Source organism: Lolium rigidum, chromosome 6, assembly GCF_022539505.1.
Source record: "Lolium rigidum isolate FL_2022 chromosome 6, APGP_CSIRO_Lrig_0.1, whole genome shotgun sequence".
NCBI lineage: Eukaryota > Viridiplantae > Streptophyta > Magnoliopsida > Poales > Poaceae > Lolium > Lolium rigidum.
In genome coordinates, this window is record NC_061513.1 from 354,708,294 (window position 1) to 354,779,881 (window position 71,588).

Below are 71,588 nucleotides of genomic sequence, written 5' to 3' on the forward strand. Positions count from 1 at the left end.
GTTAGTTCCGATGATGCTGCTGCCCATCTCAATAATTTTGTTGAACTATGTGAAATGCAAAAATATAAAGATGTAGATGGTGACATTATAAAATTAAAATTGTTCCCTTTCTCATTAAGAGGAAGAGCTAAAGATTGGTTGCTATCTCTCGCCTAAGAATAGTATTGATTCATGGACTAAATGCAAGGATGCTTTTATTGGTAGATATTATCCCCCTGCTAAAATTATATCTTTGAGGAGTAGCATAATGAATTTTAAACAATTGGATAATGAACATGTTGCTCAAGCTTGGGAAAGAATGAAATCTCTAGTTAAAAATTGCCCAACCCATGGACCGACTACTTGGATGATCATCCAAACCTTCTATGCAGGACTAAATTTTTCTTCGCGGAATTTATTGGATTCAGCTGCTGGAGGTACCTTTATGTCCATCACTCTTGGTGAAGCAACAAAGCTTCTTGATAATATGATGGTTAATTACTCTGAATGGCACACGGAAAGAGCTCCACAAGGTAAGAAGGTAAATTCTGTTGAAGAATCCTCTTCCTTGAATCATAAGGTTGATGCTATTATGTCTATGCTTGCGAATGATAGGACTAATGTTGATCCTAATAATGTTCCATTAGCTTCATTGGTTGCTCAAGAAGAACATGTTGATGTAAACTTCATTAAAAATAATAATTTCAACAACAATGCTTATCGGAACAATTCTAGTAATAACTATAGGCCATATCCTTATAATAATGGTAACGGTTATGCTAATTCTTATGGGAATTCTTACAACAATAATAGAAATACACCCCCTGGACTTGAAGCTATGCTTAAAGAATTTATTAGTACACAAACTGCTTTTAACAAATCTGTAGAGGAAAAGCTCAATAAAATTGATATTCTTGTTTCTAGAGTTGATAGTCTTGCCTCTGATGTTGATCTTTTGAAATCGAAAGTTATGCCTAATAGGGATATTGAAAATAAAATTGTTACTACAGAAAATGCCATCCAAGTTAGAATTAATGAGAATATAAGATTAATGGCTGAACTACGTGCTAGATGGGATAGAGAAGAAAATGAAAAACTAGCTAAAAAGGAAAATGTAGCTAAAGTTTGGACTATTACCACCAGTAGCAATGCTAATGATTCATATGTTTCTGCACCTCCTACTATCAATGGTAAAATAATTGGTGTTGTCAATGCTTCTACTCCTAGTGCAAAGTGCGCAAAATTACCTGAAACTGGTAAAACTGCTGAAACTGCCTGTGATAAAACTGCTGAAATTTTTTCCAACCTTGGGGATGATAATCCCATTGCTTTAGATTGTAATGATTTAGATTTTGATGATTGCCACATCTCTGAAGTTATAAAGTTCTTACAAAACTTGCTAAAAGTCCCAATGCTAGCGCTGTAAACTTGGCTTTCACAAAACATATTACAAATGCTCTCATAAAAGCTAGAGAAGAGAAACTAAAACTTGAAACTCCCATTCCTAGAAAGCTAGAGGATGGTTGGGAGCCCATCATTAAAATGAGAGTCAAAGATTTTGATTGTAATGCTTTATGTGATCTTGGTGCAAGTATTTCTGTTATGCCTAAAAAAGTCTATGATATGCTTGACTTGCCACCATTGAAAAACTGTTATCCGGATGTTAATCTCGCTGATAATGCTAAAAAGAAACCTTTGGGGAAGGTTGATAATGTTCATATTATGGTTAACAATAACCTTGTCCCCGTTGATTTTGTTGTCTTGGATATTGAATGCAATGCATCTTGCCCCATTATATTGGGAAGACCTTTTCTTCGAACCGTTGGTGCTACTATTGATATGAAGGAAGGTAATATTAAATATCAATTTCCTCTCAAGAAAGGTATGGAACACTTCCCTAGAAGGAGAATGAAGTTACCTTATGATTCTATTATTAGAACAAATTATAATGACAATGCTTCGTCTCTCGATGTTACTTGAGTTACACTTTCTGCGCCTAGCTGAAAGACGTTAAAGAAAAGCGCTTATGGGAGACAACCCATGTTTTTACTACAGTATTTTTGTTTTATATTTGTGTCTTGGAAGTTGTTTACTACTGTAGCAACCTCTTCTTATCTTAGTTTTGAGTTTTGTTGTGCCAAGTAAAGTCTTTGATAGAAAAGTAAGTACTAGATTTGGATTACTGCGCAGTTCCAGATTTCTTTGCTGTCACGAATCTGGGTTTATCTCCCTGTAGGTAGCTCAGAAAATTAAGCAAATTTACGAGCATGATCCTCAGATATGTACGCAACTTTCATTCAATTTGAGCATTTTCGTTTGAGCAAGTTTGGTGGCCTAATAAAATGCATCTTTACGGACTGTTCTGTTTTGACAGATTCTGTCTTTTATTTCGCATTGCCTCTTTTGCTATGTTGGATGAATTTATTTGATCCATTAATGTCCAGTAGCTTTATGCAATGTCCAGAAGTGTTAAGAATAATTGTGTCACCTCTGAACATGTGAATTTTTATTATGCACTAACGCTCTAATGAGTTGTTTCGAGTTTGGTGTGGAGGAAGTTTTCAAGGATCAAGAGAGGAGTATGATGCAATATGATCAAGGAGAGTGAAAGCTCTAAGCTTGGGGATGCCCCGGTGGTTCACCCCTGCATATTTTAAGAAGACTCAAGCGTCTAAGCTTGGGGATGCCCAAGGCATCCCCTTCTTCATCGACAACATTATCAGGTTCCTCCCCTGAAACTATATTTTTATTCCGTCACATCTTATGTACTTTGCTTGGAGCGTCGGTTTGTTTTTTTGTTTTTTTGTTTTGTTTGAATAAAATGGATCCTAGCATTCACTTTGTGGGAGAGAGACACGCTCCGCTGTAGCATATGGACAAATATGTCCTTAGGCTCTACTCATAGTATTCATGTCGAAGTTTCTTCTTCGTTAAATTGTTATATGGTTGGAATTGGAAAATGCTACATGTAGTAACTCTAAAATGTCTTGGATAATTTGATACTTGGCAATTGTTGTGCTCATGTTTAAGCTCTTGCATCATATACTTTGCACCCATTAATGAAGAAATACTTAGAGCTTGCTAATTTGGTTTGCATATTTGGTTTCTCTAGAGTCTAGATAACATCTAGTATTGAGTTTTGAACAACAAGGAAGACGGTGTAGAGTCTTATAATATTTACAATATGTCTTTTATGTGAGTTTTGCTGTACCGTTCATCCTTGTGTTTGTTTCAAATAACCTTGCTAGCCTAAACCTTGTATCGAGAGGGAATACTTCTCATGCATCCAAAATACTTGAGCCAACCACTATGCCATTTGTGTCCACCATACCTACCTACTACATGGTATTTATCCGCCATTCCAAAATAAATTGCTTGAGTGCTACCTTTAAAATTCCATCATTCACCTTTGCAATATATAGCTCATGGGACAAATAGCTTAAAAGTGGTATTGAATATGTACTTATGCACTTTATCTCTTATTAAGTTGCTTGTTGTGCGATAACCATGCTTCTGGGGACGCCATCAACTATTCTTTGTTGAATATCATGTGAGTTGCTATGCATGTCCGTCTTGTCTCGAAGTAAGAGAGATCTACCACCTTTATGGTTGGAGCATGCATATTGTTAGAGAAGAACTTTGGGCCGCTAACTAAAGGCATGATTCATGGTGGAAGTTTCAGTTTTGGACATATATCCTCAATCTCATATGAGAATAATAATTGTTGCCACATGCTTATGCATTAAAGAGGAGTCCATTATCTGTTGTCCATGTTGTCCCGGTATGGATGTCTAAGTTGAGAATAATCAAAAGCAAGAAATCCAAAATGCGAGCTTTCTCCTTAGACCTTTGTACAGAGCGGCATGGAGGTACCCCATTGTGACACTTGGTTAAAACATGTGCATTGCAAAGATCCGGTAGTCCAAGCTAATTAGGACAAGGTGCGGGCACTATTAGTATACTATGCATGAGGCTTGCAACTTGTAAGATATAATTTTCATAACTCATATGCTTTATTACTACCGTTGACAAAATTGTTTCATGTTTTCAAAATAAAAGCTCTAGCACAAATATAGCAATCGATGCTTTCCTCTTTGAAGGACCATTCTTTTTACTTTTATGTTGAGTCAGTTCACCTATCTCTCTCCACCTCAAGAAGCAAACACTTGTGTGAACTGCGCATTGATTCCTACATACTTGCATATTGTACTTGTTATATTACTCTATGTTGACAATTATCCATGAGATATACATGTTACAAGTTGAAAGCAACCGCTGAAACTTAATCTTCCTTTGTGTTGCTTCAATACCTTTACTTTGATTTATTGCTTTATAAGTTAACTCTTATGCAAGACTTATTAATGCTTGTCTTGAAGTACTATTCATGAAAAGTCTTTGCTTTATGATTCACTTGTTTACTCATGTCATTATCATTGTTTTGATCGCTGCATCCACTACATATGTTTACAAATAGTATGATCAAGGTTATGATGGCATGTCACTTCAGAAATTATCTTTGTTATCGTTTTACCTGCTCGGGACGAGCATAACTAAGCTTGGGGATGCTGATACGTCTCCGACGTATCGATAATTTCTTATGTTCTATGCCATATTATTGATGATACCTACATGTTTTATGCACACTTTATGTCATATTCGTGCATTTTCCGGAACTAACCTATTAACAAGATGCCGAAGTGCCAGTTCCTGTTTTCTGCTGTTTTTGGTTTCAGAAATCCTAGTAACGAAATATTCTCGGAATTGGACGAAACGAAGACCCAGGGGCCTATTTCTCCACGAACCTTCCAGAAGACCGAAGAGCATACGAAGTGGGGCCACGAGGTGGCGACACCACATGGCGGCGCGGCCAAGGGGGGCCCGCGCCGCCCTATGGTGTGGGCACCTCGTCAGCCCCCCGACTCTGCCCTTCCGCCTACTTAAAGCCTCCGTCGCGAAAACCCTGATGCGAAAAACCACGATACGGAAAACCTTACTGAGACGCCGCCGCCGATCCCATCTCGGGGGATTCCGGAGATCTCCTCCGCACCCTGCCGGAGAGGGGATTCATCTCCCGGAGGACTCTACACCGCCATGGTCGCCTCCGGAGTGATGATTGAGTAGTTCACCCTCGGACTATGGGTCCATAGCAGTAGCTAGATGGTTGTCTTCTCCTCATTGTGCTTCATTGTCGGATCTTGTGAGCTGCCTAACATGATCAAGATCATCTATCCGTAATACTCTATGTTGTGTTTGTCGGGATCCGATGGATAGAGAATACCATGTTATGTTAATTATCAAGTTATTACATATGTGTTGTTTATGATCTTGCATGCTCTCCGTTACTAGTAGAGGCTCTGGCCAAGTTTTTGCTTTTAACTCCAAGAGGGAGTATTTATGCTCGATAGTGGGTTCATGCCTGCATTGACACCAGGACGAGTGACGTAAAGTTCTAAGGTTGTGTTGTGCTGTTGCCACTAGGGATAAAACATTGGCGCTATGTCCGAGGATGTAGTTGTTGATTACATTACGCACCATACTTAATGCAATTGTCCTGTTGCTTTGCAACTTAATACTGGAAGGGGTTCGGATGATAACCTGAAGGTGGACTTTTTAGGCATAGATGCAGTTGGATGGCGGTCTATGTACTTTGTCGTAATGCCCAATTAAATCTCACTATACTTATCATGCCATGTATGTGCATTGTTATGCCCTCTCTATTTGTCAATTGCCCGACTGTAATTGTTCACTCAACATGCTTTTATCTTATGGGAGAGACACCTCTAGTGAACTGTGGACCCCGGTCCATTCTTTTAATACTGAAATACAAATCTGCTACAATACTTGTTTTACTGTTTTCTCTGCAAACAATCATCTTCCACACAATACGGTTAACCCTTTGTTACAGCAAGCCGGTGAGATTGACAACCTCACTTTTTCGTTGGGGCAAAGTACTTTGGTTGTGTTGTGCAGGTTCCACGTTGGCGCCGGAATCTCTGGTGTTGCGCCGCACTACATCCCGCCGCCATCAACCTTCAACGTGCTTCTTGACTCCTACTGGTTCGATTAAACCTTGGTTTCTAACTGAGGGAAACTTGCCGCTGTGCGCATCACACCTTCCTCTTGGGGTTCCCAACGGACGTGTCAATTACACGCATCACATTCCCAAAAAACTTATGAGTTTATGTAGTCTCACCAAATTATATTCTATCACCTTGCAATAAGGTCTTAGATATCACATATATCTCATACCTCGCTTATTTCTAAAAACAAAATTTTCAGCTCCTTACTTTTCAAACAGATTTGAACTGCAAATTTCACGGAGACAAGATGATTTTAGGTACTAATTGAAACCATTGTTCTTTGAATCAACAATGTGAGGTTTACTAAAAGTTTGCAATAGGACTTAATCAATTCTTGATTCTTAACAATACGGTACCAGTCCGTAAAGTTTCTTGTCAGACTTAACAATATTTCTATCTCAATTACAAGACTAGCGCATAGTAGATAACGGATGCCAATTCTACAAATTTAATTCATAATACTATTCAGACTATGTTCATGATAATTAGTTCATGTTTTAATCTAATTACTAATGAACTCCCACTTAATACAACATCCCTCATAGTTATTTAGTGGCACACGATCCATATCCACTACACCAAAACCGATCATCACGTGAGATGATGTAGCTTCAATGGTCAAGCAAACATGTTGATCATATCATCCATATGACTCGTGTTCAACCTTTTGGTTTCCTGTGTTCCGAGGCCATGTCTGTACATGCTAGGCTCGTCAAGCAAACCCAAGTATTTCCGCGTGTGCAACATGGCTTACACCCGTTGTATGTGAACGTACAATCTATCACATTCGATCATCACGAGATGCTTCAAAACGACGAACTGTAGCAACGGTGCATACGAGGGGAGAACACTTTATTATCTTGATATTAATGTGAGGGATCATCTTATAATGCTACCATCGCGATCTAAGCAAGATAAGATGCATAAAGGATTAACATCACAAGTAATTTATATGTGATATGATATGGCCCTTTAGTCTTTGCGCCTTTGATCTTCATCTCCAAAGCACGGACATGATCTCCATCATCAACGGACATGATCTCCATCATCGTCGGTGTAGCGTCAACGTCCATGGCGCTGTCTTCATGGTTGTTCACCACATGTAGCAACTATTACAACTACCTTGAAATAATACTACTACATGAAATATAAAGACAACCATAAGGCTCCTGCCGGTTGCCACAATACAATAATGATCATATCATACATATTCATCATCACATCATGGCCATATCACATCACCAAACCCTGCAAAAACAAGTTATACGCCTCTAATATGGTTTGCAAATTTTACGTGGTTTAGGGTTTTCGAGTAAGATCCAATCTACCTACGAACATGAACCACAATGGTGATACTAGTGTTGTCAATAGAAAGAGTAGATTGAATCTTCACTATGGTGAGAGAGACAGACACCCGCAAAGCCACTTATGCAATACAAGTTGCATGTCGAGCGTGGAGCAAGTCTCATGAACGCGGTCATGTAAAGTTAGCCCGGGCTGCTTCATCCCACCATCCCGCAAGATGCAAAGTACACTAATTAAAAACAACAAAAGCATCAACGCCCACAAATCCATTGTGTTCTACTCGTGCAACCAATCTATGCATAGACACGGCTCTGATACCACTGATGGGATTCATAGCTAGAAAACAAAAAATTCCTACCGCAAGAACGAATAACAAGCCAAGATCCAATCTAGAAGATGGTAGCAACGAGAAGATCATGATACTAACCCTCGAAGATTTCCAAAGCCTACGAGATTATATCTCGTTGTTGATGTAGTCGATCACTTACCGCTTTCAAAAGCGCGTAGAAGATCTTGACGGTGCCACAATCGGGAAGCAACTCCGTACTCGGTCACACTTTCGGTGTTTATGACGACGTCCTTCTCCCTGTTACAGCGGGCAGCGGATGTAGTACATACTCCTCGGAATCCCGCCAGCACGACGGCGTGGTGACGGTGGTGGTGGAGATCTCCGGCAGGGCTTCGCCGTAAGCGCTGCTGGAGAAGAAGGAGGAGGGAGTAGCTAGGGTTTGGGAGAGGGGGAGCTAGGGCTGCGACTTGTGCAGCTCTTGGGGCTCCCCTTGTCCTCCTTTTATAGGTGTAAAAGGTTCTTGGGTCGTCCAAGACCTGCCCCCAAAGTTTGGGAGAGTTCCGGTAGGTTTCTGTCAGCCGAAACCTACTAGAACTAAGACTCTTTTGCCAAATCCGAATCTGCCTTAGGGGAAACTTCTTAACCCTTAAGGAAAACGTGGATACACCTATTATGGAACCGTCCGGACTTCCTTAGACAGCCCGGGTCGTCCCGGACACTTCCGGAACCTTCCACAATATTCCGGACTATTCCGGTCCTTCCAAAACCTTCTAGAAGCTCCGGTCAAAACACCGGACTTTTTCCGAACCCCGGAAAATGACTTCCCATATATGAATCTTATTCTCCGGACCATTCCGAACCTCCTCGTGATGTCTTGGATCCCATCCGAGACTCCGGACAACATTCGAGCTCCATTCCATATTCCATATCTACTTAAAACGACATCAAACCTTAAGTGTGTCACCCTACGGTTCGAGAACTACGCTGACATGATCGAGACTCTTCTCCGATCAATAACTAATAGCGGGACCTGGAGATCCATAATAGCTCCCACATATTCAACGATGACTTCGTGATCGAAAGAACCATTAACATACGATATCAATTCCCTTTGTCGCGCGATACTTTACTTGTCCGAGGTTCGATCATCGGTATCTCCATACCTAGTTCAACCTCGTTACCGACAAGTACTCTTTACTAAATACCGTGGTATGTCATCTCTTGTGACCTTGTCACATGCTTGCAAGCTAATTAGATGATATTCCACCGAGAGGGCCCATAGTTTATCTATCCGTCATCGGGATGGACAAATCCCACTCTTGATCCATATGCCTCAACTCACACTTTCCGAATACTTAATCCCATCTTTATAACCACCCATTTACGGAGTGGCGTTTGATGTAATCAAAGTACCCTTCCGGTATAAGTGATTTACATGATCTCATGGTCGAAGGACTAGGTAACTATGTATCGAAAGCTTATAGCAAATTGAACTTAATGACGTGATTTTATGCTACACTTATTTGGGTGTGTTCCCATTATATCATTCACCTAATGAAATAACCTTGTTATTAATAACATCCAACGTTCATGATCACGAAACCATGATCATCTATTAATCAACAAGCTAGTTATACAAGAGGCTTACTAGGGACTCCTTGTTGTTTACAGAACACACATGTATCAATGTTTCGGTTAATACAATTATAGCATGATATGCAAACATTTATCATAAACATAAAGATATATTATAATAACCACTTTATTATTGCCTCTTGGGCATATCTTCAACACAATAAGATCATGAATTTCGACCAACCAAATCTCGGTGGAGAACTTAAGCTGATGCACCAAATACAATGGCAAGAACACGGTAAGTGCTCAAGTCCTTCTCAAATGCTATGGAGTAATATAAGAGGAATACTAAAGGACGAAATTTAGAAAAGACTCCAAGATCTCGATCCAATAGGTTCCCCCATTGATAGAATATATTTACTGGTGAAAATATAGATTAGATCTCCTCTATCTTTTCCTCAAAAAGATGGAAGAATCATAGGAGGAATAGAGATTTAGGGAAAGCTCTTCAAGATCTACAATGGAGGCGAGAGTGCGTGGAGAGAAGCAACCAACCCTTGGGAAAGAAGGGGGGTCATTTGCGCCTCCCAAAAACTAGCAGTTACAGGAAAACCAAAACCAAAGTCTCCAACCTGGTCAAGTCTCCGGAATAGCAATAAATAGACAACTTTTTGCTTTGACTAGACTACAAGGTTGGAGAATTTGGCTGGCGTCTTTGGCTCCTTAGGCCAGAATCTCCGGGGTTGGCACATAGGAGTCTCCGATCTGGGGACATTGCAGCCGCTTGACTGAGAACTCCAGAAACATCTAAAACCAAAACTAGAGGATCTTTCGAATCCAAACTTCGAATAAGATTAAACCAATTTTATTGGAAATACTAAGAACCAAGAAGGGGGGAATTACCAAAATTAGAGGCGTGGAGCCTCCTTCATGTAACAACTTGCAAAAACTGTAGCGTCGAAAACAAAACATGTTTTTCATATGAAATCTGTTTTTGATGAACTAGAGATTTTCATAAAACTAACCACAAGATACAAATCCTCACATGGATAGGAACCAAGAAGATGATGCTAGTGATGCAAAGGTTTGATCTCTCTACGAACGATACGATCAAATACTCACTCGGGAGCCTCCCATGATAGTCTGACGATCAATTCTATAACCTGGTCTCCCAACTACATGAGATCGGTAAAATATAAAATCTATGAGGGTTAAATCTTTGCCTTGCACATTCCAATGAGATAGATTATGAAGAGACATCCTAAAGTTGAACCGCATTTCTTGATTGCACTTACTCGGTGAAGTCTTGCCAAACTCTCCCCATAATCCACTACGGGAGAGCCTTTTCTTTGGGCATATCTTGTATATATCAGTGACAACCCCCAAGTGCAGGGGATCACCGCAGTACAATTCGATAAGTTTATGAGTGTTGAACCCACGAGGAGCTGAAGGTAAACTACCTATTCTCTAAAGCCCTATAACCCACTTATATGGCCTTCTATGCAATGCTAGGATCTATAGTGTGTGTGTGTGTGAAGTGGTTTTTGCTATAAACTATGAGTGCTAAAAATAAAATGCAAGGAGTAAAACTAATGCAAAAAAAGTAAAGTGTGGTAAATTAAAGTGAACTGGAGTAACTCAAGGGAGTAAGTGTTCTAGCAAATTACTATTTTATTTATGTGGTTGTCACAATTAGATAGGTGTAGTCATATACATGAGAAATACACCACTAGTGATTGTTCCCAAGGATAATTAAGAGCAAGCAAGGAAATTATTAAGGACTAAAGTCCAATCACAGTTGTAAGTTTAAATGTCCCGATGGTTTTACCCCCCGTTGATTAACCATGAATTAATATAACATGAATATCTAAGAATTGGGACAAGGTTTCTGTCAAGATCCAGCTGTCCCTCCTATCATCATGCAATGGTGATAACTTCATGCAGTCCCCAACATATGTGTGAACTCATATATCAGTACAAGAAATCATCCTAGAAGATAACAAATACTTATATGCAACCATCAACAAATTATCTCACAATTGCCAAGAACAAGTCACCACTCAAACAAAGGCATAGAAGTACAATACATCATGGGAAAACGATATATTGCCTCACACATCATGTTTGCCACGAGATAACAAAGGGTAGATGAAGATGGTGTTGAGGATGCTTGATTGCGTGTAGTTAACACGTCCGTTGGGAACCCCAAGAGGAAGGTGTGATGCGCACAGCAGCAAGTTTTCCCTCAGTAAGAAACCAAGGTTTATCGAACCAGTAGGAGCCAAGAAGCACGTTGAAGGTTGATGGTGGCGGAGTGTAGTGCGGCGCAACACCAGGGATTCCGGCGCCAACGTGGAACATGCACAACACAATCACAGAACTTTGCCCCAACGTAACAGCGAGGTTGTCAATCTCACCGGCTTGCTTGTAAACAAAGGATTAGATGTATAGTGTGGATGATGATGTTTGTTTGCGAAGAACGAGTAAAGAACAATTGCGGCGGATTGTATTTCGGATGTAAAGAATAGGACCGGGGTTCACAGTTCACTAGTGGTGTCTCTCCCATAAGATAGCGAGATGTTGGGTGAACAAATTACGAGTTGGGCAATTGACAAATAAAGAAGGCATAACAATGCACATACATATATCATGATGAGTACTATGAGATTTAATCGGGGCATTACGACAAAGTACATAGACCGCTATCCGAGCATGCATCTATGCCTAAAAAGTCCACCTTCGGGTTTTCATCCGAACCCCTCCCGGTATTAAGTTGTAAACAATGAACAATTGCATTAAGTATGGTGCGTAATGTAATCAACACAAATATCCTTAGACAAAGCATCGATGTTTTATCCCTAGTAGCAACAGCACATCCACAACCTTAGAACTTTCTGTCACTGTTCCAGATTTAATGGAGGCATGAACCCACTATCGAGCATAAATACTCCCTCTTGGAGTCACAAGTATCAACTTGGCCAGAGCCTCTACTAGCAACGGAGAGCATGCAAGAACATAAATAACATATACGATAGATTGATAATCAACTTGACATAGTATTCAATATTCATCGGATCCCAACAAACACAACATGAAGGATTACAAATAGATGATCTTGATCATGATAGGCAGCTCACAAGATCTAACATGATAGCACAATGAGGAGAAGACAACCATCTAGCTACGCTATGGACCCATAGTCCAGGGGTGAACTACTCACACATCGATCCGGAGGCGATCATGGCGATGAAGAGACCTCCGGGAGATGATTCCCCTCTCCGGCGAGGGTGCCGGAGAGCGATCTCCTGAATCCCCGAGATGGGATTGGCGGCGGCGGCATCTGCGGAAGGTTTTCCGTATCGTGGCTCTCGGTGCTCGGGGGTTTCGCGACGGAGGCTTTAAGTAGGCGGAAGGGCAGGTCAAGAGGCGCCACGGGGGCCCCACACAACAGGCCGGCGCGGCCAAGGCCCAGGCCGCGCCGCCCTGGTGTCTGGCCACCTCGTGGCCCCACTTCGTCTCTCCTTCGGACTTCTGGAAGCTTCGTGGAAAAATAGGCCCCTGGGCGTTGATTTCGTCCAATTCCGAGAATATTTCCTTACTAGGATTTCTGAAACCAAAAACAACAGAAAACGACAAGCGGCTCTTCGGCATCTCGTCAATAGGTTAGTGCCGGAAAATGCATAATAATGACATATAATGTGTATAAAACATGTGAGTATCATCATAAAAGTAGCATGGAACATAAGAAATTATAGATATGTTTGGGATGTATCAATGTTGTTGAACATGATGATGACCACGCCGGAGGGAGGGGGCGGAGTCCACCGGAGGCGATTTTGGTAGCGCTTCCCCTCTCCAATCTCCATCGGCGACGACATGATGACTCTTTGTTTATGTGTTTTTTTATCTCCGCCGTCGTAGCCTCGAGGAAACCCTGGATTTTTTACATGGACATAGGGTTTTTTTAAGTCAAACAAAGTCCGTGGGCGCAAGGTTGAGGCGAATCGTACGGACGAGGGGGAAACGAGCACAGGTGGTGCACCCATAGGGAGAGGGCGTGCCACATGCCATTTCTCCCAGCCCATTGACCTCATGGTGTCCCACTTTATCACATTTTGTTCGTCTCGAAAATTTTGAAGTGTGTCCTCTGACATTGCCCTTTTTCGAGTCTCGTGGCTTTTGAAAAGTAAAAAAATACTACCATAAGGTGTTTTCCGTCAAACCGAGTTAAAACCAGAGGAGAGGAGATTGTTTAGAAAATTCCCGAAAACAATATGAAACATGAAAATAACATTATATAATATGCGAATATGTGGGAATATGTGGTAATAAACTACAAAGTTCATGTATGCATTTTACATGCATCAATCAGTAATCACCATAAGAACGGAAAGCTTCAAACATATAAATGTCTTTGGGATGACTGTGCACTTTATTTTTTTATTTCTTTATTATGTTGATGTCTTGAAGGTACACATGAGAGGTCGTTCAATCTCCTCCTCCTCCTCCTCCTCCTCCTCCTCCTTCAAGGCGTACTTTACATGGGCTCAACTCTCTAATAACCAATCTTTGGATTACTCCTTTAGTAACACCTTTGTCATCGCTTGATCTTCTTCACTTCATTATTATTTCAACCTTGAAGCCAATATATGATTCAAGCACTGCTCGATATGAACATAAATAATACGTTTTATATTTGAGAGTTGGAGACATATGTTCCCATATGATCTCTCTTCATTGTTTTCAAACGTTATCTTTCTTTGCAATGCTGCTCGATATAATGATAATCCTATACATATTGTCCTCATTTTTCACCTCGATGGACAGTTAGATTCTTAAATACTCCCTTCTTCCTTATTTGTAAGGCAATCTGACTAGCAAGATGTGAGTCATGTGTCATAAAATTTATGATGCTTTAAAATTATTTCCGAAGCGAACCTAAGGTGTAATTTGTGTGGTTTATGATCAATATTTTATTACTCAAATTAATGTTTCAACTTACTATCTCTGTTTTTCAAAAGAAGGCTTGTATTTTTTTTTAAAAAAGTCAAAGTACATAAAGTTTGAGCATTCAAATCATTAGCATTTACAATACAAAACCAATATAATTAGATACACCGTGAAATATTTTTTCGTATTGTATCTAGTGTGTTATAGTTATTGATAAGAGTTTTTATGATCTTTGACAAATTTTACACCATATATTCAATTTTTGAAAAAGTTTCAGGACATGTTTTTAGGATCGAAGGGGATGCTTAAGTTTTGGGTTGCCTTTGCAAATTAGGAAGGAGCTAGGGAGTAGAATAGTACATGCATGTCAGCATGTGTACATCTCGAAGTAATAAATCCATGTATCCGTACGTACATCAAACATCAGGTCTAGTTAATCAGCCAGCAATTAATCACAAGAGCAACCCGAACCCGTTAAGACTACCCATAATGTGAGTATCATAGGTAGTATCATGCGTTTCATGCATACAAAATATTGATGTAGTAGTGTAATTAAGGATGAGAAAGAGGATACTAGTATCATAGGTAGATACAGTATCATAATATATACTACTAAAAAAATTTAATGTCAAGTAAATCTTATACATATATTTGCATTAAGATTTTACAAATTAATAAATATAACAAGACTATGATACTAGTATATGATACCATGCATTATGAAGATAATACCATGTAGAAGTATCACATCATATGTATGATACTTCTATATGATACTATGTATTGTGACTAGTCTAACAGCATCTTGGAGACTATTGACCTAGCGCTCTAGCTGTCTGGCTGGCTTGACAGATTAGATTATTCCATCGCGCTCATGACTAAATCATCTACCCCCACTCTCTCCCCAGAAACCAAGACTCAATCAAAGCACCAGGGCCAATCCTCTCGCACCTTGATCAAGGCGAGAGAGATCCTTCCATTGATTAGTTTAACCACCACCGTACCCCCGTAGACCAGCTCCGCACGAGGATTTAAACGAGCTCTCGGAGCCGATCGAGGTCAGCAAAGCAAAGCAAGCTAGCTCGATCGGACACAAAGTCTCCGGTACGTGACACCAACCTCGCGCGGCGCGCAAGCACAGCCGGCGGTGCGCGCGTGCCACCATGACGAGGAGGAGCCAGTTATCATCGGCCTGCGTCCTTCTCCTGCTCCTCGTGCTGCTCGCGGGCCGGCAGCAGGCGGCGGCGAAGAAGTACGCGGCCATCTTCAACTTCGGCGACTCCCTCGTGGACGCCGGCAACCTGGTTGTTGATGGTATCCCGGACTACCTCGCGACGGCGAAGCTGCCGTACGGCATGACGTACTTCGGGTACCCCACCGGGCGATGCTCCGACGGTCGCCTCGTCGTCGACTTCATCGGTACGTGATTAAGCTGGATCATCGCGCGTCGGTTATTGCCACCATTCGTGTTGTTCTGAACCGTGTTCTTGCTGTGATCGAGCAGCGCAGGAGCTGGGTCTGCCGCTGCTGCCGCCGTCCAAGGCGAAGAACGCCACCTTCCACTACGGCGCCAACTTCGCCATCACCGGGGCCACGGCGCTGGACAGGGAGTACTTCGTGGCCAAGGGTCTGGGCAAAACCATCTGGAGCTCCGGCTCCCTGCACACCCAGATCAAGTGGCTGCAGGAGATGAAGCCTAAAATCTGCAAATCCCCCGAAGGTTGGCCATCGATCGAACGATACGTGCATAAGCCTCAATTTCTGCTGTATGAATGTACTGACGAGCATGTATGCATTGCGGGTGTCTGTTCGATCTGCAGAGTGCAAGGACCTGTTCCGACGGTCGCTGTTCATCGTGGGCGAGTTCGGCGGCAACGACTACAACTCCCCGCTGTTCGCGTTCCAGCCGCTGGAGGAGGTGCACAAGTTCGTGCCGGACATCGTCGACTCCATCGGCGAGGGCATCGAGAAGCTGATCGCGGAGGGGGCGGTGGAGCTGGTGGTGCCGGGGGTGCTCCCCATCGGCTGCTTCCCGGTGTACCTCTCCATCTTCCGCAAGCAGGCGGACGGGTACGGCGGCAAGAGCGGCTGCATCAAGGACCTCAACACGCTCTCCTGGGTGCACAACGTTGCGCTGCAGCGCAAGATCGCCCAGCTCCGGGAGAAGCACGCCGGCGCCGGCGTGCGCATCATGTACGCCGACTACTACACGCCCGCCATCCAGTTCGTCCTCCACGCCGAGAAGTGGGGTAAGTCAACCGTCTCCTTCCCTTCTCTCGGCTTCGTTAACGTTTGTCTCTGCTCCTCGCGCGCGCTCTGCGGCCACGGCAGTTTGCGTCTCGGCAGTTAGTTTGGTTCGTTACGGAATGTGGACATACGGGCCCACAACCTGTCCCCGCCATTTTTTTGGAGGTAAAAAAGGTTTAAACTTAAAACAAAGGATAGAACGAAGTTTCCATACAAAATTCCAAAACAAATAGTACTATTTTGTCCTAACTCCTCAAAATCGGTAGGAACAACTAAACGAGCTTGATTTCGAAAAGGAATTTAAGCCACTCTCTTCATTCCATAATTCTCGTCGTGGTTTTAGTTTTGAGGGAATACAGAAGTACGCAAATAATCGTCGAACTATTTTATGAGGTTGCGTGAATCGTGATCACCATAAGCATGGGAACGGGGAGGGATAGGAACAAGAGAATCAACGGAGTGACCGGAGCATATGCATACATTTCCGGGCGAGCGATCCAACTCGGTGGTTAGCTAGAACTTTCCTATTCTTATGAGGTTTCGTGATCAGGTTGTCCAAAGACCTTGAACTCTTCCTGTGAATAGGATGCCAAGATAAAGTTTCTAATAAGAAGCTTCTCTGGCTACTTGTCATTGTCTAGACGAGGGGTAGCTAAGCTACCTCCCGTCGTCAACATGGCAACCTGATTAAGAAATGTGGAGGAGTGGTGCTCCATCCTACAGAGATACTGCTAATCTGCGTAGGCACTTCCGACGTGTGTCATGACGATGCGTTGATGTGACACCTAACGAAACAATCGATGACATATATAGCAGGCTATAATCGATCAAACAAAAGAACCTCCATTCTTCCTTCGTCATGAAAGTTTTGACAAAAAACGAGTTCCTCGATCACATTAATCAATTATTCTGTGGCCATGCCAAATTAATTGGCACAAGAAGACTTGGAACTGTCTTGGCAGGGTTACTTGCAGTAGATTATTGGAGGTATACATATAGTATCCCAGCCCTCTTGATCGCATTGGGTTGTAGCATCGCACATGGTAGAGATATCTAAGCTGCTCATTGGCTTCTTTTAAAATTCAGCTATTTTTAAAATTGCATTCCAGCCTTATTGGTTCCTTATCGCTGATTCCATGTGATCCGCAGCATTGACCTGTTCGGATAGTGGTACAACATGGGCAGCAATTTGGCATTTAACTGAGACAACTGGAATGTTAGGCTTTATTGTTAGAGCCAAGAGTCGTCCTTGGAAAAATATAAAACAATTGAAATAGAATCTGCAGGCCCTGAATTACTATACTGCTACTACTACTACTTTCCAAGTTTGTGCACACTTGTTAAACTAGGAGCTACTAGGAAGTACAGTTACTAGAAGTACAAGAGCTAAACGATACATACATCATTTTGGGGTTACCCACTTGGCATATGCAGCTTTTCTGCACATTTGGAAGCCTCCCCTTATCACTGTTTCTAACCAATTAAGTAATCATACAGCAATAATAAGCCAATAAGTCAGGCATAGTCATGCATTATTCGGCCAAGTTGCTCGTCGGTTCTAGTACTCCGTTCATGGTATCGATCAACCACACAGATTCGTGTACACATCAATGTCTAGTTTTCATTAAGGGAGAAAACGACCACTCGAGACATGATTATTAGAATCAGTCCAACTAGCCGATCTCTATCCCGGAGAAAGTGAGAAAGATCGGAGAAGTAGCTGGTGTGAAGCTGTGCGCTGATTCCTCACGACATTCATGATTATTGAGATATGTCACGTTTTTAATCTAGTCCCAATGGGTTAATCTCCGTCAAAATTTGACCACTGTTTTAAGCGAAGACGTATTCCGCAATGTTCTTTGTCTGGTCCGTTGATTGTCCTAATCTGCCACGCAAGATCAGGCAAAAAGGGGAGTACCCAGAAGTATGTATGACGCAAATCGTGATCCGGGCAATCAGGGCTGGAATAGAAAACAAATGCAACACCACATTCCACGCATTCTTAATCTTATCAACAATGAATAGTCTGAATCGCAAAATCATGGCTCAAATTTTGTTTGGACTTCACTGCGCATTTGCTAATTTCCTTGTGTGCTGTTGTGCAGGGATGCTGAAGCAGAAGCCGAGGGCGTGCTGCGGTGCGCCGGGGGTGGGAGTCTACAACTTCAACCTCACGTCCAAGTGCGGCGAGCCCGGCGCCTACTCGTGCGAGGACCCGTCCAACCACTGGAGCTGGGACGGCATCCACCTCACGGAGGCGGCCTACGGCCACATTGCCAGGGGCTGGCTCTACGGTCCATTCGCCGAGCCCGCCATCGTCGAGACCCGGAACCACCAGTAGAGTACAGAGTTATTGTTTTGGCCTACTGCATGATATACCTTGGCATTGGTTACTGTATGTAGAGAAAGGGAAGAGAAGGCAAAGGACAAACATGATGTTAAAAGAAAAGGAGTAAAGAACAGACATGTCTTGTGCAGATTAATTAATTGGTTCGATTTGTGCTCTCCAATTTGGGGTGAAATGTACATGTGTCTGTTGGTAAATCTTAAGCTGCGGATTTCCTCACGTAATAGTGCTCAATTAACATCTAATTCTCGGTCAATCAACCTCTTCTTCTTCTTTTCCTCTTTTGGGCTAATGATTTTTTCCATGGACAACTAGAAGCCCAATAACAAGCTCACAAGCCCAATTACATATAAACTTCAAATATTTCACACATAAGTAAGTGTAATAATAACACATAGATGTACAATTACGTGCATTTGTGCAATTGCACACTAATGCCACTTTTAATTCATGTACTATTTCACAATCACACAATGGGAAATTACACGGTACGATACAAATTGCATGCTATTGTGCAATTGCACATGTTAATATTTAGAGGCGATCATGCGGAGGTTTTATGTTCAATTACAATTCATGTCGACTACAATTCACACACAATTGCATAGTAAGAAGGTATAGCTTTCTTTTGCAAACCCTCATGGATGAGGTAACTCAACGTGGAGAGCAATTCCATACTACCTCCATCCCAAGGCTTAACGCCTATATTTTTTCAAAAAGTCAAAATATGTCAAGTTTTTATCAAAAATCATTAAAATGTAAAATACAAAATTAATATTTTTAGATAGATAATGAAATATATTTTCATGTGATATCTTCAAAATATCATATTTGTTGATAGATTATTCTGAAAATTTGGTCAAACTTTACTTGCTTTGACTTTTCCAAAAAAAATAAGCCTTAAGCCTTGGGATGGAGGTAGTACTATTTATTGCCCTCTAAATATAGATACACAAACAGAAATTATCTCAAAACAGGAAGAAAAATGGCCCAACAAAAAGTATTATCCGCTTCATGCCCAACAATGAAGCACCAAATATATATAAAAAAATTGCATGCTAATGTGCAATTGCACATGTGTCCAATTACGCACATATGTGAAATTGCACACTAATTATACTTTAGTTCATGTATTATTGCGCAATTACATAATAGCAAATTTCATGGTACAAGCACTACTAGGAAAATTCCTATAGGCACCGAGGTACCGCCGGCGCGCCAAACATGGGGTCCGCCAGTGCCATTTTACTGCCAGCGAACCACTCTCTTGGTGCGCCGGTGATGCTACAATACCACCAGCGTACCAGAAAATTGGTGCCCGATAGTAAGTGTCAACTAGGTTACAAAATACGCCTGAATTTACCGCCAGCGCACCAATACGTAGGTGCGCCGGTGGTATATTGCTACCGTCGGTGTACCACTATATTGGTGCACCGACGGTAAGTTGAGGCAGATTTTGCACCTCCCCCTCCCGATTGCCTTTTTAGTTTAAAAAAATAAAAGAAAATGATAGAAATATAAAAAATTGAAATCTTTTGAGATGTCCATATGTTATATAACCTAGTTGTAATGGCACTATTTTGCAAAATGGCTCCATGTTTCTATAAAACATCCATGGATTTTGCATACGACCTAGAATGAAATGGTGTTTTTATGAAAATGTATCTACATAAAAAGTTACATCCAATTTTGGCGTCCTGACCATTACTGACTTTTTAGATTCCACAAAATCTAAAAAGAAATAGTGTTTTTTGTTGTTTTATATTTCAATGCAAAAAAATCGGTTTTATAATATATTCTCCCTCTATCTTTTCTCACTTTCCCCCTCTCCACCTTCTCCGTCCTGCTCTTTCCCTTGTCCACCCTCTTTCCCTCTCTTCTTCCCATTCTCTTTCTGCACCTTCTCCCTCCTCTCCCTACCCAACGCTCTCCTCCTGCACAACAACGAGATGGACGAGAGGACCTCCTCACGTGGCCGGCGGCGCATCCTTCTCCTGCTCGGGGCCGATGGAGGCCTCCAACTCATCCTTGTACACATCGACGGCAGGGCAGTGACATGCTCCTCCTGCACGGTGGCAACAGATGATTCGATTGCTTTTTTACTTTGAACTCACAGTTCTTATTGTAAAAGTGCACATGGGCCACGAGGCCTTTTTCATTTTCTGAAAAAGAATATTTTCCGGTGTGGTGCGACGATGATATGTGATTTTATGGCCGGCACTGGTAACACGCCAGCTTTAACGCACTACCACCGGGGCATGGTGCGCCGAAGGTAGTCAATTTTGGTCCGCCAGTAATAGGATTTTTCCTGTAGTGGATACAAATTGCATGCTAATGTGCAATTGCACATGTTAATATTTAGATGTGATCACATTGTGATTTTATGTTTCATTGCACAGGAAATATATATGTGTTTCTTGATAAATCGTTAGCTCCATATTTCCTTGTTGAATATGCGCCTAGCCCTCAATTGATAGAGAATTATCTTCATTCTTGGTCGATCGATTCCTCCTTCCCCCTCTTTTTTGGGATAATGATTTTCCCACAGACTAACGAACCCAATAACAAAAGCTAAAAAAAAAGAAAAAAACTACAAGGCCTAGTTAAAGTTAACGAAAATTAAAATAAAAACGGTTACATGTAAATTTCAAAAATTGCGCACCGAAATGCAATTACATGTAGATGTACAATTACATACATATGATCAATTGCACATGTATTCCACTTCAATTCATCTATTACTTTGCAATTGCACAATAGCAAGTTATACGGTATGATACAAATTGCATGCTAATGTGCAAATGCACAATAGGATATTACACACCTCGAGGAAAAACATTAACAATTAGTTTTGTCAACAAAATAGGAGAAATATGCTACAAAAGTTATACCATTGGATTCATATTTTAAAGACCTTTGCACTGGTATAACTTTTATGTTATATATCTTATATTTTGTTGTCTAAATTAGTAGTCGAAGTTTTCGAAGTTTTCCTTCGATATGTGTAATACCTTAGTAAACCGGTATGAAGGGAGTACTATTTGTGCAAAATGCATACTATTATGAAATTGCATACTACTAAATTGACGTGTTTGATTGCACTTAAAAATATAGGTTTTCAATTGCATGTATATGCCATTGCACACTAGAAAAATATCAGATTACATTATACTCTCCTAGTCCAAATATAAGGCACACTTTTTTGTAGGGTCTTTGTTGCACAACTTTGATCATTACTATCTACTAAATTATATGGATTCAGAATGTATAAATGGTACCATTGCATTTTTGCAAAAGTTATATGCATTTTTGGATATATTACAAGTATAAATCATAGTCATACCTGTGCACCGTTCATCAGCGAAATTTAAGTGCGCCTTATATTTTGATACGGAGGGAGTACTTTGTAACAGCACACAATTACCTGCTTATCTTACTTCGCTGTAAAAGGCTCCAACAAAACCCCAAAAGACAAAAAGGCCTAGCAGTTAGAACATTAAAGAACCCACCATAAAACAAAATAGAAAAACTGAAGAACAAAGAAGGCCTAATAGCTAAAACAGAAAAGGCTCACATAATTATTCGTGTTAATAAAAGAATGATGGATCAAGCACTAAGTTATTTCTCGGTTAACGGAGAACTAGCAAAGCGTTTTAGAAAAGAATTTAGGGGCGTTTAATTTTGTTGCCACGTTTTGGTGTGGGGAGCTCCATCGCCTGTTTAGAACCGATGAGTTCCGTTCCTAAACAACGCCTTAATAGTGCTCCCACCTGACCTCTGTTTTTTCTCTCGCACGCTCATATTTTAGACATGCTGCTAGCCTTAAAATAGTATCTTTTTTTAGCACGCTCATCTGACCTGACACAGCAATAAAAGGCGCACAAAGATCACCCTTCCATTACCAAGTTTCCTTGCCTCCTTGAAGAAACACAGGAAGGAGAAGCACGCACGCATGGCGAAGGCGACCATGCAGCTTGCGCTGCTGGCCGTGGTGCTGGTTGGCCTCGTGCTGGCGGGCCAGGACGCCGACGGGGCACGGATCGCGCCGAGCGCCGGCGTTATCAGCTACTCCGGTCTCCCCCGCGGGAAGCGCGTCAACTTCTCCGACGACGCCGCCGCCCGACCTCCTGGACAGGCCAACCGTTACACGCGTGGCTGCAGCAAGATCGCCGGTTGCCGCGGCTGATGCGTGCGTCGTGTGCTTAACTGCCTGTGTTTCTCTTGCTTTCGCACAGAAGTTCAACTGTTGAGCATGTGTGCAAAACGCAGTGCCATATATATGTGTGCAATGCGTTGTAAACTTGGAGCAATTTCACATACAAGCTAATTGCAGTTTTCTTTTCTGTGATAAAAAGTTTAAAAACACGTGCTAATTACATATATGGACATTACTAAATAGCTCGACCGCTTTCTTAAAGAAATTGATCAGCTACTCCGGTCGTCTTCCACCGCGCTATCTCCCCTCACTCCTTTGCTTTTCTTCTCACCCCTAAAGCCCCTATCTCTCTCCTCTAAAGCCACATATTGTCCCTTCTCCCTCCTTCGCCACTTCCTCCCCCCTTGATGTTCCACCCCATGTGCCTATCCCATCATCATTCCCCAAATTTTAAATGAGAGCCATGGATCGATGGATCTAAAAACAGAGCTCACGGAGGCCGGCCGATCTCCCTAGCCGCCCCTCCACCCTCTCTCCCGGCACCGCCGCCCACCCTCCACCACCGACCCCTCTCCTCCCTCCCCATCCAATCTTTGCCCCGGGTCATCTCGCGCGAGGCGGCTCTGGGCGACGACCCAAATTATAGCCAGAGACCGGCCTATCTCCTTCCTCCTGGCTGCTGCCGCCGTCGGGGTCCGCGGTGACGGCCGCGTCCGGCTGCCAAAGGCAGGGGCGATGGTGACGCGCCCATGGACTCCCTTTCCCGAGGAGGCGGGGTCCTTCAGGAGCGACAATGGTGGATGGCGGGTCTGGTGGTGGTAGCCTTTGGCTACATCACCAGATCATGGCGGGGGACGCGGTGATGTGGCGGATCTTGGCGGGTGATGACCCACAAGTATAGGGGATCGCAACAGTCTTCGCGGGAAGTAAAACCCAATTTATTGATTCGACACAAGAGGAGACAAAGAATATTTGTAAGCCTTAACAGCGGAGTTGTCAATTCAGCTGCACCTGGAAACAGACTTGCTCGCAAGAGTTTATCAGTAGTAACAGTTTTATAGCAGTACCAGTAGTGAAATAACAGCAGCAGAGTAACAAAGACAGCAATAATGATTATAGTAAATAGCAGGATTAAAATACTGTAGGTACAGGGATGGATGAACGGGCGTTGCATGGATGAGAGAAACTCATGTAACAATCAAAGCAGGGCATTTGCAGATAATAATAAAACGGTGTGCAAGTACTAATCAATCAATAGGCATGTGTTCCATATATAGTCGTACGTGCTCGCAATGAGAAACTTACACAACATCTTTTGTTCTACCAGCCGGTGGCAGCCGGGCCTCTAGGGAATCTACTGGAAATTAAGGCACTCCTTTTAATAGAGCACCGGAGCAAAGCATTAACACTCCGTGAACACATGTGATCCTCATATCACCGCCTTTCCCTTCGGTTGTCCCAATTTCTGTCACTTTGGAGCCTCGGGTTCCGGACAACAATATGTGTATACAACTTGCAGGTAAGATCATAAAGCAATGAATATCATAATGAATTGATAACATGTTCAGATATGAGATCATGGCACTCGGGCCCTAGTGACAAGCATTAAGCATAACAAGTTGCAACAATATCATAGAAGTACCAATTACGGACACTAGGCACTATGCCCTAACAATCTTATGCTATTACATGACCAATCTCATCCAATCCCTACCATCCTCTTCAGCCTACAGCGGGGGAATTACTCACATATGGATGGGGGAAACATGGCTGGTCGATGGAGAGGCGTCGGTGGTGATGATGGTGATGATCTCCTCCGATTCCCCGTCCCGACGGAGTGCCAGAACGGAGTTTCTGGTCCCGAGACGGAGTTTCGCGACGGTGGCGGCGTACTGGATGTCTTCTGGCGATTTCTTCTAACCCCCGTGCGTTTTTAGGTCGAAGGCGTTAAGTAGTCCAGAGAGGGGCGTCGGAGGCCAGCCGAGGGGGCCACACAGTAGGGCGGCGCGCCCCCCTCCTGGGCCACGCCGGCCTAGTGTCACTACAAGAAATCTGCCATAATATGACGTTTTTTTATGACTAGAAATCAAAATGTCATAGCTTTATGACGTTCCTAGATTTGACCATCGTTGGCTATTGAAGGGGGCAAAACCTTAGAAAATAGTGACGTTCTGAGGCAAAAACGTCGTTAGCTACTTAAACGAAAACGTCATAATCTAACCGGGATGGATTACGACGTTCTAGTGCAGCCTATTGCGACGAAACAAGATCGTCGTTAGGCTTTTCGCGTAATTGAGGCTGTGAGTTGGCTGCCATGTCATCACTTTTACTCAGACATTTGGGACCTACCTCGTATCAATTTTCGCCTACGTGGCCTATTTTTTCGTCTCCCGCCTCAATCCCATCGCTGAAAGTTTGTATTGGGCGTATAAGAGAAGAGGGAAGTTTTCATCGAGCGGGATATGTGCGCGCCGAATCGAAATTTTCAGATCCCATCGCGACTGACTTAACCCTAATTCCCCTTTCGTTCCCCGCCGCCACCCATCGCCAAACCAACTCCACCGCCAGCTCCACGCCTCCGCGGACCTCCAGGAGGACATCCACGCCGCCGCCCGCTGCATCGACCCGACGGCGACGCCCCCGCCGAGCTCGACAGCACCACCCGCGGCGACGAGGCCACGGCCAAGCCGCTCCTCTCCCCGCCCACTTCCCGGTTCTCTTTTGGCTTCGGCTAGGGCGCAGGCGAGGGTCGGCGGCGGTCGCAATGGCGTCCGACGGGCGCGTGGAGCGGATCGCCTCCACCATCCGCGTCATCCCCGACTTCCCCAAGCCAGGTGGGTCCCCTCCCCCCCCTCTCTACAACCCTAGGCTGTTCGCTTGCCCGCTCGCTTAGGTCCGATCTGGTCGGTGCTCACTGGCGGCGGCGGCGGGTTGCGATCTATGTCGGGAGTCCCTGTAGCAGCATACAATGTTTCGTTCTGTCACTGTCCTACCCACCAGGGTTTCGCAGAGACAGAGTAGCTGCGGGTCGACGCTGGTGTGGTGTATTGACTTGTATTGACTTGTCTGGACTTAAGATCAATTTTCATAAGAGTGAGATTTTCTGTTTTGGAAAGGCGAAGGATGTGGAGAACCAATATAAGCAAATCCTTGGTTGTGAAGCTGGTTCTCTCCCCTTTCGTTACCTGGGGATCCCGGTCCATTATAGAAAACTTCTCAATAGGGAATGGAATCCAGTAGAGAACCGCTTTGAACGAAAGTTGGGTTGCTGGCAAGGCAAGCTACTCTCATACGGAGATAGACTTGTACTTATTAATTCCGTCTTAACTAGTCTACCGATGTTTATGTTATCTTTTCTTGAAATACCTAAAGGGGTAAAGAAAAGATTAGACTTCTACAGGTCAAGGTTTTTTTGGCAAAATGATGAGCATAGGCGTAAATATCGGCTGACTAGGTGGAACATTATTTGCCGACCTAAAGATCAAGGGGGTCTCGGGGTGGAGGTGTTAGATCTCAAAAACAAATGCCTACTCAGTAAGTGGCTGTTTAAACTCTTAAATGAGGATGGAGTATGGCAGGAGTTGCTGCATAATAAATATCTCCGGACTAAAACGCTGTCACAAGTGACAACAAAACCCACTGATTCTCCTTTTTGGAAGGGGCTCATGGGAGTTAAGGATGATTTTTTCTCTCGTGACTCTTTCAAAGTTGGTAATGGCCAAAATACACGCTTTTGGGAGGACATATGGTTAGGTGACCAACCGCTAGCTAAGCAATACCCTTCGTTGTATAACATTGTCCGCCGGAGAAACGTTCTGGTTTCAGATGTTCTAACGAGTAATCCTCTGAATATTGAATTCAGGAGAACTTTATCTACTGATAAATGGGAGGTTTGGTTACTACTACTTCAACGTCTAATCAGGGTTAACTTGACGGAAGACCCGGATGTTTTTGTCTGGAAATTAACTACCAATGGTGTTTTTTCGGTCAAATCGATGTACATAGACATGATGAATGGTCATACGGTTTTTTTGCGTAAATATCTTTGGAAAATAAAGGTACCGCTGAAGGTTAAGATTTTCATGTGGTTCCTTTATAAAAAAGTAATACTCACAAAAGATAATCTCGCCAAAAGAAATTGAAATGGGTGTAAGAATTGTGTTTTCTGTGGCTCTAATGAAACCATAAACCACTTATTTTTCGATTGTCCCTTCGCAAAGCTAATCTGGAGAACAATTCAGTATACTTTTAATATCCCTCCACCGGCCAATGTTACAAATATGTTTGGAAATTGGCTAAATGGTGTTGATAAAATATCTAAAGCACAGATTCGAACGGGTATTTGTGCTTTGATGTGGGCTATATGGAATTGCCGCAATGATATTGTCTTTAACAGAAGCTCAAATGCTAAATTTTTACAGGTTATCCGCATGGTTACACACTGGATCCACGAATGGTCATACCTACTACCGGAGGCTCAGCGTGCGCATATGGATTCTGGATGCAGCCGTCTGGAGACGGTTGCTCGGGATATCTACAACCAGGGTGGCTGGCAGCCTATTAAGAGATTGCAACTTGCATAATTATATTTCCTTTTTATTTTCCGTTGGTTAAGTTTTACGTACACCTTATGTGTCTCTTGAGTTGTATAACTTCTGAATATTAAATAATGCAATAAAACAACCGTGTGCATCTATTGATGCAGAGGCTGGAGCGATACTCCCATTTCTAAAAAAATAAAGGGCAGTAGTAGATGTAAGCTAAATCGTACTGCTGCCAGTACCGAATTATTTTCTATCATCGGGTGTTGGCTTAGAAAATGAGGTGAATCGTGAAGTGCATAAGCGAGCATGGCCTAGTTCAAAAACTAGCTAAAGTGTGTCGCTGCATATTGCTGCTGTGGTAGATGGAGTAGCTAAGTAAAGGCCTGTACATTGTTGTGGCGAACCAGTATTCAGTACACGCAGGATGTGCCAATTGTCACTTCCACCAGAAGTAACTGCTTATACAGGCACCTAGGCAGACTAGTCCGGTTCTCTTTTGTAGAACAAACAAATAAATTGCCTCTGTAGGTTTAGACCACCTGCTGCTTATCATCACTGTTTCAGGCAGCGAATAAAACACTTAGTTGGTCGCTCTGTTTTCAATGGGCAGCTTTGTGTACAAGATGTTATGTTGTATTTTGTACATATATTGCTTCCTTATGTTATCTTCCCTTGCTCACCATTCCAATTTTACTTGCAGACACTGGGCCTCCTGAGGAGCCATACACATGTCAGGAACTACAGCAGTCAGCTTTCAGGTTATTTACCTAAACAAGTGCTATTTCGATTTTGACCACTGGTTCGCTACCAACATCTCTAATATCTTTGTACTCTCCGCAGGTCTTATTCCAGCTGGTCCCCAAAGCTCAAAGCTGACAAGGTAACTAGCTAACCATGTACTTAATTGTATTCCGTGGACTTCATTGTTTATTCTTGTAATTCCAGACGTTATAAGATGTTTTGACCTGTTGATACATGCACTAATGGCTAATGTTTGCTATTAAATTTGGTAGAAGGCACTATTACTTCCCAAATGCCTCTCCTTACCAACCCTGGAGTAGGTCATTTGCATCAGACAGTGGTAATGAAAGCAGACTTCTAGGTTATGTTTCAGAGCTGCAAAACTGCTTCTGGTGTTGCGCTAATTGAGTCTTGTTGTTTCTTCTTGTAGGAGAAAAGTTTGAAGCTGTTGTACCTTTCATGGGTGAATCTGTATCTGATGGAACTCTTGCTACCTTCTTAAAGAGTATGCTCTCCTCTCTCTCTCTCTCTCTGTGTGTGTGTGTGGGTCTGCTGTGCTGTGTGAAGCTCATTCATATTCTCCTGTTAACTCTTCATACAGAACCCGGTGACAGAGTTGAGGCTGATGAGGCCATAGCTCAGATTGAAACTGATAAGGTATTGCTGTCTCTTGATCACTTCTGATTCTCCTCTCTCTATATGTCAAAGTGAGTGCGTGTAGAATTAAACATACTTTTTTCCTTCTGTATTCCAGGTCACCATTGATGTTTCTAGTCCTGAAGCTGGTGTTCTTGAAACGTATGGAACCCCAAACTGACCCTTATGCAAAGTTTGTGTCTTTTGATTAAAAGATGTGATTAAACTTCAAATGTGGATTTCCAAGGATGAAGAACAATGTTTATTTGCTTATCTGGATGCCAGTAACATTCTGTACCTTTTTCTACACTGGCAACGAATTCATGAGTTTTATTACAGGAACAGATTAGAGTATTACTAGGCTGTAGTTACTGATTTGCTTGTGCAAATCTTCTGATGATTATGCTTTTTCCTGAAGCATTTATTGGAGTACTCCAATTGGCACACCATCTTAGATAATGTTGTTCCATTGATGTAGTCTCATATTCAGAAAGTTAAACTTTTTTTTAAGTGCCACTTCTATCTGCACTAATATGCCACTTGTTAGTTCCAGTAAATTAATCAGGTATTGAAAGTTTAAGTATTGTACTACACGAGCAAAACTAATCACAAGGATGACAGCAGCTGGGCGACAGCATCTCCCGCATCAGGGACAGCAAGAAGGTCTCCCAGGCATGGAGGACCGGACTCTTCGGGTATGCTTCCTCCCAACTATCTTGCAGTAGTCAATGCCAATCTTGCTTCGAGCTGCAATTTGCAATCTAAGCTTTAGTACTGAAATTGCTACCGATAATATTCATTATTCTAGTTCTAGAACAAAGTTTAATGTGTTTACAACCTCAGATCTTATTTGGTCAATTACCGTATATAGATATAAGATGTATCCATGGTAACAAAACGTGTCCTAGTTTGATGGTCTTTTTTGTATCTACAGTTTGCATTTACTTCTTTGAATTATGCTCTTCTAAATTCAAGTACTTTGTCTCATGGTAGGCTGGTAGCAATCGTGTTATGTGACTTGAGTGGATTTACTTCTTTGAATTATGCTCTTCTAAACTCAAGTACTTTGTCTCATGGTAGGCTGGTAGCAATGGTGTTCTGTGACATGAGTGGATTTCAATTCAGCTTACTCTAGGTATTCTTATTCTAGTTCAGGAGACTGACGTACTAGTATCATAGATGATGTGACAATAAGTATATGTCCTATACTGGAGTATTTTTTCTGGATTGTGTTGTGTTTTCTCCCGTCACTGTGCGTTTTGTGTGTTTTGTATCAGAATATTCAGACTGGCACTACAGACTGGCACTATACTGTTCACTTGCTGCTTGTTTACTTGCAGGATCACAGCGAGGCCGTCCCCAACGCTGCCGCACCTTCCATGCTGCCGTCGACACTCCCTGCCCTCAACCCGGCCTCCGCTGCTCCCTGTGCTCGCCTCTCCGCTCTGGCCTGGGAGACCTGGTGCTCCAGATCAGGTGTGTGCGAGATGGGGATCAGGTATCTCCAGTCGATCGTGGGATCAGGTGTCTCCAGGAGAGCTCAGGTGATCTGGAACCTGAAGACAACTTGTGCAACATCATTTTCTAGCAAGATGCATGCTGGAGATCCTGAAGACAACTCTAGTGAAATTTTATGTTTATATTGTAATAACGAGCATGATCGAGTCTTATTGCTCCAAGTCACTGTGACAAAAGTTTTATGTTCGTACTAATAATGAGCTTGACTGGTTCTTGTTGCTGCAATGTAATTGATTAATTTGCTAAGTTTTATGTTCATACTAATAATGAGCTTGACTGGTTCTTATTGACTCTCGGTCCAAAACTGTAATAGGCCCAATGAAAATTGGCCCAGGCCCAGTAAGTACAGCAGCTAAAAAGGCCGTTGAAAAAAAATAAGCTAAAAAAGCTGAGGTAATTGGGCCAGTTACGGGCCAAGGCCCAACAAAGCTGAAAAAAATAATCAGAACTAATGGGCTCAGCCCACATAAGGAGCTGAATGGACCGGGCTGAATTCAGATACTGAAATTTCTAATTCGTCACAATTTTGCCATGTCGGATTGCCACGCTGGACTCGGGGGCAGGTGCCCATGACGTTTTGGGAACGTCATGCAGTCAGTGACATTTTAAAACGTCACAAAGCTCTACGATGTTTTCAAGTGAAACGTCTTAAGCACTCACTGCTGACTCCCAGCTTTCGACGTTTTGAAAGTCGTCACAATAACGTCACAAGTAGCCATCAGTGACACCTTTATTTTGTCAACTTATGGCAGATTTCTTGTAGTGTGTGTGGGGCCCTCGGGCCTCCACCTGGCTTGCCCTTCTGGCTCCGTCAATCTTCCGGAAAAATAAGATCTTTCGCATAAATTTCGAGGATTTTCCTGAAAGTTGGATTTCTGCACAAAAACAAGACACCAGAGCAATTCTGCTGAAAACAGCGTTAGTCCGTGTTAGTTGCATCCAAAATACACAAATTAGAGGCAAAACAATAGCAAAAGTGTTCGGGAAAGTAGATACGTTTTGGACGTATCAACTCCCCCTAAGCTTAGCTTATTGCTTGTCCTCAAGTAAGATTGATGCTATTATGTCTATGCTTGCGATTGATAGGACTAATGTTGATCCTAATAATGTTCCATTAGCTTCATTGGTTGCCCAAGAAGAACATGTTGATGTAAACTTCATTAAAAATAATAATTTCAACAACAATGCTTATCGGAATAATTCTAGTAATAACTATAGGCCATATCCTTATAATAATGGTAACGGTTATGCTAATTCTTACGGGAATTCTTACAACAATAATAGGAATACACCCCTGGACTTGAAGCTATGCTTAAAGAATTTATTAGTACACAAACTCGCCTTTAACAAATGCGTTGAGGAAAAGCTCAATAAAATTGATATTCTTGCTTCTAAGGTTGATAGTCTTGCTTCGATGTTGATCTTTTGAAATCGAAAGTTATGCCTAATAGGGATATTGAAAATAAAATTGTTACTACAGCAAATGCCATCCAAGTTAGAATTAATGAGAATATAAGATTAATGGCTGAGCTGCGTGCTAGGTGGGATAGAGAAGAAAATGAAAAACTAGCTAAAGAGGAAAATGTAGCTAAAGTTTGGACTATTACCACCACTAGCAATGCTAATGATTCACATGTTGCTGCACCTCCTACTATCAATGGTAAAATAATTGGTGTTGGCAATGCTTCTACTCCTAGTGCAAAGCGCGCAAAATTACTGAAGCTGCTAAAGCTGCTGAAGCTGCTTGTGATAAAGCTGCTGAAATTTTTTCCAACCTTGGGGATGATAATCCCATTGCTTTAGATTGTAATGATTTAGATTTTGATGATTGCCACATCTCTGAAGTTATAAAGTTCTTACAAAAACTTGCTAAGAGTCCCAATGCTAGTGCTATAAACTTGGCTTTCACAAAACATATTACAAATGCTCTCATAAAAGCTAGAGAAGAGAAACTAAAACTTGAAACTTCTATTCCTAGAAAGCTAGAGGATGGTTGGGAGCCCATCATTAAAATGAGGGTCAAAGATTTTGATTGTAATGCTTTATGTGATCTTGGTGCAAGTATTTACGTTATGCCTAAAAAAGTCTATGATATGCTTGACTTGCCACCATTGAAAAATTGTTATCTGGATGTTAATCTCAGCGATAATGCTAAAAAGAAACCTTTGGGGAGAGTTGATAATGTTCATATTATGGTTAACAATAACCTTGTCCCCGTTGATTTTGTTGTCTTGGATATTGAATGCAATGCATCTTGCCCCATTATATTGGGAAGACCTTTTCTTCGAACCGTTGGTGCTACTATTGATATGAAGGAAGGTAATATTAAATATCAATTTCCTCTCAAGAAAGGTATGGAACACTTCCCTAGAAAGAGAATGAAGTTACCTTATGATTCTATTATTAGAACAAATTATGATGTTGATGCTTCATCTCTAGATGTTACTTGATATACACTTTCTGCGCCTAGCTGAAAGGCGTTAAAGAAAAGCGCTTATGGGAGACAACCCATGTTTTTACTACAGTATTTTTGTTTTATATTTGAGTCTTGGAAGTTGTTTACTACTGTAGCAACCTCTCCTTATCTTAGTTTTGAGTTTTGTTGTGCCAAGTAAAGTCTTTGATAGTAAAGTAAGTACTAGATTTGGATTCTATGCGCGAGTTCCAGATTTCTTTCTTTGTCACGAATCTGGGTCTACCTCTCTGTAGGTAGCTCAGAAAATTAAGCCAATTTACGTGCATGATCCTCAGATATGTACGCAACTTTCATTCAATTTGAGCATTTTCATTTGAGCAAGTCTGGTGGCCTAATAAAATCCATCTTTACGGACTGTTCTGTTTTGACAGATTCTGCCTTTTATTTCGCATTGCCTCTTTTGCTATGTTGGATGAATTTCTTTGATCCATTAATGTCCAGTAGCTTTATGCAATGTCCAGAAGTGTTAAGAATGATTGTGTCACCTCTGAACATGTGAATTTTTATTGTGCACTAACCCTCTAATGAGTTGTTTCGAGTTTGGTGTGGAGGAAGTTTTCAAGGATCAAGAGAGGAGTATGATGCAATATGATCAAGGAGAGTGAAAGCTCTAAGCTTGGGGATGCCCCGGTGGTTCACCCCTGCATATTCTAAGAAGACTCAAGCGTCTAAGCTTGGGGATGCCCAAGGCATCCCTTTCTTCATCGACAACATTATCAGGTTCCTCCCCTGAAACTATATTTTTATTCCGTCACATCTTATGCACTTTGCTTGGAGCGTCGGTTTGTTTTTGTTTTTTGTTTTGTTTGAATAAAATGGATCCTAGCATTCACTTTGTGGGAGAGAGACACGCTCCGCTGTAGCATATGGACAAGTATGTCCTTAGGCTCTACTCATAGTATTCATGGCGAAGTTTCTTCTTCGTTAAATTGTTATATGGTTGGAATTGGAAAATGCTACATGTAGTAATTCTAAAATGTCTTGGATAATTTGATACTTGGCAATTGTTGTGCTCATGTTTAAGCTCTTGCATCATATACTTTGCACCCATTAATGAAGAAACACTTAGAGCTTGCTAATTTGGTTTGCATATTTGGTTTCTCTAGAGTCTAGATAACATCTAGTATTGAGTTTTGAACAACAAGGAAGACGGTGTAGAGTCTTATAATGTTTACAATATGTCTTTTATGTGAGTTTTGCTGCACCGTTCATCCTTGTGTTTGTTTCAAATAACCTTGCTAGCCTAAACCTTGTATCGAGAGGGAATACTTCTCATGCATCCAAAATACTTGAGCCAACCACTATGCCATTTGTGTCCACCATACCTACCTACTACATGGTATTTATCAGCCATTCCAAAGTAAATTGCTTGAGTGCTACCTTTAAAATTCCATCATTCACCTTTGCAATATATAGCTCATGGGACAAATAGCTTAAAAACTATTGTGGTATTGAATATGTACTTATGCACTTTATCTCTTATTAAGTTGCTTGTTGTGCGATAACCATACTTACAGGGACGCCATCAACTATTCTTTGTTGAATATCATGTGAGTTGCTATGCATGTCCGTCTTGTCGCGAAGTAAGAGAGATCTACCACCTTAATGGTTGGAGCATGCATATTGTTAGAGAAGAACATTGGGCCGCTAACTAAAGCCATGAATCATGGTGGAAGTTTCGGTTTTGGACACCGATGTCTACGTTCCCCCTCCTTTCCTGTAGACGAGTGTTGGGCCTCCAAGAGCGAGAGGTTTGTAGAACAGCGACAAGTTTTCCCTTAAGTGGATCACCCAAGGTTTATCGAACTCGGGGAGGAAGAGGTCAAAGATATCCCTCTCATGCAACCCCGCAACCACAAAGCAAGAAGTCTCTTGTGTCCCCAACACACCTAATAGGTGCACTAGTTCGGCGAAGAGATAGTGAAATACAGTGTGGTATGAATAAGTAGTAGCAACGGTGCCGAGAAAACAGCTTGCTGGCGTGTAGTTGATGGTGGTAGTATTGCGAAGCAGTAGTAACGCAGTAGAAACAAGAACAAGCGAGTAGTATCTCAAGCAGTATTTAGGAACAAGGCCTAGGGATTACACTTTCACTAGTGGACACTCTCAACATTGATCACATAACGAGAATAGATAAATGCATACTCTACACTTTTGTTGGATGATGAACACATTGCGTAGGATTACACGAACCCTCAATGCCGGAGTTAACAAGCTCCACAATAATGCTCATGTTTTAGTAACCTTTAGTGTAAGATAGATCAACAGACTAAACCAAGTACTAGCATAGCATGCACACTGTAACCTTCATGCATATGTAGGAGAATAGATCACATCAATATTATCATAGCAATAGTTAACTTCGCAATCTACAAGAGATCATGATCATAGCATAAACCAAGTACTAACACGGTGCACACTCTGTCACGCTTACACACGTGCGAGGAGGAATAGAACTACTTTAATAACTTTGCTAGAGTAGCACATAGATAGTAGTGATACAAACTCATGTGAATCTCAATCATGTAAAGCAGTCTCATGAGATTATTGTATTGAGGTACATGGGAGAGAGATGAACCACATAGCTACGGTACAAGCCCTCAACCTCGATGGAGAACTACTCCCTCCTCATGGGAGCAGACGGCGGTGATGAAGATGGCGGTGGAGATGGCAGCGGTGTCGATGGAGAAGCCTTCCGGGGCACTTCCCCGCTCCGGCAGGGTGCCAGAACAGAGACTCCTGTCCCCCAGATCTTGGCTTCGCGATGGCGGCGGCTCTGGAAGGTTTTCCGTCTCGTGGTTTTTTCTATCAGGGGTTTCGCGACGGAGGCTTTATATAGGCGAAGAGGCGGCGCGGGAGGGTCGAAGGGGTGGCCACACCATATGGCGGCGCGGCCAGGGCCTGGGCCGCCGCCCTGGTCCGGGGGCCCGGTGCCCCCCCTACGGTCCTTCTCGGGTGTTCCGGATGCTTCCGGTGAAAATAGGAACCTGGGTCTTGCGTTTCGTCCAATTCCGAGAATATTTCGTTACTAGGATTTACCGAAACCAAAAACAGCGAGAAAACGAGAGCCGGCACTTCGGCATCTTGTTAATAGGTTAGTTCCGAGAAAATGCACGAATATGACATAAAGTGTGCATAAAACATGTAGATAACATCAATAATATGGCATAGAACATAAGAAATTATCGATACGTCGAGACGTATCAAGCATCCCCAAGCTTAGTTCTCGCTCGTCCTGAGCAGTGTAAAACGATAACAAAGATAATTTCTGAAGTGATATGCCATCATAACCTTGATCATACTATTTGTAAACATATGTAGTGGATGCAGCGATCAAAACAATGGTAATGACATGCAGTAAACAAGTGAATCATAAAGCAAAGACTTTTCATGAATAGTACTTCAAGACAAGTATTAATAAGTCTTGCATAAGAGTTAACTCATAAAGCAATAAATCAAAGTAAAGGCATTGAAGCACTTTGCCTGACGCAGTTTCCACAACAGAACCCATATCGTCGGGTTAGGCCCATAGGCGACGAAAAATACCCCTTAGCGGACGATTTTGAGACGTTGTCTATCAGAACTTTTCTTGTAGTGTATGTAGGAATCAATGCACAGTTCACACAAGTGTTTGCTTCTTGAGGTGGAGAGAGATAGGTGAACTGACTCAACATAAAAGTAAAAGAAAGGTCCTTCGCAGAGGAAAAGCATTGATTGCTATATTTGTGCTAGAGCTTTTATTTTGAAAACATGAAACAATTTTGTCAACGGTAGTAATAAAGCATATGAGTTATGTAAATTATATCTTACAAGTTGCAAGCCTCATGCATAGTATACTAATAGTGCCCACACCTTGTCCTAATTAGCTTGGACTACCGGGATCATCGCAATACACATGTTTTAACCAAGTGTCACAATGGGGTACCTCCATGCCGCCTGTACAAAGGTCTAAGGAGAAAGCTCGCATTTTGGATTTCTCGCTTTTGATTATTCTCAACTTAGACATCCATACCGGGACAACATGGACAACGAGATAATGGACCCCTCTTTAATGCATAAGCATGTGGCAACAATTAGTGTTCTCATATGAGATTGAGGATATATGTCCAAAACTGAAACTTCCACCATGAATCATGGCTTTAGTTAGCGGCCCAATGTTCTTCTCTAACAATATGCATGCTCCAACCATTAAGGTGGTAGATCTCTCTTACTTCAGACAAGACGGACATGCATAGCAACTCACATGATATTCAACAAAGAGTAGTTGATGGCGTCCCCATAAGCATGGTTATCGCACGACAAGCAACTTAATAAGAGATAAAGTGCATAAGTACATATTCAATACCACAATAGTTTTTAAGCTATTTGTCCCATGAGCTATATATTGCAAAGGTGAATGATGGAAATTTTAAAGGTAGCACTCAAGAAATTTACTTTGGAATGGCGGAGAAATACCATGTAGTAGTTAGGTATGGTGGACACAAATGGCATAGTGGTTGGCTCAAGGATTTTGGATGCATGAGAAGTATTCCCTCTCGATACAAGGTTTAGGCTAGCAAGGTTATTTGAAACAAACACAAGGATGAACCGGTGCAGAAAAACTCACATAAAAGACATATTGTAAACATTATAAGACTCTACACCGTCTTCCTTGTTGTTCAAAACTCAATACTAGAAATTATCTAGACTTTAGAGAGACCAAATATGCAAACCGAATTTAGCAAGCTCTAGGTGTTTCTTCATTAATGGGTGCAAAGTATATGATGCAAGAGCTTAAACATGAGCACAACAATGCCAAGTATCAAATTATTCAAGACATTTTAGAATTACTACATGTAGCATTTCCCAATTCCAACCATATAACAATTTAACGAAGAAGATTCAACCTTCGCCATGAATACTATGAGTAAAGCCTAAGGACATACTTGTCCATATGCAACAGCGGAGCGTGTCTCTCTCCCACACAATGAATGCTAGGATCCATTTTATTCAAACAAAACAAAAACAAAAACAAACCGACGCTCCAAGCAAAGTACATAAGATGTGACGGAATAAAAATATAGTTTCAGGGGAGGAACCCGATAATGTTGTCGATGAAGAAGGGGATGCCTTGGGCATCCCCAAGCTTAGACGCTTGAGTCTTCTTAAAATATGCAGGGGTGAACCACCGGGGCATCCCCAAGCTTAGAGCTTTCACTCTCCTTGATCATATTGCATCATTCTCCTCTCTTGATCCTTGAAAACTTCCTCCACACCAAACTCGAAACAACTCATTAGAGGGTTAGTGTACAATAAAAATTAACATGTTCAGAGGTGACACAATCATTCTTAACACTTCTGGACATTTCATAAAGCTACTGGACATTAATGGATCAAAGAAATTCATCCAACATAGCAAAAGAGGCAATGCGAAATAAAAGGCAGAATCTGTCAAAACAGAACAGTCCGTAAAGATGGATTTTATTGAGGCACCAGAATTTCTCAAATGAAAATGCCCAAATTGAATGAAAGTTGCGTACATATCTGAGGATCACGCACGTAAATTGGCATAATTTTCTGAGCTACCTACAGGGAGGCAGGTCGAAATTCGTGACAGCAAAGAAATCTGAAACTGCGCAGTAATCCAAATCTAGTATTCACTTTACTATCAAAGACTTTACTTGGCACAACAAAGCACAAAACTAAGATAAGGAGAGGTTGCTACAGTAGTAAACAACTTCCAAGACGCAAATTCAAAACAAAAATACTGTAGTAAAAATATGGGTTGTCTCCCATAAGCGCTTTTCTTTAACGCCTTTCAGCTAGGCGCAGAAAGTGTGTATCAAGTGTTATCGAGAGATGATGCATTGACATCATAAGCTCCCCCATCTGTAGTGGTACTAAGGGCTTTGTCAATTTTAGGCCTATAATAATATTTTTTTGGTTTAGGCACTTTAGAGACATACATAAACTTTTGCTCCTTACCCACATAAGCTTTCTCTCTAAACTTTATAGATGAAAAGGTTGAACCCAATGTTCACATAGCCTCTTCAAGTTCACTAATCCTTTGGGTTTGATTATCATGGTTAGCACAAGATTCTAAGATGGTGATTCTCTCATTCATTCCACCTAGAGATTTATCAAGTTTATCAGTGCTATCAAGTAGTGCTCCCAAAGTAGTATCAATACTTGGAAGGTTTTGCTCTATGGTTCCCAACTTTTTCATGACATCTTCAAGAGAGGTTTCAATTTTAACTTCATTAACAGGTGGTGTTCCAAATAAACTCTCAATAATGCAACTAGCTTCTAAAGCAGGAGCGCCTAGGAAGTTACCTCTGCGAGACAATCAAGAACATACCTATTCCAGCTAGAGATACCAACATAAAAATTCCTGAGTAGGATAGTGGTGGAGTGTTTCTTAGTGCACCTATTATGGGCATCAATAATTCTATACCAATCATCTTTTAAACATTCTCCCCCTTGTTGCTTAAACGAACGAACTTCAACTTCAGGATTACTCATTTTAGCAGTAGTAAATAAAGCAAACTAGATAAAGTAAATGCAAGTAACTAATTTTTTTGTGTTTTTGATATAGAGTGCAAGACAATAAATAAAGTAAAGCTAGCAACTAATTTTTTTGTGTTTTGATATAACGCAGCAAAAAAAGTAGTAAGTAAAATAAAGCAAGACAAAAACAAAGTAAAGAGATTGGATTGTGGAGACTCCCCTTGCAGCGTGTCTTGATCTCCCCGGCAACGGCGCCAGAAATTTAGCTTCATGCGTGCAGTTGACACACGTCCGTTGGGAACCCCAAGAGGAAGGTGTGATGCAGACAGTAGCAACTTTTCCCTCAGAAAGAAACCAAGGTTTATCGAACCAGGAGGAGCCAAGAAGCACGTTGAAGGTTGATGGTGGCGGAATGTAATGCGGCGCAACACCAGGGATTCCGGCGCCAACGTGGAACCTGCACAACACAACCAAAGTACTTTGCCCCAACGAAACAGTGAGGTTGTCAATCTCACCGGCTTGCTGTAACAAAGGATTAATCGTATTGTGTGGAAGATGATTGTTTGCGAGAAAACAATAAAACAAGTATTGCAAGTAGATTGTATGCGATGTAAAGAATAGGACCGGGGTCCACAGTTCACTAGAGGTGTCTCTCCCATAAGATAGCATGTTGGGTGAACAAATTACGGTCGGGCAATTGACAAATAGAGAGGGCATAACAATGCACATACATGACATGATAAATATAGTGAGATTTAATTGGGCATTACGACAAAGTACATAGACCGCTATCCAAGCATGCATCTATGCCTAAAAACTCCACCTTCGAGGTTATCATCCGAACCCCTTCCAGTATTAAGTTGCAAAACAACGAGACAATTGCATTAAGTATGGTGCGTAACGTAATCAATAACTACATCATTAGACATAGCATCAATGTTTTATCCCTAGTGGCAACAAGCACATCCACAACCTTAGAACTTTTCGTCACATCGTCCCGGATTTAATGGAGGCATGAACCCACTATCGAGCATAAATACTCCCTCTTGGAGTTAAGAGTAAAAACTTGGCCGAGCCTCTACTAATAACGGAGAGCATGCAAGATCATAAACAACACATAGGTAATAACTTGATAATTAACATAACATAGTATTCTCTATCCATCGGATCCCGACAAACACAACATATAGAATTACAGATAGATGATCTTGATCATGTTAGGCAGCTCACAAGATCCGACAATGAAGCACAATGAGGAGAAGACAACCATCTAGCTACCGCTATGGACCCATAGTCCAGGGGTGAACTACTCACTCATCACTCCGGAGGCGACCATGGCGGTGAAGAGTCCTCCAGGAGATGAATCCCCTCTCCGGCAGGGTGCCGGAGGTGATCTCCAGAATCCCCCGAGATGGGATTGGCGGCGGCGTCTCAGTAAGGTTTTCCGTATCGTGGCTCTCGATGCATCGGGGTTTCGCGACGGAGGCTTTAAGTAGGCGGAAGGGCAACGCGGGGGCCACACGAGGGCCCCACACGCCGAGACCGCGCGACCTAGGGCTGGGCCGCGCCGCCCTGTTGTGGCGGCGCCTCGTGGCCCCACTTCCTTTCCCCTCGGTCTTCCGGAAGCTTCGTGGCAAAATAGGACCCCGGGCGTTGATTTCGTCCAATTCCGAGAATATTTCTTTACTAGGATTTCTGAAACCAAAAACAGCTAGAAACGAGCAATCGGCTCTTCGGCATCTTGTTAATAGGTTAGTGCCGAAAAATGCATAAATACGACATATAATGTGTATAAAACATGTAGATATCATCAATAATGTAGCATGGAACATAAGAAATTATCGACGTATCAGAAGCCCTGCCGGAGTTCTCCACCACCACCGCCACCACGCCGTCGTGCTGTCGGGATTCCGAGGAGGATCTACTACTTCCGCTGCCCGCTGGAACGGGGAGGAGGACGTCGTCTTCATCAACACCGTACGTGTGACCGAGTACGGAGGTGCTGCCCGATTGTGGCACCGTCAAGATCTTCTACGCGCTTTCGAAAGCCGCAAGTGATCGACTACAACAACAATGAGATCTAATCTCGTAGGCTTTGGAAATCTTTGAGGGTTAGTCTCATGATCTTCTCGTTGCTACCGTCTTCTAGATTGCATCTTGGCTTGTGTTTCGTTCTTGCGGTAGGAATTTTTTTGTTTTCTATGCTACGAATCCCATCACCTACAATCAATATTAGCTCTTGCAATGTTTAAGAAAGTTCTTCCAAAAATGATTGGACAATGAGAATCAATTGGCATATTAATAACAACAAAATCAGTGTGATAAGTGTAGGGTCCTATTGTAATAGGCACATCTTTTATCACTCCCATAGGAACTCTCAGAGTCTTATCAGCTAACATTATTGTCATATATGTGTCTTCAAATTCCGAATGCTCAAGTTCATCTTGAATACCATAATAAAATCTAAGGGGAATAACATTAATGGCTGTACCAATATCACAAAGTCCATAATAAGAGGATCCACCAAAAGTACAAGGTAAAATAGGTTTACCCGCACATGTGGCTTTGACCATACCTTCTACAAATTGTGAAGCTTCGGAATCGAGCTCAACTACGTTGCAGTGTGCAAACATAGCTAAGATACCTTCCTTTGTTACCTCACTTTCTTCATTTGTAGCTTCATGAGTAAGTTCCTCATTACTAACCTTTAATTCTTGTGCTTTTACTTTTCTTCCCTCCTCTTCCTTTTGTTATCAAGAAGTTGAGCTCGGATATGCCTTTCTGCTGCCATTGGGTACGGTAATGGCTCATTGTAAGGCGGCATTTTAGTGGGTACCACTTTGGGTACTTCAGCTTCAACTTGCGTTACTTCAACAACTTAAGGTGGCGGAGTATAATGGAGCCATTCTTTCTTTGGTACTTCAATGAATTCTGTAAAAGCTTGAAGAACATCCAATATCATAATATCATCAAGATTAAGTTCATTAGCCATTTCTTTTAGTTTCTCGGTGTTTTTATAAGAATTTAGACAGTCATGTTCAATTTCTATTTCTCCCTCATTTTCAAGACCAAAGCCCCATGATACTCTATTTTTATGAACTTTATCAAGACGTATCCAAGCTTGCTCGGTTGTGAGTTCCATTAAAGATCCACCGGATAAGAGGTCTAATTCTTTATTATCTTGTTATAGTCCTCCATAAAAGACATGTAAAACGGTAAATCATGATGGGGACATTTTTGAACAGTACCTTTGAACCTGAGATAGGCTCTCATTAAGCTTTCACCGCAGCGATTCTTGAAATTGGTTATATCTCTTCTTGCTTCCGCGGACTTGATTTTGGGATAAAACCGAAATATAAATTCTTTCTTAAGATTCTCCCAAGTATCTATCTTTTCTTCAGGGCAAGTTCTATACCAAGATAATGCAGTGTTGGTTAGAGATTGACTAAACAATTTAATATTAAGTTCATCATCAGTTAGTTTCTCAATTTAATTATCCAACACAACTTAGTCAAAGAATGTAAATGAGCATAAGGATCCTCATCGGGATCATCTCCTGCAAAAATCTTCTCCTTCATAAGAGCAATAAAGTGTGGATGAATAGAATATTCAATATCATTCCCATTTGGGAATTCCTTAAGACCCTCGGTTGAATCTTCTGAGATATTCAGCTGCATCAAGCTTATTCATAAGCCCAAGAGCATCCATGGTACTATCTGAAACTATCAAACAACTTTAGTAAAAACACTAATAGATAATAAACTAAGAATAAAGATCAAAAGCGCTGAGCTCCCTGGCAACATCGTCAGAAAATAACTTGATGACAGCAAGTTCACATATCAGTTGTAGCTAGTTTCGAAATAAGAGTATCGAACCACGAGGAGCTACTAGTAATGATCTTGATATCCCTTGCTACTTTCTACTAAATATTACTTAATAATTGTTTTCTAATCTCAAAATGATGAAAGGGGGTGTAGTAAATGGTTGGAGGAAAAATAAATAAAATAGTAAAACGTTATATGAAAAGGGTTGGAACTTTATAAGACAAAGTGTTCTCAGGGATTATTGGATCAACCACTAGCATTAGGACTCATGTTAATCAAGATGAAATATGATTTCAAGCATGTGGTGTGTGGGAGAGCTTCGTAATAAAATGTTCCCAGAAAGCCATCAGTCATCGCATCTCTAAATAACCACAACATCTAGCCTTCTGCGGCCACATATGGACTAGTGCTATTAAGAGGTAAACCGCATGGTCATCGATATGAGCTTTATGAATCCCTCTTATCGATGTGTCAAAGCGCCGATATGATAATGTCACTTCTCGCCGTTCGCTTTACCACACTTCAAAGAGTAGTTCCCTCTCAAGACCAATATGCAATATTACATGGTGCGCAACTTGTACTAACAAGAGAGAAAAGTAACACACATTAATACTTGAAACTATAAATCATCTTAGATTCATCTCATATGCATGTTAGGGTTTCTCCATCTCCCCAAGAACTAATAAGACTACTCACATATGGAGACAATAAAGAACATCATCATAACCTTGTGGAATGAATGAGAGGAATGGAACGAATTTGAATACAAATCCACAATAGCAATCAATATTACAACTATGGTTGGAGAATGACGGTGATGAAGGTGCAGCAGTTGATGATATGAAGGGGATGATGACTTGTCCTCTGAGGATCCACGTAGCAGCCCAGATCTTGTCTTCTCCAAAGTTCCTTCTTGAGACCTGATCTGGGGCGGTGTTTCTCGGTTTCGCGAAGCTGTGTGCGTCTGATCTCTAATCCGCCTGCGGGAGGTGAAAGTATTTGACGAGGCGGTGCTCCTGGCGGGTGGTATGAGCGGGCGGTACGGGTGGGCTCTGCCCGTACCGATGCCCGTTAAACTCCCTAGAAGTTTTCCATTAATTATCCTTTCGCTCATGTGCATTATTAAGTGCACAAATGATTTCTATCATGTCAAAATGCCAAAAATGACAGTTTTCATTGATATTTCATTATTGACTTGTTATTTTAAGATCCTGTGAGGGCAAGCATAAAAGGACGCGGTAGCGCGGTAAAATACAAAAATCCTACCACTACTTGATGATAACTTAATGAAATAGTGATGCAAAAACATGTTAAAAATTGCACTCATCATCAATTTTCCCCTAACACCTAAAGCATTTTATTATTATCGTAGGCCGCATCGGACGCAACTATAATTGGAAACAAATTGTTTTTTTCCTATTTTGTTATATATTTTGAAATTCACATCTTTAAAATATTTGTAGATATCCATAAATTCAAAGTATTTGTTCTTATATAGTTAAAATAAATTTTAATGTATTTCAAATTAATTGCTCAGGTACAAAAAGATGCTCACACATTTCATAAAATATATTCTTGTGGTTCAAAATTATTACTCATGATCATACAATTTTAAAAATAATTGTTCATGGGGTTCAATAAAAATGTTAATGTGATTCCAAATATATGTTTATGTATTATCTAAGTTTTAATATAATTTTTAAAATAAATATTGAAAAAAATATGAAAAAAGGAAAAAAGAAAAAGAAATAATAAAAAATATACAAGAAAAACATGAAAAGTATAGCAACAAAATAGAAAAGAAACTGCTAATAAGAAGAAGAAAATGGAAGTCTCACCTTTTGGGCTGGCCTGCCACATGCAGGGTATGGACGTCACTCCCTATTTTACACAACGAGCGACAAATAAACCTGCCAAGCCATTACATTCTGGTCCGACTACAACCCACTCCGCTTAGTGTTTCAAAAGACAAACAAGAGCCCACAACCCACGCGTCCAACCAAAATTAGGCGCTTCTACACACGCTTTAGACATCACTAGATACAAAACAAAGAGCGTTCTCTTCTTCACTACAAAAAAGGAAGTGAACACGGAGTGAAACCCACAACAGAGAAGCAAAGATCCCCCCTCCCATTTGACGACCACTTCCCAAATCTGAAATCAACATCGTCTCTATTTAAAGCTCCAAAGAAATCTAGACCGAGTATTGGAGATCCATTCCGGACCACGGGAGGAGCAGTCACCATGCCCCAAACCAGTAGCCGCCGCGACCCAGAGATCGTGAACCTCGACAGCGACGATGATGACAACGTCGATGGTAAGAACACGATCTATTCACTTTCCCTCTGCTTGATCTGCTCATTAGGGTGGTGGTGGTGGAGGGTTCCTCTCCTGATATTTGATCTCTGTTGATATCAGATGGAGATCTGTGGTAGGTAGATCATTACTTCGGTAGCTAGAGGGCGGAGGCTGCTCCTTTGTTATGTCCAGAGTAGATAGTTATTTATGACCCCTTTAATATTTTGCAAATCAAGTATCTTGGTGTTTTTTTTTCATTTTTGTGTTGGTTCTATCGGTTGTTTCGACCGATTGTGCTCCTTCTTTGGATTAGATAAATTATTGGAAATGGATAGGGTTTCTAGGATCAGGCCCCCTCAAATCTCCTTGTATTAGATGTCCATATAATACCTATCCTTGGAGATTGCTTAGGTAGTTGAGATTTAAGATTAATTAGTATCTATGTTTAAATCAAGAGGCAATGTTGTAGCTTCATGTGCATAAGCGTTTTTATAGTTCAGTAGCCCAGTGACCACTTAGGTGGTTTATTCATCTTTGAAGAGGTGTTTTATATATAATGAAGCATAATGGGGACTGTATTTTAATGGCTCAAATTTCCCATCTCAGGCTTCCATGGATTAACATTTTTATGTGGTTTTAATTCATGTGCCTAAATTAGTATATTCATTTGACAAAGGGAATGCATTAGTAAACAAGAAATATATATTACAATTGGCTTCTACAACAGCGTAATGTCAAGAATTATTCAATACATTAAACATACACACACCCTAAAAGACATAAGGATAAAATAAAATATAAAGGCAAAGTGAAGTAATCAACGACTTGCAACAACATAAAACAACCATCACCATTGCAACACAAGAACTGCAAACGAGGTTATCCATAGCAACTCCAAGATAAAAATGCACAAATATTGTTCTTGCTCCATTTAAGCTCCAATGTCAGACCATGAGTTTTTACCCGGAGAAAGTTTAAGAAATCTGTACTGAACGTTCAAGGTGGCTTAGGCTTGTTAACACATCTATTAGGGTGGCTAAATTATTAATACAATATCACATACATATTGTTAAAAGACATGACCATGTAGTTCTTGAATTGCTTCATATGTTACGTTGAATGCTGCATGATCTAGTTCTAGATATTTCCCCTATCTTATATGCATTCCCTATTGTAACTGAAAAGATTGCAGGCTTCTCTACTTGATTCAAAATATTCTTAGTTTGTTAATTCTTTATATTTCTGTACTAGGAAAATTACTTGTGGAAGTCATAAGAAAATCATCTCATCGATTTATCAATCAACTTGTTAATCACTGCTAAGAGTATCTCCAACGGATGATGTAGATGTAAAATAACCCTCGTTTACATCACTTAAGCCAAAAATACCTCCAACAGATGATGTAGATGTAAAAAAATGGCTCAAACTTTTTCATCGTGATGTATATTTTACACCACGCGATGCAAATACACGTCACTTGGGAGTTGATGTATCATAAAAAAAACGGGCGACAACATCATGGAATCGGGCTGAAATCACACTCCGGTCCTCCATCTCTAGGCATCCGTACTCAATCGATTCAGACTAATTTGTACTATTGAGACTAATTTGACATGTACATGTACATCTAGTTTGGGAGTAATTTGGACTAATTTAGGAATATATTTGGATTACTATTTGCAGTTTTCTAGCACCGGTGATGTAAAATACATCATCTCTCTAACTTTTTAGAGCAAAAACAGGTGATGTAAAAACCAGAAAAATAGCAAAAATAGGTGATATAGTTTTTTACATAACAAGCGATGTATTATACATCATCTGTTGGAGATGCTCTAACTTCTTTGACATCAATTCATTGACCATAAATTAGTTGGAGATGCTCTAACTTCTTTGACATCAGTTCATTGACATCTGTTGAAGATGCTCTAACTTCTTTGACATCTGTTCATTGACCATAAATTAGTGTTTTGCAAATTTCTTTCAATAATAAACACTGAACCTCTAAGTTCTTGATATTTAGTCTTCATATATATTTCCCTTGTACATTTCATAGCATCCGCTCATTATTATTTGTGCCACTATTACATATTTTATTTCATCGTAGTTTCAATTTCACCTCAAAGTTGACTTTGAAAGTCGTTTCTTGACGATTTCAAAATAGTTGGAGATAAATAGTTTTTTTTTACTTCACGTGGTTTAATATATATATATATATATATATATATATATATATATATATATATAGGATAAATACTTCCTAATCCTGGGTGTAGTTACACCCATATCTAATATACTACCATACAGAAGTATATACGATACTTTATCAGTTTGAGTATGTTCGTACACTATATCTAAGATACTCCAAACTAAGTTTAGTGAAAAAAATGCGATTGAACCCATAGTTTGCACTATATATCCAAAATACATGCATATGTATACGTAAAAAATAAGTCTACGTAAAAAAATGTACATATTGCATATAAAGTAGTATATATACTACCGAAATAATCTTATATACTTCATACTACATGTACATACTCTCCGGTATGATAGATACTCTCTAGATTATGAGAAACACGCGTGGGTGTAACTACACCCGGGTGTAGTATAAATATGTCCTATATATATATATATATATATATATATATATATATATATGTATATATATATATATACATATCTATATATGTGTGTGTGTGTGTGTGTGTGTGTGTGCAATATGTGTATCTTGATCTCATATTTGCTTTTATATTCTGAGTATAGTGTCTCAAAACAAGAAATCTCAAACAAGCGGAGCCCCAGAAGAGAAGACATCACAAATCATGAAGAATGGGTTGCATTCCTTTGAACTGCCCCCAAAGAAAAGGTTAATCCCCCAAAGAAGGAAGGAAACAAATAAAGACAAGTTGGACACTGAAATTTTTGAATTGTGCATGGAGTATGTCCATCATTTCTCTTACTTTTTTTCACTTCTTATTTTATTTTGATTACTATGTAGTTCTTATTATTTTTTCTACAACTCTATGTTTAGGGACGTTTGGTCATGCATAGATCCGGAAAAGAAGAGTGATTATGCATATTTTGATTCATTGTGGTTTAATACCTACACGAAGGAGAATGATAAATCGAATGTTCTCAGATGGATAAAAGCTAAGAAAATATTCTCAAGGCGATATGTATTTGTCCCTATCATTTGTTGGTACGTCACTCTCATTGTTATCTTGCGGAGCCTCTTATATGGTTTTCATACTATATATCACATATTCACTTCCTTGAGGCCTTGAATATAGGGGTCATTGGAACCTCCTTGTGTTGTGCAATTTTGGTGAGACAGACTACCTAGGTACTGAAAAGGGGCCACGTATGCTGCTCTTGGATTCACTTAAAACGGGCAATCTGACGTGGCTGCGAACATCCATCAACAGGTTTGATTCTTTATTTTCTCCCTTTCTAGGCCTTGAGAACTGGTATAAACATGATGATCTGGCTGATAACATGTTTAGGTTTTTTTTTGTAGCATAGCTATGTACTATGCACAAACAGTTTTTTTTTATCTATATGATCAGCCCAACAAGGAGTACAGGCCTGATATTTTTTGTGAGAAACACAGAGTATAACATAGATGCCCACATGAGCACACACACAACCATGTTTCGATAAATGTTATGATCTATATTTATCTTGTGATATTGTTGTATTTCAGATTTGTTGTTGATATTTTTAAAAATGAAGAGCGGGAAGAGTTAGAGCAGTTCGTAAGTCAAGTCGAGCTCGAGTTTCCTGAGGTACGTTTCTTAATATCTAGAAGTTTGCAATTTTTATCTGTTTTCGAAAGTTCTATCTATTTTACGCAATGTTGCAGGTGCCACAACAAAGTGGGGATGACTGTGGTATATATGTTCTTTACTTTATCTACTGTTTTCTCGTGATCGAAGAACTGGGTGAAGATTTGAGCAATCTGGTGCGTCACCCATTTCAAACTTTTATGGAATCTTCATGTTTGTGCCCTTCAAGTGTTTTACTAATTCTTTCTTCATTGGCCGATTTTATCTTAAGGATGCCTTGTTCTATCCAGAGGAGCTAGAGAACCTAGAGGACATCCGTAAGGATATACATTCGTACCGAGAGTATGTATCTCCTGCCGATATTTATTTCCTGTTTGTTAAATTGTGATCTCATTTCTGTTTGTTACTTCTCTGCAGGAAAAAGGATGCCGAAATTGCAGAGTAGGCATGGCAAGATTGCATCAAGTAAACTGTTGTAAACGGGTAATGGAGATTGGCGCTTTTGACAAAATCATTTCAGCTTGCATTCTTTCTTATATATGTTCCTTCCTCTTGTGTTAATATCGTTTTTCTCTCTTGCTTACCCAGGTGACATCATACCTTATCTACCGACAAATGAGAGTTCCATCTTCTTCCATGGAAGTTTGAGATTGTCGATACTATGTTCGTTATACAGTTTATAAATGCAGCCAAGACTCAAGACGAAGATGTAACTTCTCCAAGCAGATAATTTTAGCACCTATTCCGTAAAGCAAAATCTACAAACGTTTCCCTTCGTTTAATTTAGGCATTATGTTAAGTGCATTTGATTGATTCAGTATGCATTTCTGCGTTTCCAGTCTATAATTGCTGAATCGTGTGTGTGATGGACCGGTTGCACTTGACATGTTTTAGTTTCCCCTTCTGGATTGATATACCATTTACCATTTACTGTTATTTGCGGAACGATAGTACTATTATTGTTATTTGCCATGTGTGGATGCACCGAGCTAGATGGTGTCTGCAGTCTGAATTAGGGTATGTTGTATTGGGATTCAGAAAAGAAAGAAAGAAGCCTTGTATACCTCTCTCAAAAAAAAGCGTGCGCTTGTACGCACCTCGGCACTAGAAAACGAAGCGCGTTCTCTTCTTGGCTTCAAAAGAGGAAGCGAACGCGTGAGGGAAACCCACAGTCCGAAAATCGAGATGCGTCCCTAAGCCACAAAAGCCGAGCAATCCCATCCATTCCCAGATCTGAAATTCTGAACTCGCCATCTCCTCTTTGTAAAGCCCAGAGGCAACCAAAGCCGAGCAATCCCATCCATTCCGATTCCGGTCGAGTGGAAGGAGTCGCCACCATGCCCCGCAGCAGCCGCCGCAACCCGGAGCCGGATGTCGTCGACCACGGCAGCCGACGACGACGGCAACGCCGACGCGTATCAACCAGCACCTGGTCTCTTCCCTTTCCTCGGCTTGATCGATCTGCTCGTTGCGGTGGTCGTGCATGGGCCGTGGGCGTCCCCGCGCGTCATCTTCTTCTGTTTGGCTTAGGTTGCTTGCTTGCTTGTTACTTGTTAGTTGTTGCTGGTTTAGATTCTTAGAAATAGGTCCTTGTATTACTTTTGTGTTCTGGTTCCAGCGGCTGCTCTCTCTTTAGATTTTGGAGATAGGTTATTTCCAGCGGCTACTCTCTCTTTGGATTACATACGTGATTGCTTGGAAATATACAGGTTTCTGCTGTGAGGGAGGGGAACACAAGCGCTTTACCTTTAATTCGATAGACATGCTAACGCTTTGGAGTAATTGCACGGAAAGAAACAACATAGTATGAGATGAAAGTCAAGTCTATGGAACAAATCTTCGACCAAACAAAGCAGGAAGCTAGACAATAGGCCTAGGCAAGCAATGGTCGGCTTATTCTGAATGAGGTTCTAGAGTAGGTTTCGGTTGTTTCAGTGCTAGCCTGCTAGGGGGTTGCAGTTTCAGTTCTGTAGTTCGACACCTTTTCTAGTTCGCCTCGTGGTCGTTTTTCTTCTCTGTAAAATCTGTAATCTGTAATTTCGCCGTTTTCTGTTGGCCTTTCTCTCTCTATATATATAGTATACTAGTAAGTGTGCATGTGCAACGCACATCTCTACCAAGACATAAAAAAATGCAACTAATAAGAAAAATCAACGAACACCCCACATATATCTAGGATGCAATAAGAACTTTCAACAAAGGTACATTCTTTTTTAATTGTGTTTCAACCAACATCCACATCTAATATGAATATATTTTTATTATAAGGAAAAATTCAGAACATGCTTTTGCAAACAACCAAATTGTTCAAGGATCATTCCACAAATGTTCTCTGATTGTACAAATTGTTTCTTTCAAGGGATGGTCAAATCATGACATATTTGAATACTACAATCTTTAATCCCCCACCTTCTGTCAAACAACCACGTTACCGAACAAAGAACGTGCTAACAGATCGCTATGAACTCTAGCAACCCGTGGGGCAATAAACTATAAGATAAGTTCATGATCAAACAATATCCATTCTTCATTTCCTGGGCACTATTTTTTGAAGTGAATTTGGCACTGCTGTAAGGAAATACACTTACAAATGGCAAAGAAAAATATATGCTATGGGTAAGCAGTAACAAAATTTTCTGCAATAATAAGAATTCGCTATTAAAACAACTAGATAATACCTCGCGCCTTGCTGCAGGAATTATGGTAATAAATTTTTTGATAGTAAAAACATATGAAATTCACCTTAGGGTAAAATGAGTATCATAATTGGGTGTACATCTTTCACAAATAATGGCTACATAGAAAGCCTATTCATAAGGTGAGACAAACAGAACTCTCAAAATCTACTTACCATGACAGATATAAAATAATAATGAGACGTCTGCGGTAGAAAACTTGAGCATCTCATTTTTGTTGATAATTTGAAGTTCCACTTGATTTAATTACACCATGCACTATATGCTATATAGCAGGTTCCATACAGGTGAACAACCGTAATCTTGAACTGATCATTAAATAGGAAAGGAGTTTTCATATTTTATCCAGTATAGATTCTATAAAACTGGTCCATTCTCTGGAGAAAAAGCATGCTTACCTTACAAAGGGGCTTGTCAAATAACTTCAGAAAATATTAGTGTACATAAGCTTCAGCAGGTAAGTATAATTTGAAGATAGGGTCTTATGTAGAAAGAGATGAATTGTGAGGACCGACAGAATTTCAAGCACCAGTAGTTGCTAGCAAGTGAATCCTTCTGCACTCTAACCAGCCAACAAAACCCAAATAAGCCAAACATGTGTCAGTTTCCGCAAGCTTGAAACCACCGAAGAAGCAAATCAAATCTGCAAAAGTCTCTTCTCCAGATCACTCCCTATAACTTGCCAAAGTGCAACCTTGTGGCAGTCCTGCGCAGAGACGAATCAAGATTAGAAAGTCAAATTAATACTTTAAGGCCAGATCAGTTTTGCTCCCCCTGCATACTTCTTGGGGCCTCAATGGGTAAAGTAGAGAGCTCATGAATTCCGGCGTGGGTGTTGGATTAGTTAGTCGCAAGTCGACTTCTTACGCCGCTGGGGTGGATCTCCGCCATGACACCACAGTGGAGATGACAAAGTCATGTTGCCATACGGAGACACCATGTAAGAGTAGGCATAACAACGACGCATACCAAGCTGATCACGCAAAGAACTGAGGACAGGAAGATCTGTGGATGGAGGAGGCTAAATGAGGAAATAATGGTGGATGCGTGGCGTGGTGGTGGAAATATAGGCAAACCATTAAGCGGCGACAACCATTATTCGCCTGCCATAATCATTCTCGGCCATTTAGGCGACGGCTGCTAGCTTGCCCCTCTAATCATGCTCAAACGTTTACTTTCCGTGGAATTGAGGAAAGGCAGCGCTCGCCTTGCTAATCAATGCTCGGTGGCTTGGATCTTGGATCGTTCCGTCTTGTTTCCATGCAACTGTGGCAAGGAAAGGCTGCTGGGAGGCGAGGCGAGGACACACACGACGCGCGACCGCGTGGGCAAAAAAAAGCGACGACGTGACTGCACAACAAGCCAGGAAAATCTTGTATTGGGGGAATCCCATCTAGAGATAAAAGAAAAAAATGAATTGTGGAAGATGATTCGGCACAACAAAATGCAGTTTATAGCGTACCAAAACAATAATCCAAATGATGGTTGCACTGGTTTTAATGAATGTCCATATAACCTTCGCATAGACCATATGTCAAGGTCATCTACCTCAACAGAAAGAATTATATACTGCCCTGTAAAAAATAAAATATGTAAGTGGCAATTTTTCATCATGTCACAATCTGGTCGTTAAAATGAATTTCTGTAGTAAGACTGTAGCGACCATTGTCGTAGATAAAATAAACGTTTCCCTAAGGGAATATTTGAAGAAGAAAACATATCTTAATGTTCCAGATCGTAATGAAGGGTGAATAATAAAAAAACAGATAGAACACTGATTTTTATGAACCGTCTTTCCACTTCCTTCTTTGTAGCAGCAAGCATGATCCAGTACCGCTGATTGAAAAGAAAAGAAGGCCTTCATCAGCCATAAAGTCATATAGATGTGCAGATTCATTCATCAACGAACTCCACCAAGGTGGTGGGACTACAAGACATAAGAAAACAAAATGTGGATATCTAGTTGGGCGGTACAAAAAATGGCTTAAATGTCAGCATTAGTAAAAGTAAAATCTACATCCTGCTGACTTCATTGCTTGGGCGCAGCTGAGAAAGAAAATACAGTCTTTACGCGTGTGGCAGAATTTGCAGCTGAGAGGATATCCATCATGGTCCATCGTCATTTTCTCGCCTCCGTTGCAAAGGCAGAAAAGTGGGAGAGGAGATAGATCAGAAGGGACAGCACCTCGATTTAGAATCGCCACTTCCGCGGCAGGTCCTGCCATGGAGGTGGACTGGAGGAATAGGTGTGTGATTTGTGGGGAAGTTGAGGCGGGAGGTTAGAGCGGGCGTGTTGAGGTGCTCAACATTGGAGCGACGTAGGATGTCTGATTGACATGATTTAACCGATCAGATTTAATGTATCCCAACAAGTTTGTGCTTTTATAAGTAGTGGAGATAACATAAAGTCCTCCTCCATGGTTCGAAAAAAATAGACAGGGGTCTCTAGGATCCTTGGCCCCTCAGATTGCATGGTATTAGATCACCTCCTATTGTCTGCCCTTGGATATATAGAGGGCTTGAACTTTTAGATTACATGGTATCTCCGTGTAAATCAAAAGGCAGCACTAAAGCTGCATATGCAAAAGCGATTTTATAGTTCAGTAGACCCATTGCACATTCGGTGCTATATTCTTTTTTGCATGGACTAACATGTTAATGTTGTTTCATAGGTTACGTTACATAGAGTACTGCATAATCACATCCTAGATTGTTTTGCAATCTCATCCTAGAGTACTGCATAATCACATCCTAGATTAAGCCTGATTGTTAGTTTCATAACTCCTTACATTTCTTCTACTAGGAAAATAATTGTATGAATCAGAAGCAGATCATCTCATGGATTCATGAATCAAGTTGTTTTATTCTTAATATGAATATTAACATAAATAATCCTATATATTATGCTTATGACATGTAGATTATTATTTCAGTCTGAACTGTAATATGTGCTTCAGTTCACCGATCATAAATTAGTGTTTTGCAACTTTTGTACAACTAGAAAACATTGGACCTGTAAATGCTTTATATTTTCTCTTCACACAGATTTCCCATATAGCTGGTTATGGCATCCACTCATTATTAATTGATCTACTGTTACATATTGTACTTTATTGTAGTTTCTCTTTCACCCCAAATGTGGCTTTTCAAGATGATTTCATAAATATTATAAACAGTTGGAGACAAATAATTAAAAGTGTCAATATGTGATGTCTGTATATCCTGATCTCAAAGTTATTTTATATTCCGTGTATAGTGTTCCAAAACAAGTGCTCTCAAACAAGCAGGGGCCACGAAGCAAAGACATCGTGGAGCTTGAAGAATGCATCACCCTCCTTTCACCTCCCCCCAAACAAAAGGTCTAGCAGAAGGCACAAAACAAGTAAAGACAAGTTGGACACTGAAATTTTTGAAATGTGCATGGAGTATGTCCTACATTTCTCTTTTTTTGTTACTCTCTACTTTACTTCGATTTGTTGTTCTTATTATTTTTTGCTACAACTCTATGTGTAGGGACGTTTGGACATGCATAGATCCGGAAAAGATGACCGATTATGCATATTTTGATTCATTGTGGTTTAATATCTACACAAATGAGAATGATAAATCGAATGTCCTCAGATGGATAAAAGCTAAGAAAATATTCACAAGACGTTATGTATTTGTCCCTATAGTTGGTTGGTAAGTTACTCTCACTGTTATCTTGCGGAACTGCTTATATGGTTGTCATGTATACCACATATTCACTTCCTTGAAACCTTCACTATATAGGGGTCACTGGAGCGTCCTTGTGTTGTGCAATTTTGGCGAGACAAAGTACTTGGGTACTGAAAAGGGACCACGTATGCTGCTACTTGATTCTCTTAAAACCAAAAGGCCGACGAGACTGCGAACAGCCATCAACAGGTTTGGTCCCTTTATTTCTCCCTTTGTAAGTATCAAGGATTGTTATAAAAATGGTGATCTGTCTGATAACATGTTTATGTATTTTTCTATATCATAGTTATGCGTATACCAAATTTAAGTATTAAAAATAAGATATGTTTTCTTGCCTATATGGTAGCCCAACAAGGTGTAGAGGCTGGATTGAACGTTAGAAGCCCCCTGAGGCCTTTTTTGTTGAGAAACACCAAGTATAACCTAGACGCACACAACAACGCTCGTATATATGTTATGATTTATATGCAACCTTACAATTAGTCTAGAATATCCTAGATTTATTAAACTTTTATTGCTTGTATACCAGATTTGTTGTTGATATTTTAAAAAACGAAGAGCGGGAAGAGATAGAGCAGTTCATAAACGAAGTTGAGCTTGAGTTTCCTGAGGTTTGAAATTTTTATCCCTTTTCAAAATTTCTATCTATTTTAATAGTCTACATTGTTTCTTCTTATTTGAATTTCCGTTTTAATACTTACACAACTTTGCAGGTACCACAGCAAAGTGGGGATGACTGTGGTATATATGTTCTTTACTTTATCTACTGTTTTCTCGTAATCGAAGAAATGGGTGAAGATTTGAGCAAGCTGGTGCGTTACCCATTTCAAACATTAAGGAATTTTCATATTTGTGCCTTGCAAGTTAATTTAGTAAAGTTTTTCTTCATCTGGTTATTTCGTTTTAAGGATGCCTTGTTTGATCCGGAGGAGCTAAAGAACCTAGAAGACATCCGCAATGATATCCATGCGTACCGAGAGTATGTATACCCTGTTATTCCTTAGTTCATGTTTGTTAATAAAGCTGTAATCTTATTTCCTTTTTGTTACTTCTCTCTGCAGGAAAAGGGATGCCAAAATTGCAGAGTAGGTACGGCAAGAACACGTCAAGATTGGTGCTCATGAGAAAATCATTTCATCTTCTCTTATATATGTTCCTGCCTCTTGTGTTAACATTGTCGATTTTCTTCCTCTTACTTACCCAGGTAATATCGTAACCTATCCACCGACAAATCAGAGCTTCATCTTCACTGTGGCAGGTTTCGAGGACATTTAAAGAGTATCAATCCTGTGTTGGTAATACAGTTTATACATACAGTGAAGACGAAGATGCTACCTGGTCCAAGCAGATAGCTTCAGCAACAGCGAGCACCTAGTTTATGATATACGTACAGGATTTACAAGTGTTTCCATTCGTTCAAACATTGAAGACACTGCCATGTTGAGTGCATTTGGTAGATTCGGTTTGTAGTACATTCTGAATAACTTGGATCGATCGGTTATCGTCCTGTTTTTGGACAAAATATTAGTGGAAAAGGCATTTTGTAGACAATATAAATCTTTTGTTACTGTAGTTTTTTTAAAACTGTAGATGAGATAAATCTATGGGGAGACGTTTGATATGTCTTAATTGTTATTTTCATGTGTGCATGCATGAGCTAGGCGGACCCGGTGTCCGTAATCTCGAATTAGCAGTATGCCGCAATGAGTTTCAGTACAAGAGAAAACTCCTTATTTGGGGCAGCCGGGCAGCGCAGTGTCTCCTGCATGTGCAGTGTAGTTTTTTTTTAGAGGTAAGAGCATCTCAAACAGAGCCCCGTAAATCTCGTCGGAACTGAATTTTTCCGGTGAATTAACGGGTTCGGGCCGAAAGTGGCGCAGAACGGAGCCTGAATCGGTGGGCCGGCCCGTATAAGAAGTTCGGGGGCCCGAGAAACTGGACCGTCGACCCGTATATATACAGGCCGCGGAGGGGAGTAGGGTTTCGGAACCCTACTCCCTCCGCCGCGTCCGCCACCTCCGCCGCGCGCACGGTTGGACTTCCGGTGAGCAATCGCGGAGCCACCGCTGCCGCTTCTCCACTCTCTCCACCACCACCGTGATCGCATGGCTGGGGCGAACAGCGACGGCAGGGGTTTCCGGCGGATTGGCGGGAGCAACTCTCCGTCGCGCCCCCCGTCTTCCAGTCCGACGCCGAGCGACGCAAATGGAACCGCTCGGAAGGCGCGAGGAAGCGCGGCGCTGGACCAACAGGGTCTGACGCCGCCGAGGAAACTCGCACGATACGCGAATAGCGGCGAGGGGTCGTCCTTGGCCGCGTCTAGCCGTGCACTCTGGCGGCTCGCCCTAGACAGCAACAGCGACGAGGAGGAGGAGGAGGAGGAGGAGGAGGAGGAGGAGGAGGAGGAGGAGGAGGAGCAGGAGCAGGAGGAGGAGGTGCCGGTGCGCCTCCAGTTGCAGTCGGGGGACTACGTCCTCAACGATGAGGAGGAGGCGACGGCGGTGCAACAGGTGGCCGTCATCTCCGCCGCCGAGGCGCGTTTTTCCGCCGCGAGGAGGCGGAAGCCGTGCGTGAGTACGAGGCCGCGCAGAAGGAGGCGGCCGTCCGCCGCGTGAACAGGAGGTTGTCGACCTCGACTCCGAGTAGGCCGCCGAAGGCGTAGTCTTCCGCGGCGCGCACAGTAGGTCGCCGCCAACGAAATTAGTTTAGTTTTGGAGGTGGTTGCCGACGACCTCCTCAAATGCAATGTATCTATCTATCGTATCTATCGAATTATGCTTAAATATGTTTGAATTTCAGTTCTACTGCTTGTTTGCGACGATCACTTTACCGGCAAATTTTGAATTCGGCGTTTTTCGGTTCCAAATACGGGTTCTGTTCTACGCCACGCTCAAAACCGCTTGCATTTTGTTTTCCGGGAGATTGAACCAACTTTTTTCGGTTCCGAAGAATAAGAGCTCTGCTAGAGATGCTCTAAGGCCGTAACTCTGCATTAAATTAATAACGCCTTAACTTACACTAAAACAAGAAAAAGATAAAAAGAAACACATCTTGTTCATCAAAGCCTTTGTCCAGCTCTGTGATCTATCTGACTGGAGCAACAGAAGTAGACTCAGCGAAGAAGCACGCCAATGAGGATCTTGTGCCCTTGTCAACCTTAGGGAGGCCAGACGTGTCGCACTGCCATCGTCCACCTTCAAAGAAAGCACCACGCTTTCTCCCCCCGGATCGAGAGGTGGAGCAGCTCCCCTGAACACACAAGGCCAAAATAACACACACGTTGCCAAGAGGACTCTGGGCACTACCACCTCAGCGCCGCCACCCACAGACCTCACTGCCGCCCGCAGCACCAACCACCACACTTCACATGAACACATGAGGAATTAGATATATGGATCTCAATTTCGTAACCATGAAGATATTCACATGAGAGCTGACCGTCCACGCTCCCAGCCACCCTTTGTAGGCACTAAGCTTTTGCATAACTAAGGAGAAGGGTTGTCACTGGATGTCTTGATTTCACTCACTTCGACAAATGGAGAGGAGCCTTTGCCCTCTTCTTGCCAACGGTGAGACACTATCAAACAACACCCATGCACCAGTAAGAAGTGAGATTAGAGACATCTTGTTCGTGACTCAGGGTGTGTTTGGTTTCAGAACCAAGTGGAATGGAACGGAACCATTTCGCATCTAGAGCCAATTCTTGTGTTCGGTGGTGAAATGGAACGAAATCAAGTGGTTTCTCGAAAGGGAATATACTCTTCATATGCGGAATGCACTCATTCTACCGAATCAGTGAAATATGGTGGAACGGTTGCTAACTAGCCGTTGTTAATTACGAAGCACTCCACTAATCCAGCGGGAAAATAGTTAGCCATGTTAATTATGATATTGAGATTAAAAAGATCATTTGCCATTTGCCACTGTTAATTACGATTTTGAGACAAAAAATTAAAGTCTAACCTCATTCCGTTCTGCTCTCAAATTCCCCCCAACCGAACAAAAATATTGTTAATTATGATTTTGAGATTAAGACCATTACACGTTATTAATTACGATTTTGAGATTTAAAAACCCATTTTCCATTGTTAATTACGATTTTGAGACAAAAAATTAGTTTAACCTCATTCCGTTCTGCTCTCCAATTCCTCCAACCGAACAAAAAAACAATACCATTCCGTTCCTCCTTTTTTCCCGAACCGAATGCAGGAATGGAATCATTCCATTCCTCTGGAACGGAACCATTCCATTTCATTTCACTTCGTTTCAGAACCGAACACACCCACACTCTCTTACCATTGAGATACTTGGACAAATGAGAAGTGGGTTTACAATTTCTCCTTGCAGTGTGTTATCATATGCTTTATGATTTCCTTGGGAAATTAAAGCCTCTTATTTGTATATATAACCCTGGACCATATTAAACCAACAAACAACATATCCATCGGAATGGTTGGTTTTTACGTTGGCTCGCGAAGATTATGACAACCCTCCTCCTTTACCCGTGCTTAGGACCAGCTATTCCTAAAAGATGTAGGCGGAGTTAGTACAAAAATTATAAAACAGAATAAATAGTACTCTAGAAAAAAAATTGACCTATGTAAAAGTAGAGGGGCTTGCTGTCACTACTCGGAAATGCCTCAGGGTGTTTTCTGCAATGTGCAGAATGAGGCTGCACGAATCTCAAAGCAGATTGGACGACAACCCCATATATGTAGAGTTTGATTTCCGCAAGGCCAAAGCTTAAGCTTAAAGCTTCCAAGAGTGGAGCAAAATCCTCTATCTAACCACTTCCCTTACGGACCAAGTAACTTTGGCACGCCTGTTGGAATTCGATGTCGGAGTACGATTCTGCGAGGTCCATGATGCTCTCCGTCGTGGCCGGCGATGGTGAATCTCTCAGAGAGGACGGGCCGGCCGACACCTATGCCTTTGATCTGGCTGTACTGCAGGATTGTGAACTCCGTTTCGGACACTCTGACCGTGATAATCTCATGGCAGCTACCCATCGGGGAAGGGGTTGCTTTGATCTAGTGTTCAGTTGTAGGTATATCTTCTTTATGAATGCGCCTAGCACTCAATTGACCAAGAATTATCTTAAGGCTCTGTTTTGGATGTTTGAATTGAGGGGCTTGGCATTGCATTCGGTTCAATATCAATATGCTGGGATATTTGCATTGAGATCAATACCAATATTTCTGTTTGGATGTATAGATATTTGATACCTAGAATTGATACCATAGTTGAATGCTAAATCCCGTTTGAATGGTCAAAGTGATGTATTGCATTTTTGTGGGGACATGGGAGAGGGAGGGGGGACGACGGCAGACGATGACGAACGGTGGGTAGGGCTGGGGATCCCCGATCCTTCTCGTAGGTGGAGTTCGCCCGACCTGTAGATCAAATCACGAGATGAGGCGGTGGGAATGGAGTGAGGGAAGGGAGGGAGGGCGAAGTGGAGGGAGACATCGCTGGTGGAGGATCCGTAGGGGAGGCGTCGGATTTACCTGGCCACCGCTCGATTTCCTTGTCCAGCGACAAGCTAGGTCAGGTGCTTGGGTGGGGAAGAGAAGACGCGATTGGGTGAGGAAGAAAAACTCGTCTCGCGTGAATATTCAACGATGTCCATGTAAGGGGCTCGACATTCGGGAGGAGCCCGCGATAGTGAAATCGACCCGTGCCAATATTTAGCCCGAATACCTCGCGCGAATACCTAGCACATCCAAACACCTCAAATTGAGGTATTCAGGCTGGGAATGCCTCAATACCCAATACCAACCTCAATACAAACATCCAAACGGTGCCCAATATCTATCTATCTATCGTATGTTTTTTTCTCTTTTGGGCTAATGATTTCTCCATAAACAATTAATAACCCATTAATAACAAGCTAGAAAACAAATTGCATACTAATGTGCATTATTGTTTTCTTCTTTTTTTTTCTTCCTGTTATGACATTTTTTAACTCGAAAATTTGCAAATTCAACGTTTTTAATATTTGAACAGTTTTCAAGTTCTACATTTTTCATATTCCAATAGTTTTCAAGTTCAAACAATTCTTTTTGCAAAAAATAACTTTCAAATTCGAACAATTTTCAAATTTAAACATTTTTTTAAAGAATTTTCAAATTCGAACATTTTTTAATTGACAATTTAAAAATTCAAACATTTTTCAAAGTCCAGAAGTTTTTTTAAAAAAAGTAAAAAATGAAATAACAAAAAAGGAAAAACTGTGGAAAACAACCGTTACTTGTTACCTAGGCTGGCCCAACTGGAACACAGTCGGCGGGAGCCATTCGCTCATCGCTCCCGCACTGGAGTGATAAGTAGGGGCTCCCTATTTTTAGGGATATTGTATGCCCATCTCCTGCATAACACGATCAGGGTTATGCACTTGATGCATTGGAGTGGTTTCAGGCTTTCAGCAGTCTTAAGTGTATTTTGTATCAATATACTTGAGGTAGAAAAAGGTGAATGCTTGAGCCACTCTGACCACAGTCCACAGATCCAGTCATCCAGAGGCAGGCATATTTCTTCACCTCTTTGCACCGTAGAAGGAAAAAGGTGAATGCTTGAGGCACAGAGCTGGGTCATCCGACGAGTTTGTCACGGGATCGATCAGAACTGAAGCCTTGAACTGAAGTACAGAACCGCTCTGTCTCGCACCGCTTACCGCTCGCATTTAAAACTGAAACCGGGTCAGCAGCACCCACAGAGGAGTCAAATCCAAAATAGCTGCAGAAAAGGGGGCAAGCAAGAAAGAGGCGTCCCCTTCACTCCCATCTCCACCAAAATCGAGCTCGCCATCGCCGAAATCAATCAGATCGCTCTCCGCTCTGGAGCGCCCGCCACCATGCCTCGCCGCAGCAGCCGGAGCCGCAACCGCAGCACTCACACCCAGGTGTTCGTCGACCTGGACAGCGACGACAGCGACGGCGAGGGTGAGCCTCCCATTTTCTATTCTCGAACGATTAAGCATGTCCTCGTGATTATTGGTATGCCTGTCGCCGTGATGCGTACATATATTGGAATACTCGTTTTTGATGTGGAGAAGCTTGTGTAATAATTTCATAAATGTGGAGAAGCTTTCTGGCTTCATTTGGTGCTTGGAAACTGTTTTACTAGTTAGATTTCGTGCTGGTCCTGGTGTAAATCTTGCTTACAGTTAAATGGTTGCTTACTTGCTTATTTGTTAGTAGCTTCTTGGTATTCACTGGTGCCTCAGCATTCTAAATAGCGGTACACATGGCATGATGTGATTCTGTAAATCAAGAACATTTAGTGGTCTAGATCTGTAAGGACTAGCATCTGCATCTCAATCAAGGCACTCGAGCTTCGTATGCATATGCATTGGATTTTTGAATGGGCCCGTGCTTCCAGTGCACCATTTGGGTGGCTTCATGCGTCATACCTGTTTTGAAGGCTGTCTTGAAACATGGCAGTCTGCTCTCCCAGGTGAATGCCTCTGGCCTTCACTTGTTCGATCTGGCTTTGATCCTAGGTGTTTTGGCTTTTAATTCGCTTTTTAATATGGTTTGTTCTGCCGAAGCTGGACACGTTTTTTCCTCTATGCTCTGCGTCTGCGTTATCGTAACTTAGCTTACATCTATGCTTACACAGCATAGATTATTATCTCTTTGGGTTAGGAGTAATTTTCCTCACCATTCATGAACCATAGTTGTGCCTTTTTCTTTGAAAGGAGCACATCTGCTCACTCTTTTTATGCTCGGTTAATGTGGTCACTGATTGTTAATTGTGCCAGATGCGTATTCTGCATCTTTAAGCTCCCCCCAGAAGATAATTTTGAAGTTGATGTCCTAAAGGAGTAGATTTTTTTTTTGGTCTATTAGATATGTATCTGTATCTCTATTTCTATGTAATTTCTATTTTTTGCATGTGTAGAGTGCAAAAGCAAGCGCTGTCGACCAAGCAGAAGGGAAACCGTGGAGACACCAGAGATCTCCAAAAATGTATTACCCTCCTGTGGTGATGACCTTCTCCCAAAAAGAAGTTCAAAGCGCATCGCAAATAGCAGGAGGGCCAAAACGAACACAAACAAGTTGGATACCGATATTTTTGAATTGTACATGGAGTATGTCCTGCTTTTGTCTTTCTCTTCTTCTTCTTCTTTCAATGCTTGGTTTTCTTATTTGATGCTATAACTTTGTGCATAGGGTTCTTTGGAAGCGAATAGATGAAGATAAGAAGAGTTCATATGCACACTTTGATTCGCTATGGTTTAACATGTACAACAGCGGGAATAATAAATCAAACGTCCTTAAGTGGATAAAGGCTAAGAAGATATTCTCAAAAAAATATGTTTTTGTCCCTATTGTCTGTTGGTAGGTCAATTACTCTTGTTATTACTTTGTGAAATGACCTATTTTTCTTTTCTAATAATATAGTCTCATATTTGCATTTTCTTCACCATAGGGGGCACTCGGAACCTCCTTGTCTTATTCAATTTTGGAGAGACAAACTACTGGGATACTAAGAAAAAACCACGTATGCTTCTGCTGGATTCACTCAAAACAACAAATCCGGTAAAGTTGCGATCAGCTATCAAAAGGTCTGATTCTATGTCCCTTTTTGTGGGCCTTCAAAGTAATCATAGAAGCGCTCTGTTCGTAGACATGATTTACACTTCGAATATCACATAGTAGGCAACCTTGTGTTATGCTTTAAATATCGTAGTTTTATTCATATTCTTCACCGGCATTAGCAGATTGGTTGTTGATATTTTAAAAACTGAAGACCGGCAAGACAGCGAGCAGTTCATAAACGAAGTCCACCTTGAGTTTCCTGAGGTATGTTAGTTAACATCTCAAATTCATTATTCACATCTACATCATTGCTTCTGATTTTAATTTCTCATCGTGGCACATTGGTACTTAAACAACTTTGCAGGTGCCACAGCAAACTGGGGATGAATGTGGCATATATGTTCTTTTCTTCATCTACTGTTTTCTTCTAAATGGAAAATTGGGAGAAGATTTCAGCCAGCTGGTGCATCACATTTTCAACCTTTTCTAGACTTCCCTACGTGTAACTGTTTTTTTACTAATATTACTTATCTCTATGATTTAGTCCAAGGATGTCATGTTCAATTCAGAGGAACTAGAAAAATTCCAGAAGGACATTGACTCATTTCGAGCGTATGTTTCTGATGCCGTCTTTATTCTCTGCAAGTTCAACCGTAATCTTGTTGCCCTTTTTATCCATCTGCAGGAATAGAAATGTATTACCCTCGTGCAAGCCCTCTTGTGATGATGATGACCACCTCTCAAAAAGAAGTTCAAAACACATTGCAAATAGCAGGAGGGGCAAAACGAAAGAAGACAAGTTGGATACTGATATTTTTGAATTGTACATGGAGTATGTCTTGCTATTGTCTTTCTTTTCTTCTTTTTTAACACTACCTTTTCTTATTTGCTTCTATAACTTTGTGCATAGGGATCTTTGGAAACGAATAGATGAATATAAGAAGAGTGCATATGCATACTTTGATTCAATATGGTTTTACATGTATAAAAGCGGGGATAATAAACCAAACATCCTTAAGTGGATAAAGGCTAAGAAGATATTCTCAAGACAATATGTTTTTGTCCCTATTGTCTGTTGGTAGGTATACTCCTTAACACTTTGTGAAGTGACCTATTTTGCTTGTACAATATGGTATCATACTTTCACTTTCTTCAACATAGGGGACACTGGAACCTTCTTGTCTTATGCAATTTCGGAGAGACAAACTACTCAGATACTAAGAAAAAGCCTCGTATGCTTCTGTTGGATTCACTCAAAACAACAGATCTGGCAAATCTGCCATCAACCATCAAAAGGTCCGATTCCTCTATATCTCTTTTTGTAGGCCTCTAAAGTAATCATGGAAGCGGTGTTTTTGCTGACATGATTTACACTTTCCATGGCACTTAGTTGGCAAGCTTTGTGTTATACTACTTGACTATCATGGTTTTATTTTGTTTCCTTCACCTGTATTACCAGATTCATTGTTGATATTTTAAAATCTGAAGAGCGGCCAGACATCGAGGAGTTCATAAATGAAGTCCATCTTGAATTTCCTGAGGTACATGATTTAACATCTTGAAGTTATATTTCATGTCTGCATCAGTGCTTCTGCTTTCAATTTCTCATCATGAAACATTGGTACCTAAACAACTTTGCAGGTGCCACTGCAAACTGCGGATGATAGTGCCATATATGTTCTTTTCTTTATCCACTGTTTTCTTCAAAACGAAAAACCGGGAGAAGATTTCAGCCAACTGGTGTGTCACACATTTCAATCTTTATATACTTTCGTACATGTACTTTGTTTTTTACTACTAATTTTCATTTTGTCTGTATGATTTAGCCCAAGGACGTCATGTTCAATTCAGAGGAACTAGAAAAATTCCAGAAGGACATTGATTCATTTCGAGCGTACGTTTCTCGTGTTATCTTATTTTCTGCACGTTCAATCGTGATCTTGTTGCCTTTGTTTATGCGTCTGCAGGAATAGGAATACTGAAGTTGAAGATTAGTGTGGACGCCAGGACTGCACCAATTAATGGAAGATTGGTACTCGCTTATTAGTTATCATCAGACCATTTGACCTTTTACTATGTCCTGGACTCTTGTGGTAATTAGAGAATTTCTGTGTTTCTTACCTATGTGAGATACATCTTCTCTGGTAGCGACAAATCCCGAGGAGTTGGAAGACTGCCAAGAAACTGTTGGTTACACAGTTTTTGAGCTTGGATTTGCTACCACCCTTTTAATTGATTTATAGAGATTCGAGCTGATGGGTTCTTAGCTAGATTATCTTAGAATATGTTGTTTCACCTGGCCATGTGATTGGAATGCACGCGAGATACTTTCGAGACCTTAACTAGTTTGTTGAACTCCTGAACCAACTGCCGAATTTAAACATTCATTGTGTGGTGCGACAGTTGGTTCAGGTATTTCTTAAGCACCTGAACCAAGCAGTGACACTGCTGCGGATTTCTATGCTGCATTCCAGGCTTCATTACTTCAGACTTAATACTAACTACACAACTGCATTAGTGCACTCATTTAGGATGGAATCATTTCAACTCCTAGTGCCCCCTCAAGGAAATCTTCAGTATATCATCATCAACTTGCCCAAGTGAACGGCTTTGCCACCAAGTCTCCCGTCTTTCATGACAGTGCGATGAGCCCAGGCCCATTTGCCAACAGCTTGGCCTGATTCAGAGTGAAGATCAGTTAACATAGGAAACCATAAAGCAGTCCATTCAGTGTATGTTTGTTTGGGCTGCAACTTTTGAGAACCAGATGTAGCTGGTGACCTGTGAAAAAGCAGTTGTTGGAACCGGAGATTTGATGTTTTGTAGGAGTGCTTTTTATAGCTGGGGCTTTTTATAGCTGTTGTTGTTGGTTTAGGAGTGAAATGTCTGGAATGCCCTAAGTGCCGAAGATGTTGAATATATGCAAATTTGAAACGAATTTTCTATTTATAACACTTCTATTACATAATTATCATGTTTAATAACCAAAATACTTTAATTTGTCTTTTTTTTGCTAAAATGATTTTAAACACGTTTTGCATCGGAATATTTTAGAGTGTTTGTTTAGAATTTAATATAGCTTTTGGCTTCCGAGTCAAAGTTTTTACAGCTTCCGTAAAAAGTGTAAACAATATTAGAAGACATCAAAAATATTAATCAGTAATCGTTAATTGCTCGATCAGCTTAAAGTTAAGGAACTAATCTGTCGATTGTTAATCAGCGGGGCTGCGGAATATTTACTAAAAAAAAGAGTATAAGCGTATGATTTTGGTGATAATTCTGGAGTATCTTCAAAACATCCAGTAGAATATGTGCCGGCTGATGGTGATTGAACTGGATGCGGGAAGAGCGAAATTTATAGATTAGAATAGCATCCCGAGTTCCCGGCAGTTCATTACTCCATATTATATAACCAGATCCACGAAATAAATCATAGTTCTCTCACAAGCAAAATAAAAAATATATGAATAGGATTGTCAGATCCTTCTCATCTTCATCGACATGTATATTATGAAAATTGGCAGCGCAGAACACCATACAGAACAGAAACTACCAGCAACCATATACAGCACGCGAGAGGAAAATCAAATTGCATGAACACCGTGCTCTGTACCAACCGACGTAGACGAAGACAAGCTCCAGGCCCCGCGACGCCTCCCGTCGTCGGCAGCCGTTAGAGCGGAAAGTGTGCAGACTCGGGCGGAGATCTCGGGCAAGTCAGCGCAGAACATAATTAAGAATGACTTAATCTCTGCAATCAAAAAGTTCTATCTCTGCAATGGAACATCGCTCGAGCGCCTCAACCACAGCCTTCTGTGTCCTGCCTCCTAAGAACGATCCGCCAACTCAAGCCTCCTAGTACAGGTCTATAGATTAGTTAGGACTTCGGAACCGATTAGTCACAAGCGTAGATACATGGCTATAGCACTAGTAATTTCACATCATGGTGCAGGGTGAATTTGCACCTGACAATGTTGTCCTTATGGCTTGTGTTCCATTAGTGATGGTCGAGTTAATTTCAAAAAACCACCACATTAGTGCGCGAAGTTCGCAAGACCACCATTATTCAGCGAAATTGCAAGAAACCACTAGTATTATGAGAATTCGTTGCAATGTTCAATGATTCGTGTTTTTAGCCGAGTTAATAGAGAATCTGACAGCGGATCTCACTATCATTTATGACGTGGTGAAACGGAAGCATTGCAAGAGGCAGAACTAATTATTGTGGGCTTTTTAAAAAAAATTCAGGACCTCACTTGTCAAATCTCCTCTCTGCTCTCTTTTCGTTTTCTTTATTTTTCCTACCAAGCATTCGCGTTTGTAGATTCGCGTTGAGTCGTCCATATGTGGATTTTGAAAAAAAGGCAAGAGAATTTACAAAAAGGCCCAAAATGAGTAACCCTTCTAACATATGTCACCTTCTCTATTGATGACTGCAAGTTCACAGACCAGTTGTAGCTAGTTTCGAAATAAGAGTATCGAACCACGAGTAGCTACTAGTAATGATCTTGATATCCCTTGCTACTTTCTACTAAATATTACTTAATAATTGTTTTTTAATCTTAAAATGATGAAAGGGGGTGTAGTAAATGGTTGCAGGAAAAATAAATGAAGCAGTAAAAATGTTATATGAAAATGGTTAGAACTTTATAAGACAAAGTGTTCTCAGGAATTATTGGATCCACCACTAGCATTAGGACTCATGTTAAGTAAGATGAAATATGCTTTCAAGCATGTGGTGTGTGGGAGAGCTTCGTAATAAGATGTGCCCGTAAAGGCATCGGTCATCACATCTCTAAATAACCACATCATCTAGCCTTCTGCAGCCACATATGGACTAGTGCTATTAATTGGTAAACCCCATGGTCATCGATATAAGCTTTATGAATCCCTCTTACCCCATTATCCATGTGTCAAAGCGCCGATACGGCAATGCCACTTCTCGCCGTTCGCTTTACCACACTTCAAAGAGTAGTTCCCTCTCAAGACCAATAGGCATATTACATGGTGCACAACATGTAATAACAAGAGATAAAACTAACACACATTAATACTTGAAACTATAAATCATCTTAGATTTATCTCATATTCATGCTAGGGTTTCTCCATCTCCTCAATTACTAATAAGACTACTCACACATGAAGACAATCAAGAATATCATCATAATCTTGTGGAATGAATGAGAGGAATGGAATGAATTCGAATACAAATCCACAATAGCAATCAAGATTACAACTATCGTTGGAGAATGATGGTGATGAAGGTGCAACGGTTGATGATGATGAAGGGGATGATGGCTTGTCCTCCGAGGATCCACGTTGCAGCCCGGATCTTGTCTTCTCCAAAGTTCCCTTGAGATCTGATCTAGGGCGGTGTTTCTCGGTTTCACAGAGCTGTGTGCGTCTGATCTCTGATCCGTCTGCGGGAGGTGAAAGTATTTGACGAGGCGGTGCTCCTGGCGGGTGGTACGGGCGGACGGTACGGGCAGGCTCTGCCCGTACCGATGCCCGTTAAACTCCCTGAAATCTGTCCTCGAATTGTCCTTTTGCCCATGCGCATTATTAAGTGCAAAAATAATTTCTATCATGTCACCAGAAAATGACAGTTTTCATTGATATTTCATTATTGACTTGTTATTTTAAGATCCTGTGAAGACAAGCATAAAAGGACGCGATAGCACGGTGAAATACAAAAAATTCTGCCACTACTTGATGATAACCTAATGAAATAGTGATGCAAAAACATGCTAAAAATACACTCATCAACTTCCCCAAGATTAGACTCTTGCTCGTCCCCGAGCAAGATACGAGCTTAATGGACACAGTGATTGATACATCTCAAACATATCTATAATTTTTGATGCTCCATGCTTTTTTTACATCAATTCATATATGTTTTGCTCATACTTCATTGCAGTTTTATACATTTTCCGACACTATTCTATTAGCAAGATGCCACAGTGCTAGTTTCTTATTTTCTGCTGTTTTTGTATTTCAGAAAAGTTGTACAGGAGATATTCTCGGAATTGGACGAAGCAAAAGCCGAAGTCAATATTTTACCGTAACGAAGACAGAATCTAGAGGGGAGTCGAAGGGGGGCAGCAGGGCAACCATACCTACCCTAGGCGCGGCCTGGCCCTGGCCCGCGCCTAGGGGTGGTGTGGGCCCACCTGGCCTCCACCGACATCGCCCCTCCGCCTATTTATTCACGATCTCGGGACAATCCTGGAGACCCGAGCCTCCATCCACGAAAAGTTCCGTCGAGGCCGCCATCGCAGAACCCATCTTGGGGGTCCTGAAGCTCTTCCGGACACCCTGCTGGAGGGGGAATCATCGCCGGAGGCATCTACATCGCTATGCCCACCTCCGAAGTGATGAGTGAGTAGTTCATCCCTGGACTATGGGTCCATAGCAGTAGCTAGATGGTTGTCTCCAATTTGTGCTTCATGTATATATCTTGTGAGCTACCCTACATGATCAAGATCATCCTTATGTAATCCTACATGTTATGTTTGCTGGGATCCGATGAATATTGTATACTATGTTGAGGTCGATTATATATTCATGTCATATGTTATTTGTGATCTTGTATATTCTATTGAGCCTTCCCACTTATCCTCAAAACAACTCAGTAAGATTAGGACCTCAAGCTTTGCATTGCTAGTAGATACTCTAGCCAAGTAGATGCTTGTGACTCCAAGAGGGGGTATTTATGCTCGATAGTAGGTTAATGCCTCTAGTTTTCTGGAAGAGTGACAATAACTTCTAAGATTGTAGATATGTTGTTGCTACTAGGAAGAAAATAAGAATGTTTTATCCAAGAGTAATTATAATGTTTAATTTACACACATTGCTTAATGCGATAATCAAGCCTGCAACTTTATGCGAAAGGGGTTTGGACGATAACCGGAAGGTGGATTATTAGTCATAGATGCAGTTGGATTACGGTCTATGTATTATGTTGTAATGCCCAAACAAATCTCATAGTAATCATCTTGTCATGTATGGTCGATATAATGTCAATTGCCCAGCTGTAATTTGTTCACCCAGCATGCTTCTATCTTTATGGAGAGACACCTCTAGTGAATGGTGGACCCCGGTCCTTGACACTGATACAATCATCATGTTCTGTTTAGTTACTGCAATTCTTATTCTCTTTAATTACTTAAACATTTCCTTCCACTCGATACGTCTAATCCTTTGTGTTCATGAAACCAGTGAGATTGACAACCTCACTACAAGTTGGGACAAAGTACTTTAGTTGTGTCGTGTGCAGGTTCCACGTTGTTGCTGACGCCGGTAGTGCGCCCTGCCACTAGTCAGCTAGCAACACATTCAGAAGTCACGCCTTTCTCCTGCTGGTCGATTAAACATTGGTTTCGTACTGAGGAAAAAC

At 41.2% G+C, this 71,588-nt stretch overlaps 5 protein-coding genes across 5 annotated transcripts; all 5 read left to right on the forward strand.

The window, feature by feature from the left end:
- Positions 1 to 15,276: 15,276 nt before the first annotated feature.
- LOC124661711 (GDSL esterase/lipase At5g45910-like) lies at positions 15,277 to 18,991 on the forward strand. Its single transcript, XM_047199591.1, has 4 exons — positions 15,277 to 15,597; positions 15,683 to 15,898; positions 15,999 to 16,427; positions 18,531 to 18,991. The coding sequence occupies exons 1-4, from the start codon at positions 15,342 to 15,344 to the stop codon at positions 18,764 to 18,766; spliced, it is 1,137 nt and encodes a 378-aa protein (XP_047055547.1). The 5' UTR covers positions 15,277 to 15,341; the 3' UTR covers positions 18,767 to 18,991.
- Positions 18,992 to 25,692: 6,701 nt separating this feature from the next.
- On the forward strand, positions 25,693 to 29,202 carry LOC124664988 (dihydrolipoyllysine-residue succinyltransferase component of 2-oxoglutarate dehydrogenase complex 1, mitochondrial-like). The gene is made up of 10 exons (XM_047202389.1): positions 25,693 to 25,762; positions 26,791 to 26,818; positions 27,350 to 27,448; positions 28,037 to 28,097; positions 28,173 to 28,230; positions 28,313 to 28,352; positions 28,486 to 28,553; positions 28,644 to 28,718; positions 28,815 to 28,870; positions 28,968 to 29,202. Exons 1-10 carry the CDS (start codon positions 25,693 to 25,695, stop codon positions 29,028 to 29,030), a joined length of 618 nt encoding a protein of 205 aa, XP_047058345.1. The 3' UTR covers positions 29,031 to 29,202.
- Positions 29,203 to 29,268: 66 nt separating this feature from the next.
- On the forward strand, positions 29,269 to 50,208 carry LOC124664989. Its single transcript, XM_047202390.1, has 11 exons — positions 29,269 to 29,544; positions 30,190 to 30,534; positions 45,352 to 45,410; positions 48,333 to 48,389; positions 48,483 to 48,650; positions 48,742 to 48,876; positions 49,155 to 49,236; positions 49,314 to 49,412; positions 49,508 to 49,578; positions 49,654 to 49,719; positions 49,825 to 50,208. The coding sequence occupies exons 1-10, from the start codon at positions 29,464 to 29,466 to the stop codon at positions 49,679 to 49,681; spliced, it is 1,125 nt and encodes a 374-aa protein (XP_047058346.1). The 5' UTR covers positions 29,269 to 29,463; the 3' UTR covers positions 49,682 to 49,719; positions 49,825 to 50,208.
- A 3,947-nt stretch (positions 50,209 to 54,155) lies between these two features.
- LOC124664990 (ubiquitin-like-specific protease 1D) lies at positions 54,156 to 56,738 on the forward strand. The gene is made up of 8 exons (XM_047202391.1): positions 54,156 to 54,210; positions 55,189 to 55,357; positions 55,446 to 55,613; positions 55,704 to 55,838; positions 56,179 to 56,260; positions 56,363 to 56,465; positions 56,523 to 56,628; positions 56,711 to 56,738. The coding sequence occupies exons 1-8, from the start codon at positions 54,156 to 54,158 to the stop codon at positions 56,736 to 56,738; spliced, it is 846 nt and encodes a 281-aa protein (XP_047058347.1).
- A 7,359-nt stretch (positions 56,739 to 64,097) lies between these two features.
- On the forward strand, positions 64,098 to 66,448 carry LOC124661609. The gene is made up of 11 exons (XM_047199489.1): positions 64,098 to 64,218; positions 64,375 to 64,456; positions 64,557 to 64,655; positions 64,737 to 64,804; positions 64,878 to 65,024; positions 65,103 to 65,270; positions 65,354 to 65,488; positions 65,652 to 65,733; positions 65,834 to 65,932; positions 66,019 to 66,086; positions 66,160 to 66,448. Exons 1-11 carry the CDS (start codon positions 64,157 to 64,159, stop codon positions 66,185 to 66,187), a joined length of 1,038 nt encoding a protein of 345 aa, XP_047055445.1. The 5' UTR covers positions 64,098 to 64,156; the 3' UTR covers positions 66,188 to 66,448.
- Positions 66,449 to 71,588: the final 5,140 nt, after the last annotated feature.

Coding starts and splice junctions, on each gene's coding strand:
- LOC124661711 (XM_047199591.1), top strand. CDS start 15,342: ATGACGAGGAGGAGCCAGTTATCATCGGCCTGCGTCCTTCTCCTGCTC. Junction 15,598..15,682: donor CCTCGTCGTCGACTTCATCG/GTACGTGATTAA, acceptor GTGATCGAGCAG/CGCAGGAGCTGGGTCTGCCG. Junction 15,899..15,998: donor AATCTGCAAATCCCCCGAAG/GTTGGCCATCGA, acceptor TTCGATCTGCAG/AGTGCAAGGACCTGTTCCGA.
- LOC124664988 (XM_047202389.1), top strand. CDS start 25,693: ATGGCGTCCGACGGGCGCGTGGAGCGGATCGCCTCCACCATCCGCGTC. Junction 25,763..26,790: donor CCCCGACTTCCCCAAGCCAG/GTGGGTCCCCTC, acceptor TATTGAATTCAG/GAGAACTTTATCTACTGATA. Junction 28,554..28,643: donor GTCATTTGCATCAGACAGTG/GTAATGAAAGCA, acceptor TTCTTCTTGTAG/GAGAAAAGTTTGAAGCTGTT.
- LOC124664989 (XM_047202390.1), top strand. CDS start 29,464: ATGACAGCAGCTGGGCGACAGCATCTCCCGCATCAGGGACAGCAAGAA. Junction 48,390..48,482: donor ATTTTTGAATTGTGCATGGA/GTATGTCCATCA, acceptor CTCTATGTTTAG/GGACGTTTGGTCATGCATAG. Junction 49,579..49,653: donor GATATACATTCGTACCGAGA/GTATGTATCTCC, acceptor ACTTCTCTGCAG/GAAAAAGGATGCCGAAATTG.
- LOC124664990 (XM_047202391.1), top strand. CDS start 54,156: ATGGAGGTGGACTGGAGGAATAGGTGTGTGATTTGTGGGGAAGTTGAG. Junction 54,211..55,188: donor TGGGGAAGTTGAGGCGGGAG/GTTAGAGCGGGC, acceptor TTCCGTGTATAG/TGTTCCAAAACAAGTGCTCT. Junction 56,466..56,522: donor AGATTTGAGCAAGCTGGTGC/GTTACCCATTTC, acceptor AAGTTAATTTAG/TAAAGTTTTTCTTCATCTGG.
- LOC124661609 (XM_047199489.1), top strand. CDS start 64,157: ATGCTTCTGCTGGATTCACTCAAAACAACAAATCCGGTAAAGTTGCGA. Junction 64,219..64,374: donor TTGCGATCAGCTATCAAAAG/GTCTGATTCTAT, acceptor CGGCATTAGCAG/ATTGGTTGTTGATATTTTAA. Junction 65,025..65,102: donor ATTTTTGAATTGTACATGGA/GTATGTCTTGCT, acceptor CTTTGTGCATAG/GGATCTTTGGAAACGAATAG.